General features: G+C 33.0%; 2 protein-coding genes and 1 non-coding gene across 3 annotated transcripts; 2 read left to right on the forward strand and 1 right to left on the reverse strand.

Annotated features, from left to right (window-relative positions):
• Positions 1–2,824: 2,824 nt before the first annotated feature.
• Positions 2,825–2,931, reverse strand: LOC131172335 (small nucleolar RNA R71). The gene has a single exon (XR_009142817.1). It is a non-coding gene; the product is annotated as a small nucleolar RNA R71 (small nucleolar RNA).
• Positions 2,932–22,329: 19,398 nt separating this feature from the next.
• On the forward strand, positions 22,330–24,523 carry LOC110635658 (tetrahydroberberine oxidase-like). The gene has a single exon (XM_058132186.1). The coding sequence runs from the start codon at positions 22,745–22,747 to the stop codon at positions 24,329–24,331; it is 1,587 nt and encodes a 528-aa protein (XP_057988169.1). The 5' UTR covers positions 22,330–22,744; the 3' UTR covers positions 24,332–24,523.
• A 37,903-nt stretch (positions 24,524–62,426) lies between these two features.
• Positions 62,427–64,481, forward strand: LOC110646559 (berberine bridge enzyme-like 13). The gene has a single exon (XM_021800035.2). The coding sequence runs from the start codon at positions 62,560–62,562 to the stop codon at positions 64,201–64,203; it is 1,644 nt and encodes a 547-aa protein (XP_021655727.2). The 5' UTR covers positions 62,427–62,559; the 3' UTR covers positions 64,204–64,481.
• Positions 64,482–72,089: the final 7,608 nt, after the last annotated feature.

The raw sequence follows: 72,089 nt of genomic DNA on the forward strand, positions 1-72,089 counted from the left end.
AGTGCCAAAAACTTGATGTGTCCCAACCGCAAGTGCACGGGTCGTTCAAGTAGTATAGAAAAGATATCGTTCCCACGAGGAGTTGTGTTAATGATTGAATTTTTGATGTAAAATAAAGTATGTTAAAATTGTATTTTAATCAGATTTTATAAAAGAAATTTAGGAATTTAAAGCATAAGGTATGAAAATGTAAAACTAAATTCAAACAATGACTAATTTAATAATTCGCAAAATAAAGAAATTGATAATATTAATAATGAAAATTAATAAAATGAGGTTAAACTAAACACTCAAAAGTAAAATTCCAAGCAATAATTGATAAAAGACGATTCTGGAGTTAAGAGTTCATATTTAAGTCATTTTTGGATTTTCCCTAGCTAGCTCAATCCATGAAATTTATGGGTTTAAAGGAAATTAATTCTAAAATCCTTTGAAAACTCTTTCGAGTGAGACAAAGAGTGCCTTAATTAACTTAATCCTACTTTCGTGGAGTTAAAATTAACCAAGACCCATTAGGTTCTTTAATCAATCTATTAAAACCCTCTTAACCCTTAGTCTATTTCTAGATCTAAGTTAATTAAGTCCAATTTCTTGATTAACTATCACTTGGTCTTTGATGCATGCATTTTATATCATCATTTAGATGTAATTTTTTGCACATAATTTACCCTTGTTCATAGCCATTATTATAGATATTAGTATATATTTAGTCAATTTTGCAATTTTCACTTTTCTTAGTTTAATTTTTGGAATTTATTTGTTTTGTAGGTTAAATTTGGAGAAATTTGATGTATTTTGATCAGAGTAGCCATTTGGAGGAGATTAAAGTCGAATTGCAAAAATTTTGAAGATGAGTAAAAAATGGTCGAGAGTGACACAACCTGCAGCACAACCGAATTAGCTTATGTTGCAGGTTGTGTCGATCGTCAGATATTCAGGCCGAGAGCTACACAACCCACGACACAACTGACTCGGCTTATGTCATTTTTACTGGAAATGGTTGACGTGGCATTTCCGTTACTCTAGCTTTTTACCTCACTTTCTCTGGAACCTTCCCCCTTTTTACCCATTCTAGGGCAGGCCCCTCACCTATATAAAGTCTCATTTATCATTTTCTTTCGATAGAGAGCAAGGAAGGCACTTTTGGCAAGAATAGAAAGAGAGAAAGAGAGGAGCTCGTTCTGCATTTTTCCAGCAGCAGCAAGGAGCACTTTTCTGCAGCAGATTCTTCTGCATTTTTCTGGGTTTTTCTATTCCTTAGCTTACATTTCCATTATTTCTCCATTTATACATTTGGGTTTGTCTTGAAACTATGAATAGTGAGTAGTTATTTGAGATTCTAGAGATGGGTTTGTAAATATTATTTTGTATTGTGGTTTTGAACTGATTTAGCCATTTAAATGAGGTTTGTTACATTTTGATTTATTGCTTGTGTGCTTGTTGCCTTGCTTGATGAATGGGCCCTCATTAAGTTAAGCTTTAATCCTTAATAGATGGACTGAAAAGTGAATATTAGGGATAGATAATCTTGCAATAAACTTTATTTTCTTGGTGTTAGAGATAAGCTAAGAGAATTAAGGGGACTTTCCAAAATCAATTAGAGCATTAATTGGGTTTTTGTTAGGTTTGAAATACCGTGAAAACAGGGTTTGATTTAATGAAAACCAACTTTGAAATGCTTGAAAAAGGTTTCAAAAATTTAAGAATTGATTTCCCTCAAAATTGCAATTCTCATGTGTTTGGCTAAATTAGGGATAAACCACATGCAAACAATATTGAACACCCAATCTCTAGAATCACTTTAATTTTTATTGAATTTAGATTTAATTCCTCCAAATTTCATAAATAGCAAATTTCAATTTAAATCTTGGTAATCTAGTTTAATTAATTTAGTTAATTGTTTGATTTAGTTTAAATTCCTCAAATACAAATTTTAATTTCAAATTTTATTTTTAATATCTTTAAATTTTGTCATTCTAATTAGCTTATATTTTTATTTCCAATTTAAGCACAATTCCCTGTGGAACCGATATCATTTTTTTTAAAAACTATACTATTGTGACCCGTGCACTTGCGAACACACTGTATCAAGTTTTTGGCGCCGTTGCCGGGGAATTGTTTGTTTTTAAGTTGGATTTTAATTGTTTTAAGCTAATTAGAATTTTTATTTTCTTTTATTTTCACTATTGTTCCTTGTGTTTTTCAGGTACTTTTCTTGTTTATGAGACGATCGAAAAGCACAAGTGACACTGAATTGTTGTTCAATCCTGAAATTGAAAAATTCTGTCGAGCCAACAAAAAGGAATACAAGAGAAGAAAGGAAGCAGAAAAAGAAGAACAACAAAGATTTGAGCAAGAGGAGACAATTGAAAATATGGAGAATCAAAATAGAGCTATTGGTGGAAACAATGGAGGAAATGAGCAAAACGGGCAAAATGAAGTGGTTAATCAAAATGATCCTCAAAGAAGATCCATGTTGGATTATGCTTTTCCTAGATGTGCAGATGTGAGAGATAACAGACCTATTATTGGAGCTAATCAATTTGAGTTAAAGACTGGTCTCATTCAAATGGTTCAGAATTCACAATTTGGAGGTAGTCCACTTGAAAATCCTCATTCTCATTTGAAGAAATTTTTGATGATATGTGGTACACAAAGGCAGCCTGGAGTTTCAGATGAAGTGATTCGGCTCACCTTATTTCCATTCTCTCTTCGGGATTCAGCATTGGAGTGGTATGACTCACTTCCACAAGCTATTATAGCTACTTGGGAGCAGTTATCTCAAGCTTTTCTGTCTCAATTTTTCCCACCTGGGAAGACCACTCATTTGAGGAATTTGATGGTAGCTTTTAAACCAAGGGATGATGAAACTTTGTATGAATCTTGGATGAGATTTAAGGAGCTTGAAAGGCAATGTCCTCATCATGAAATACCCAAATGGATGATTGTTCAGAATTTCTACACCAGAGTTACTCCAGCCATAAGAAACACAATTGATTCACAAGCAGGAGGAGATTTCATGAGAATGACAAGTGAAGAATGCTATGATCTATTAGAGAAGATTGCTCATAATACCCATTTGTGGGGAAATCCTAGAGCACTTGAGCCAAAGAAGGCTGGGATTTATGAACTTGACTCAGTTAGCTACATGAATGCAAGATTTGATCAGTTGACTCAGCTTCTTAGTGATTTCTGCACAAAGGCAACAACCTCAACTCCTACAACTATGCAACAAGTTGCCTTCACAGATGGAACTCAAAGTTGTGGAGTTGATTACTCTTCTTATGGTGATGATTATTTGCAAGAACAAGCTGCTTATGCAGGAGGTTATCAACAGAAACCTATGGGAAATGCTTATTCTAATGTGAACAACTCAACATGGAGACCACAAGCAACTTTTGCTCAACAAGGCCAAAGCTCAAATTATGCTCATAACCAGCAGTATGTGCAGCAGAATAGGCCTCAATTTCAGCCTCAATTTCAGCCCACAAGGCAGCCACAACCTGGATATCAAGCAAGAGCACAACAATCCCTTCCACCTCATGAACCGAAGCCAACCTTGGAAAGCATGATGGAGAAATTTTTTGCTAAACAAAGTAAGATGAATAGCAAATTGGAGGAAGAAATGCAACACATGAGACAAACTATGGATCAATTACAAGTCCACAACCGCATGTTGGAGACTCAATTGGCTCAACAAGCAAACTCATCGGGAAGCAAATCCTATGGGAAATTACCTAGCCAACCACAAAACCCTCATGAACAATGTAAGGTTGTAACCTTGAGAAGTGGTAAGAAAGTTGGTCAAGAGAGTGAAAACAAGAGAGAAGAAAAAGAGAGCACAAAAGAAGAAAATTCAGTTGAGAGCAAGAAAAATGAAAAAGAAGAAGAAAGCAAAAGTGAGCAAGATGAGGGAGAGAAACCATACATCCCACCTGAACCTTACAAGCCCACCCTTCCCTACCCTCAAAGATTCATCAAGCACAAGCTAGACAAACAATTTGGCAAATTCCTTGAAGTGCTAAAGAAGTTGTATATCAATGTGCCATTCACTGAGGCACTATCCCAAATGCCAAGTTATGCCAAGTTTTTGAAGGAGATTCTTTCCAACAAGAGAAGCCTAGAAGATTATGACACAATCAACTTGGGAGAGCAATGTAGTGCTATAATTCAGAAGAAGTTACCTCCCAAACTCAAAGATCCGGGTGTGTTTTCCATTCCTTGTCATATTGGTGATAATTGTGTGGCAAATGCCTTATGTGACCTTGGAGCTAGTGTCAGCCTAATGCCACTTTCAATATATGAGAAGTTGAATATGGGAGATTTGAAGCCCACAAACATGTATCTTTCATTGGCTGACCGTTCAATTAAGTATCCAGAAGGCATTCTAGAAAATGTGCCTATCAAGGTTGGGAAATTCTACATTCCGATGGACTTTGTCATTTTAGATATGGAAGAAGACACAAAAGTTCCTATCTTATTGGGAAGACCCTTTTTGGCAACAGCTGGTGCATTAATTGATGTAAAAGGTGAGAAATTGACACTTAGAGTAGGAGATGATCAAATGATATTCAACATCAATCCTGCCATGAAAAGGAAACATGAAGAAGTTGAGTCTTGTTTGCGGGTAGACATTATTGATGAGATTGTTCAAGAGCATTTCAGAAAAAGCTATCCACAAGACTCACTTGAAAATTGCTTAGTCCATGGTGGGAGCATTGATGATGATAATCACAACATAGCTGCTTTTGCACAACACTTGGAGAGCTCTCCACCACATCCTGAAGCCACAATTTTTCAACTTGAAGAAGTGCAAACTTTGGAGATCAAACCACCATCATTAAAGGTAGAGGATGCCCCAAAGGTAGATCTTAAACCTCTTCCTTCCAACCTCAAGTATGCTTTTCTTGGACCCAATGGAACATATCCTGTTATAATTAATGCATCTTTGACTGATATTGAAAATGAAAAATTGTTGAGAGTTTTGAGAGAATATAGAAGAGTTTTGGGGTATGCAATTGATGATATAAAGGGAATTAGCCCAACAGTTTGTATGCATAGGATTTTCCTGGAGCCAAATAGTAAACCTTCCATTGAACACCAAAGAAGATTGAATCCTACAATGAAGGATGTTGTGAAAAAGGAAATCCTAAAATTACTAACTGCTGGAATTATTTACCCCATTTCTGACAGTGAGTGGGTTAGTCCTGTGCATGTTGTACCAAAAAAAGGTGGGGTGACAGTTGTTAAAAATGAGAATAATGAATTGATACCCACTAGAACTGTTACAGGTTGGAGAATGTGCATAGACTATAGGAAGTTGAACAATGCTACAAGAAAAGACCATTTTCCCCTTCTTTTTATGGATCAAATGTTAGAAAGATTAGCCAAGCATTCATTCTTTTGTTACTTAGATGGATATTCTGGTTTCTTTCAAATTCCAATACATCCTGATGACCAAGAAAAAACTACCTTTACCTGTCCCTATGGCACCTTTGCATATCGAAGGATGCCATTCGGATTGTGTAATGCACCTGGCACATTTCAAAGGTGCATGATGGCCATTTTTTCTGATTTTATTGAAGAAATTATGGAGGTCTTCATGGATGACTTTTCAGTATACGGCACTAATTTTGATTCATGCTTGACTAATTTGTCTAAAATTTTGCAGAGATGTGCTGATAATGATCTAGTGTTGAATTGGGAGAAATGCCACTTTATGGTCCAAGAGGGGATCGTTTTAGGGCATTTGATCTCAAATAGGGGAATTGAAGTGGATAGAGCTAAAATAGAAATTATTGAAAAAATGCCCCCTCCAACCACTGTCAAAGGAGTGCGGAGTTTTCTTGGACATGCCGGGTTTTACCGGCGATTTATTCAGGATTTTTCTAAACTTGCTAAACCCTTAACAAATCTTTTGAATCATGATGTTAAATTTGATTTTAATCAAGATTGTATGGTTGCTTTTTGCAGGTTAAAGACGGCATTAACAACAGCTCCTATCATGCAACCCCCGGATTGGACTTTGCCATTCGAAATCATGTGTGATGCAAGCGAGTTTGCTGTTGGAGCTGTCCTTGGCCAGCGAAAAGATAGAAAACCTTATGCCATTTACTATGCAAGCCGAACCCTTGATGAAGCTCAAGTTAATTATGCTACAACTGAAAAGGAGTTCCTTGCGGTAGTATTTGCACTCAATAAATTCCGTTCTTATTTGGTCAACTCAAAGGTAATAGTTTTCACTGATCATGCAGCAATAAGGTATTTAATGAGCAAGAAAGAAGCTAAATCTAGGTTGATTAGATGGATTTTGTTACTTCAAGAATTTGATTTGGAAATAAGAGATAAAAAAGGTGTTGAGAATGTGGTGGCTGATCACCTTTCTAGGATAAAAACTGAAAATAAAGATGATGAAATTGTGCCAATTGATGAGTTTTTCATGAATGAGCAGTTGTATGTGTTGAATTCTACACTTCCATGGTTTGCTGATATTGTGAACTTCTTGTCTTGTGGTGTCTTGCCACCTGATTTATCTTGGCATGCAAAAGAAAAGAATTTTGCATGATGTTAAATTTTATTCTTGGGAAGAACCTCTTTTGTTTAGGAGATGCAATGATGGAATAATTAGAAGATGTATACCAGAGGAAGAAATACATGATGTTATTTACCATTGTCATTCCTCTGAATATGGTGGTCATTTTAGTGTCTCCAAAACTGTTGAAAATGTCTTGACATCAGGTTTCTATTGGCCTAAAATGTTTAAACATGTGAGAGATTTTGTAAGCAAGTGTGATAGGTGCCAAAGGGTAAGCAACATTTCCAAAAGAGATGAGATGCCCCAACAGTCCATATTAGAAGTTGAATTATTTGATGTGTGGGGAATTGATTTCATGGGGCCATTTCCATCTTCTTATGGAAATAAATATATCTTGGTAGGGGTGGACTATGTATCTAAATGGGTAGAAGCTATTGCTACACCTACCAATGATGCAAAAGTTGTGGTGAAATTTCTGAAAAAATTTGTTTTGACCAGATTTGGTGCCCCACGTGCCATAATCAGTGATGGTGGTAGCCATTTTTGCAACCACCAATTTGAAAAATTAATGAGAAAGTATGGGGTAAAGCATAGGATTGCCACACCATATCATCCTCAAACAAATGGCCAAGTAGAAATCACAAATAGAGAAATCAAGCAAATCTTGGAGAAAACTATCAATAAGTCCAGAAAAAATTGGTCCCTTAAATTAGATGACACTCTTTGGGCATATAGAACAGCATTTAAAACCCCCATAGGAACTTCACCTTATAAGTTAGTTTTTGGGAAATCATGCCATTTGCCCGTAGAGTTAGAACACAAAGCTTATTGGGCCATTAGAGCAATCAATTTTGATTTACAAGCTGCTGGACACAAAAGACTTTTGCAACTTGATGAATTAGAAGAATTGAGACTTGATGCTTATGAAAATGCTAGGATCTATAAAGAAAGAACTAAAAAATGGCATGATAAGCATATCAAGAAAAAGGACTTTAAAGAAGGAGATTTGGTTCTCTTATTCAATTCAAGGTTAAAATTTTTTCCAGGAAAATTAAAATCAAGGTGGTCCGGTTCATTTAAAATTGTGAAAGTTTTCCCTCATGGTGCTGTGGAAATTTTTGGTGAAAAATCAGGTAATTTCAAGGTAAATGGGCAATGATTGAGGCACTATTTAGTTGGTGAGCCAATTGAGAAGATAGCAACTTGCTATCTCTCTCATTCTCCATAACATTTTGAGTGAATATGGTCAAGCTAAAGACCTAAACTTAGCATTTTTGTGCATAACTCCCAATTTTTCATTGATTCTTTATTTCTTTCATATATATATTTGTTTTAAGTTTTTCTATACTCCTTATTCAGAGTTTAACATTGTTCTACTTTCCTTGTGCAGATGGGATACAATGCATTGCAAGCAAATGAGCATAAAAAAATTTTTAGTTTTAGCTTTAAATTTTAGCTTTAAATTTTAGATTTAAATGTGTTCACTTACCATTTTCATCTTTCTCTTGTTGAGTATTTGCTGGTACATATTGATGGATTCATTGCCCTTTTTGTTAATTTTAAGAGAAAATTTTTCCAAACCTTGTCATCTTGGTTTAACAAGAAAATTATTTGAATATGGGTGTGTGAATTGGTGCTTTGAAAAATTATTTTGTGTGAGTATTTGATGAACATAACAAGTTGAACAATTAAAATTCATGTTATGAAGGTTTAATCATTTAAAATCTAATTTGTTTCAATTTTTTAGGTGCTATGAAATTCGGTCATTTTTGGGCAGTAGACTGCACAACCTACGACATAACCGAGTTTGCTTGTGTCACCGCTTATGTCCGCTGGGCACACTTTTGGGCAGATTGTTGCACAACTTCCGACACAACCCCCCCTATCCTTATGTTCTAACTTGTGTCACCTGTTTGTTTTGCAGGATAAAAACTTCCTTCACCAGAATGGGCCAGCAGCAAACCCAAAGCCCTTAAAACCGTACCCCATAAGCCCAAGCCCGAAATTAAACCTAAAACCCAAAGCCTACACCCAAGCCCACAACCCAAACCTAAAGCCCCTAACCCGATAACCCATTAACTTCTTCTTCCTCTCGACATCACCCCCGACACAACCCTCCCCTCCCGCCGTAACCTTCATCTTCACCATCGCCTCCACCACCCACCATTCTTCCCATATTTCTCCTTTTCCGATCACGTCCCTCCATTCCGCCATGTCCGACTCCCCATTATCCTTCGAAAACTCACCTCCCCACTCCTCACAGCCGCCACAGCCCCAAGGCACCTCGCCCATGAACGCCGACCCATCGCCGGCCCATTCTGGTGACGCCACGGTCGCCACATTCAAAAAGAAAAAGGCGAAAAACATTAAGCCACACAAATCAACGGGCGGCGTCAAGAGGAAGCGACACACTGGGTATTACCTACTGCCGACATGAAGAAAAATAAGGCAAGAGTTGTAGCTTGACAAATGGTTCAAACTCGGTATTTGGATGTGTCTACACTTAAATCCTTGAAGATATATGATGAAATGCAGACTCTGTTAGATGCTTTAGGTTGGGTGCGATTTGCACATAAACAGGAACTGGTCTACCCCATTTTAGTCCAGGAATTTATGGCCTCCCTGTCCACTAATGAGCATAAAATTGCCTTGGATAATGACTTGACAATCCATTTTAGATGCCTTGGTCAAGATAGGGTACTGTCTATGGATAATTTTCACCATATATTTGGCTTTCCACCTGATGGTCTGTTCAAAATACCTGCTAGCCAAAGGGACTATAATGCGTATGAATTTTGGCAGCGAATTGCACCTTCAGCAGGTACCTTCAAACCAGGACACAGTAAAGCCTCCAAGATTGAGAATCATGCCTTGAGATTGCTTCAGCGACTAATTGCAAATACAATTTTAGGCAGAGGATCTAGTGTTGGCACAATGTCACAGTATGATCTATTCTTTTTGTGGTGTGCAAAAACTGGCAAAAAAGCTTCCCCTGGTTATTATTTCTGCCGCCATGTGATCCGCCAGACCACTAGGGGTACTGGTAACATTGTCTTTGGAGGTTTGGTCACACCCATTGCACATTATTTTGGCTTTAATCCTCAAATGCACAAGTGTCCTGCTCTTCCAACTGGTTTGTTATTTTTGGATGGACCTCATTTGGCCAACCAAAAATTTTGTATAAAAAATGAGGCTACCAAGCTGTATGAGATTCCTGCACTAACAGAACCACCACCTGGTTCTCCCACTGCAATTAGCTCCTCCTCAGCATCTGAGCGACCATTTGAGCAGCCTTTTACACAACCTTCAAGCCGAGCTCCACCAGCTGCTCAACCTGCTTCATCAACAGCTTCTGGACCATCCATAGCAACTCTTTTGACATTCATGGAGAATCTCAGTGATGAGATCTATTCTTTTCGGCAAATGACGGATGTCTCTTTTCAGACACTACGAGATTTAGCTGACATATATTTGGATCGAAGTGCTGAAATGCAAGACGAGTTGAAAGTCATGCGAGCTAAGCTGGAGAAGATCGAAACAAACCAGGCACTGATTTTGAGCATCATCTCTCCACAGCAGCCACCAAAAGCACCACCACCTCCACAAGATGGCAAGGGCAAAGGAGTTCTCATACCTGACTGACCAGCTTTTATTCTCCATTTACATTTCATGTCTTTAATTTCGTTGCTTAATTAATTAGTATTTTGAACTTGTTTAGTTAATATTTTGCTTGTGTTGTTTTTCTTTTACTTGAACCATTTACTGATTCAGTTTTTTTTTTTAGTTCCTCATAAAATACATTTTTCTTTTATGTCTTTAGTACATTGCTCACTTGCTTTGATTTGCTACTTTGGATTTACACTTGATGGTTATATTTTTGAGCTTAACTTCCCTATTTCAACTTTTTGAGTTTAATTGATTTAATGGATTCCATTGCACTGTTTCTTTTGCAATGAGTGCAGCAGCTGTCCAAATTTTAATTAAATTGGCTGCACTTCAATGAGGTAACAATTCTCATCTCAGCTTGTGTCACTTTCAACACAAGTTGTGCTATCGCTTATGCAACAGGGTAATAATTCTTTATGCACATATAGCCAAATTATCCCATTCCTTGCATTCTTTTAACATTGAGGACAATGTTCATTCTGAGTATGGGGGAGAGGGTAAATTTTTTGCAAAAATTATTTTTTCCTTTTTCATTTGCATATAGTGACATACTCATTCATTACTTCATACTTGTACATATTCACATACATACACTTGCATATAGCTTCATATACTTAGTTATGCATATTTAGTTACATATAGGTTGACTATACATTTACACTCATGCATTTCATTTATTCATTTAAAATTTTTGAATTTTTTAAACCAGTCTTTGAATTCCATAAGTTGCTTATTCAAGCAATCCAACTTGCCTTTAGATGGTTAGTGGAATGAAAGTTCCAACTGGGTACAAAGTCTTAAGCATTATTCTTTCTCTTACTTAATAGCTGAAAATTAATACATTTATCTAGGTATGCAGATTCTGATTAGTTATTTTGAGTTTTGAGTGTCTAGATAAGCCTTTAAGGAAGAAAATGGTCATTGTCGTCTCACCATTCCTAGAACAAGCATCTTAGATCTTTCAAAGAGCAATTAAGTGCATAAAAAAAAAAACTTGGAGGATTGAAACATCTTGAATAGTGCTAGAGTAATTGTGAAAAGTTGATAAAAAAAAATGGTCACCAAAATATCCCAAAGGTAATTTTGGGTGTGACATGAAATAGGGACAAGTACACAATAAAATATAAAAATAAAATAAAATAAAATAAAAATATTATAAAAGTAGTCCCTTTATTGTGATAGCACTTGAGATTCATTGTGAATTTCTTTCCTCTTTATAAAAAAAAAAAAAAGGATGCACTTTGAGTTTCATGATTAATATTATTCTCATATTTTGTTTACCTTATTCCCTTTCTTTGTTAACCACAATTTTACCCTATTTGACCCCATTACAACCCTTAAAAAGACCTAATGATTCTTTGAAAAATGCTTGTTACATTAGTAGAGTTAGATCTTTTATGCTTGCATATGGGTTTGGCAATATAATCTTCCATACATTACTCACCATCTATTTGAGACACACTGGCTATCTATTTTATTTAGGTTTGTTTTGGCACAATTGACTCTTGTAGCTGGTTGGTGTTTGTTGCTTGGGTTGATTGGTTAATTCTTAGCTATTTTGTAATTGTTGAGAGTGATTGCTTCATTCTTTGTGCTTCGCTGGTGGGAATTTGGAATGTTGGTGGCTAGGGGTAAGTTGGTGGTTTGGATTTGTGATTTTTGTGTTTTCAAAGACTGATTCTATTCCCTTCCAAATGAGTTTTAATGAAATTTTGCTTGAGAACAAGCAAGAGTTTGAGTATAGGGGAATTTGATGCATGCATTTTATATCATCATTTAGATGTAATTTTTTGCACATAATTTACCCTTATTCATAGCCATTATTATAGATATTAGTATATATTTAGTCAATTTTGCAATTTTCACTTTTCTTAGTTTAATTTTTGGAATTTATTTGTTTTGTAGGTTAAATTTGGAGAAATTTGATGTATTTTGATCAGAGTAGCCATTTGGAGGAGATTAAAGTCGAATTGCAAAAATTTTGAAGATGAGTATAAAATGGCCGAGAGCGACACAACCTGCAGCACAACCAAATTAGCTTATGTCGCAGGTTGTGTCGATCGTCAGATATTCAGGCCGAGAGCTACACAACCCACGATACAACTGACTCGGCTTATGTCATTTTTACTGGAAATGGTTGACGTGGCATTTCCGTTACTCTAGCTTTTTACCTCACTTTCTCTGGAACCTTCCCCCTTTTTACCCATTCTAGGGCAGGCCCCTTGTCGACACCATATTTTGGCCGATCCCCAAAATCAATAAAACTTTGAAACTGACCTCAGTACTAAGTGTCCTTTTGACAGCTAATCACATTTCCGATCTCTCTTTGATAGACAGTCACATTTCCGATCTCTCTTTGATAGACAGTCACATTTCCGATCTCTCCTCACAAAGGATTAAATCAATGCTAAGTCCTCACATCAGTCAAAGCCTTACCAGTCTATTAAATCGCTCACCGATCTCTCGAACCCATTGTCGAATCTCCGGACCAGACAAGTATATTCCTGATCTCTATTGACAAACGAAATGAACTGACGCTAGATCTTTTCTTACCAGTTTTATTGCCGATCTCCCTTTCAAAAGTTTAAGAGCTAAGGTTTTGGTCCGGTTTAATGAGGATTCCGATCTTAAGTGTTCAAGTCAAATTTCCAATTTTAATCAAGTCCCGTTCAGCATTTCTTCCCTCTCGATCTCATGCTCATTGTGTTTTCCGATCTCTCACACTTAGGATAATAATCATCTTCAGTTATTTCAACATACTCAGACAATCAAGTTTTTAATAATTTAGAAATTTTCCGATCATAATCATTCATCGAACAAAAAGGGCATTCCACTTCATTTCATTTCAAAAATTTGTACAAGTCATTCGGCTGGGGGATCACCCCCAGCCCGATCTACATTTTGCTCATTTTCTCTCTCACCCTCGGCCTCCTCTTTGCTTTCCTCCTCGCCTTCGGGAGCCAGGTCGGCCATCCAAGAGAAGTCCTCATCTGGGTAACGCTTCTGGAGCTCGGCCAATAGATCCTTGTGAGCGTTCACATAGGCACCGGCTATTCCTGTCACCATCTCTTCATCTTTTGCCTTAAGCTCCTCAGCAAGATGAGCAACCTGAGCAGCTTCGTTGGCCCGGAGTGCCTGGACTTCTCTAAGAGCATGATCCCTTTCAGCCAGAACATGAGTCTGTTCGGCCAACTTATCCTCATAGTACTTCATCCGCCCCTCAATTTGAGATATGTAATCCTGAGCGGATGAGAGTTGGGATCGGAGGGATGCCACCTCTTGACTCTTCTTCTCGACTTCCTAACCCAGGCGGTGCGCCTTTTACCGGACTATGTGCTGGTTCACCAAGCACTCTACGTTCAGACTCATGGATCGGGTTAGGATGTCGTCAAGGTTGTCCGGAGACAGTCTATCCCGATCCTCTCAAAGGCAGATGGAAGACCCTAAAACTTTGGCAAAATTGGGGTTCTCTCGAACAGTTCGGTTGTTCTCCAGGGAGGCAATCAGCACTTGAGCGCCACGAGAAGGGGGCCTCGTAGGAGGTCGAGAATGACCCCCTTCTGTGCTTGGAGCAACTGGAGGAGGTGGAGGCGGCTCTTCCCGTTGAGGAGGAGATCGGACAGCTTCTGTGATCGGCGGCTCCGAAGGTCTGGGCGGGTCCCCTTGTATCTCCCCAGGTTCATGGCCGGGTGTTTGAAGTAGTGCCGAACGCTTCATCTCCTTTATTTTCCGGCAAAATCTCTCTTTCTTTCTTCCGCTTCCTGGAACCTTCACCACCCGCCATACCTGCACAAAAAAGAGGTCAGTGAGATCGCTAAGGTCCAAAGATCTGAGAAATAGAAAAATACCGATGCCAAGATCAGAGAGCAGAAGCTCGCGACTTTCGCCCTTGATCAACTCCATCGTCCAATGATGCACCGTGATCTAAACAGAGTACTTTTGAGTGGCGCTTGATTCTTCATTCTATCACTATTAGGCTTTCCTCCTTGTTCAGGTAATGCGCCGGAATCAAGGGCCTCGTGCCACCAACACGGGGAAGTCCTCTCGATTTTTGCTCCTCGAATGAAGAAGCGGTTCTTCCAATTTAAGGGAGGAGGGCAGACGGTGAAGAGCCCACAATGAGGCTTCGCTGAAAGAACCAATGCTCGCCATCTTTCTACGAGTTAGCCTATGCGAACACCTTAGCCGTAGGTCCGATTCCCTTAGCTCGACAGCCCTAAGGCTACCAAGATCCGCCACGAGTTAGGGTGAATTTGGGCGATGCACACTGGTGAAATTTTAGGACCTCCTTGAAGAAGTCATCCGAGGGAACCAAGACCGCCTTTAATCGTTCCTCGTATACCATCACCATGTCATTCTCTTCAAAGGAGTGATCGGCTCGGTGATCGCCGTGACACGGATAAGTTCATATGAATCGGGCTCAATGTTGTACTCGCTAAACGATTGCAGATCGGATTCTTGCAAGATCGACGGCTGCCTATAGGAAGATTCTCCCTCCCGAAGGAGGTGCATGCCTTGATGGTGCGATCCACCCCGAGCCGAACGAGACCCTAAGAGGTTCTGTTGTGCGCCGGCCGACCACCTCTTCTTCATCAGACGACCATGAAACATGGACGGAAGGTGGGCTTGCCGCTCTCTGACCTTCGGCGTCGCTCATTTTTAAGGAAAACAAAGAACTTAAAGCTAAAAGAATGATTAAAACCCTTACCGGAGCTTGAACGGAGTCGGAAGAGCTTGAAAATCAGGAGAGTTTTGGGATTGCTTGCGAGAGACAGAAAATGGCATAAAGTAAGAAACTGGCTAACCCCTACCCCTATTTATACTCGTTCGAGCATTTAATGCTCATGATGTCCCAGGCAATGCATCGGTTAACGGGATTCGCCAGCTGTTCTGACACGTCTCTCAAATTCCATAAAGAGAACGGCTAATTAGAGATCGGCATATTAAGATAAATGTTTCGAATTGCGGATCAGTTAAGGGTTGTTCAGTTGGGAACCAGATCGGATAAACACATCAGAGATCGGAAAATAATCAATGCAATAATAATAAGATGATAATTGACTTTTATTTCCAAGAGATCGGATTACATCATTTGGGTGATCTCTAGGGATCGGAATAATAGAGATCGGAAGATAGGAGATCAGCATGAAAGATCGGAATAGGAGCGTGGGAGGGATCGGAAGGCAAAAAGAATAAGACAAATCCCAAATAACCGTCGTCAGAATCAGAGCCGAGGTAGTTAAAGCGTGGCAGACGAGATCTCCACCGCACGCCTAAGAATCGCCCGCAATGTGCGTGGTATGTCATGACAGTCCTGTACATCCCAATCTCCACCGTTGATTTCACTTGTAAGGACGAACCCGGAGCCCTTGGATCAAGAGAGGAGACGACAAGACCAGCGACTTTCGCTCTTAGCCCTCAGATCGCTCCGGACAAGAGGATTTGAGACCGTCAGATTGAAAGAAGAAAAGGACGAATATTCTGAAGAATAATTTCAGCCATTCATTTTGGTTCTCTTTAATTCTCAAGCATCCGATCATGTCCTTCAAAATCCAGACCCTCCATCTCCCTCAAAATAAATCCTGACCCTTCATGGAGAGCACCCGATTCCTATAAATACCTGCCTGAAAACTGTTCAAAGGGACGGGAAAAATATAGACAAGAGGCAGTGGCTATAGTGGAATAACTCTGAAACTTAATTCAGTTTGTTACTCTGCTATTTTTTTTGGAGTTTTCGTAGAAAAAACTTTTGAAACTAGTTTTCTGAAGTGTTTTCTTGCAAAAGGGATTCTTGAATACTGAAATTTTTCATTTTCAGTTCGTTCATTATCCTGTGGCACTCCCACTTTCTGTCTTTGTTATCCTCTATTTCCATTGTCTAAGCTCAACTCCACTCAAGCTTGGTCATTTTGACCTGTTTACATTTTAACAAAGAATACTTCATTACGAGGCAAATCATAGTCCTCCGGCTGCCTACCTGCAATCTTGCTACTTTTTGCGATTCTGTAGTTAGTTCAATAGACTCGACTCCCTACAGGTCAGTGTTAATATCGCCATTTTATTAAGTCTAGTTCTCGTTTCACGTATTTCCTTTGTTCTTTTTCTTATGCCTGTTGTTTTCTTTAAGTTCATGTCACGCTAAAAAAATACAAAGAAAAGATATGCTCTAGTATACCCCCGTGCTGGCTAACCCACACTTTTGTTAATCGTTATTATTTCTGAACGCAAGTCATCTAGCCCCGAGTTACGTAGAAGCAGCTAGACAAAATGTAGGTAACTATGTTTAAAGTGTCTCTTTGAAAAAAGAGGGTCTAAATAACACGTCAGGGAAATAGCAAAACTGAATCACTAGGCTGACATGGGAGGCGATCCAGCATAATGCCATAAGGCGGAATAAAAAATCAAAACTCAGATAAGTAAAAGGGTACAGATAGGATACTGGTAAAGTGACCTTAGGGGAGGTCAGCAAAATTCGGTCCGGCGTCCCTTATTTAGTCTCAAAGTACCAATGAGTTAAAAGAAGTCTTATTTCGACCTTTGGCACCTTTAAATACTAGAACTCTTAAACTTAGACTCTTATGATATATGGCTGTGTCCAAATTTCGAAGAGGTCGGAAGGGAGTCTTTATCCGTTCCTCAAACAAAATTTTTAACAAATAGTTTAAAAGAGATCGGAGGAGAGTTCTTATCCGGTTCTCAATCTAAAATTTAAAATAAATATTAAATAGAGATCGGAGGAGAGTTCTTATCCGGTCTCAACTCAAAATTTTAATAAATATTAAACAGAGATCGGAAGAGAGTTCTTATCCGGTCTCAACTCAAAATTTTAATAAATATTAAACTGAGATCGGAGGAGAGTTCTTATCCGGTCTCAACTCAAAATTTTAATAAATATTAAACCGAGATCGGAGGAGAGTTCTTATCCGGTCTCAACTCAAAATTTTAGTAAATATTAAATAGAGATCGGAGGAGAGTTCTTATCCGGTCTCAACTCAAAATTTTAATAAATATTAAAGAGTTCGGAGAAGAGTTCTTATCCAATTCTTAAATTAAATTTTGATAAAATATTCCTTTCAAATAAAATTAACATACAACAGTAACTCACTAAGGTTGTCTCATTTACTTATGTATCTGGGTGATCCAAATTTAGTGAAAAATCAAATGTTCCTTTAGTCAAAAGGATTAACATGTCCATTCAAGCCCTCCTAACTAATGCAAAATTAAATCTACTTACCCTTATTAAGGGACGAGGTGGGGTGCCTAACACCTTCCCCACCCGTTTACGGACCCCGAACCTAGAATCTCTGCCTAGAAGTGGTTTCATCTCAATTTACCTTCATAAACGGTTTTCTTTAATTTCCCTCAAAATTAAAGTGGCGACTCCTCACTCTTTCCCACTTCGGTGAGGGTTCGTTCAGGCGACCGCAAAACCCCTTGCGACACCCCTCACCTATATAAAGTCTCATTTATCATTTTCTTTTGATAGAGAGCAAGGAAGGCACTTTTGGCAAGAATAGAAAGAGAGAAAGAGAGGAGCTCGTTCTGCATTTTTCCAGCAGCAGCAAGGAGCACGTTTCTGCACTTTTCTGCAGCAGATTCTTCTGCATTTTTCTGGGTTTTTCTATTCCTTAGCTTACATTTCCATTATTTCTCCATTTATACATTTGGGTTTGTCTTGAAACTATGAATAGTGAGTAGTTATTTGAGATTCTAGAGATGGGTTTGTAAATATTATTTTGTATTGTGGTTTTGAACTGATTTAGCCATTTAAATGAGGTTTGTTACATTTTGATTTATTGCTTGTGTGCTTGTTGCCTTGCTTGATGAATGGGCCCTCATTAAGTTAAGCTTTAATCCTTAATAGATGGACTGAAAAGTGAATATTAGGGATAGATAATCTTGCAATAAACTTTATTTTCTTGGTGTTAGAGATAAGCTAAGAGAAATAAGGAGACTTTCCAAAATCAATTAGAGCATTAATTGGGTTTTTGTTAGGTTTGAAATACCGTGAAAACAGGGTTTGATTTAATGAAAACCAACTTTGAAATGCTTGAAAAAGGTTTCAAAAATTTAAGAATTGATTTCCCTCAAAATTGCAATTCTCATGTGTTTGGCTAAATTAGGGATAAACCACATGCAAACAATATTGAACACCCAATCTCTAGAATCACTTTAATTTTTATTGAATTTAGATTTAATTCCTCCAAATTTCATAAATAGCAAATTTCAATTTAAATCTTGGTAATCTAGTTTAATTAATTTAGTTAATTGTTTGATTTAGTTTAAATTCCTCAAATACAAATTTTAATTTCAAATTTTATTTTTAATATCTTTAAATTTTGTCATTCTAATTAGCTTATACTTTTATTTCCAATTTAAGCACAATTCCCTGTGGGATCGATATCATTTTTTTTTAAAACTATACTACTGTGACCCGTGCACTTGCGGACACACCGTATCAAGTTTTTGGGATATATAATCTCAAAGGAGATTAATTCTAAAATCCTTTGAAAACTCTTTCGAGTGAGACAAAGAGTGCCTTAATTAACTTAATCCTACTTTCGTGGAGTTAAAATTAACCAAGACCCATTAGGTTCTTTAATCAATCTATTAAAACCCTCTTAACCCTTAGTCTATTTCTAGATCTAAGTTAATTAAGTCCAATTTCTTGATTAACTTTCACTTGGTCTTCTCCTTTCGGTGCTTCAACCAAGGATTAAGAACATAACTTAATGGGGCCCTTCATTAAGCATGTGAATAAGCACACAAGAAATGGATTAAACCTCATAAATTTCATTAAATTGGGACTAACCCAGTTCAAATCCACAAAAATAACTAAAATATTACATCCCTTACTCCAGAATCAAAGAAAACTACCCACAATCCATGTTTAACACAAGAAATTCTAAGTAAAAGAGGAAATAGATCATGAAAATAAACTAAAACTAAAGAAACCCAATACAAGAAATGTAAGAAATATGCAAGAAAGGAAAGAAAACTCCAAATCTGGTTGGAAATGGTGTGGGTGACGTTTTTTACTTTTCAGCTGCTGCCCTTTTTCTTTCCCTTTTCTCCTCTCCCTTTCTAAAATGGGATAAGGGTCTATTTATAATTTTTTCTGACAAGGAGCCCTAAAATGGTGTGTTTGAGGTGTGATTTTCTGAGGGAATCTTCTGCCAGCTCATTATGAAGTCTTTGTGGGACTGCATAAGTGGACTGCATAAGTTATGCAGTCCCTTATGCAGTTTTGGCTGGTTTCTGGCTCTCTGTGCGAAACTGCATGAGCGTGGTGCAAGACTGTATAAGTTATGCAGGATTCCGTGAGGTTGCATAAGGGAGGCACGAATCTGCATAAGTTATGCGACAACTTATGCAGATTTCGGTAGGTGTTTGGGACATTGTTTCTTCTCCTTATGCAGAACTGCACAACTTATGCGGTAAGTTATGCGCAATTTGGCCAATGCATACTTCAACTTTGAAACTTGTTTTTGACATCTTTGGTTGTGAAAATCACTCCTGAAAAGTAAAATTTCTTTTTAGTCCCTAAAAAACACCATTTTACCTACAAAACAAAGTAAAATTACAAATTAATCCAAAAATTGACAATAATGAAAAACTATCTAAATAACTAATGAAATTAGCTAAAAGTGACTAATAATCAAATAAAATGGCTATGAAATTAAACCTAAATGATTATGCAAAATGTATGTATCACTTGCAAAGTATTATTAATGCCTTTCTTATATCTATGTTCCTTTTTTAATAATTATTTTCATACATTTACTTGGTGTTTAACCATTTATTTTAAGTAATACTTTTTTCTATAATATTAGATGAAATCTTCATTAAAAAAAATTGTGAGCTAAAAAGTTTTGTTAAAATAAAAATTAATAAAATAAAATATGTAGTAATTAATAATAAATTTAAATATTATTTTATTTTTATATATAAAAAATAAATCTTATTTATATATTAAAATCATTTCAATTAATAGAAAATTTTTGACATTTTTAAAATACTAACAAAACTTAATCTCTTTTGGTAAAATTTTGATTAATGCTGCCATTTATCATTAATGCTGCCATATGACACTTATCATATAAATAATAATTTATTTTTAAGTAACAGTTATTCTCATTTATATTAAGTATTTATTTTTTTTCTATTTTTTCTTTTGTCTATTTTTATTAATGTTATTATTATCTTAATTTCCATAATTAAAATGATAATTTTCATTGGAGTGCCACGTAACACTTATTTTTAATTCTATCACATATTGCACTTTTTATATAAAGATTGATTTCCTTATTATTAGTAAATATTAACATTCATATTAGGTAGTTCTTTTTATTATCTTTATTACTAACATAGTACCATTATTACCTCAATTTTCATATTTAAATAATTATTTTATTTATTAATTGATTACCTAAATGATCTCAATAATTAATTAAATTTATTATATTTTTTTAGTTTATCAAATATATAATTAATATTTTTTTTCCTTTAATACTCATGCATATATCTCATAGTATTCATATATTTTTATCATGTATCATGTTTGTCATTTTCATAATTTCATAATATGCTTCATTGAATGTTATACGTTATTTTATAAGATTGATGAATAAATTTTTACTAATGTCTCTTGAATTATATTTTATATAACTAATTTAGGAGGGATTGATAAATTAATTTAAATTGAAATAATTAAATAAAATTGAAATATCAATTTTATGATTTTTAATTATTATAATCGGTAAAAAAATTTCATTTAAAATGTGCTTATTTTTATATATTAAAATTATTATTAGTCACATATAAAAATATGAGTAATTCTCTAGTTATTTTATAAATTCATCATCATTTTAGATTTTATCTTCTTTACACGCTATTTCAGGAGAGGTAAAGTAAAGTAAGGTTTTATAAAATTTTTCAAAATAAGGTTTTTCATGATTTTTAAATTTTCATAATTTTTTAATGTTTAGAAGGAAGGAAAGGTTTTTTTCTAAAGTATTCGGAGATTTTAAAGAGAAGACCTTGTTAAAATTTTACATATAAATTTTAATATTTGTTTTTTTAAAAAAAATATTTTTTGCCTCTCCAAATATTTTTATCTTTGTGTAAATTTTATTCATATTTTTATATTATTCAATTTTAACCTCTTAATATTTTATCTGTTATACTTTATTTTGGTCTCTATATTTTTAACAAACTTCATTTAATTTTTTTAATATTTTTTTATTCCAAAGGTAAATTTCTAGGTCCGCTGGAGCCTTGAGTTGGGCAGGGTGAAGACTGGATGACTATGATTGGTAGATGGATATGGATTGGCAGTCGCCTCTCGATCCTCTTTGAGAATTACTCATCAACTTCTCTTCTTCTTCTTTTTCTTCGTTGTTTTTGTTCACCAAGGAAACTTATCATTCAACGTCTAAGATATTGTCAAAGAATCATCTAACTTCTCTCGGTTATATACATATATATACAAAGCTGGCACGTAACTCTTACCCTGTATGTATATATATATATATATATATATATACATACAGGGTAAGAGTTACGTGCCAGCTTTGTTACCAACCTAACATACAAATTTTTTTCTTTAAAAAAAATTTGTCCTTATTTTTACCCTTGCATAGTCTTTTCCAACTCACCTAATTGCTAATTTCCATTTTCATTCATCAACTTATTTAATATATGATAAATGACATAATAGGACTTGCTTACCTTAAGTTTAATCTTTTTATGTATATGTATATATTGGACCGAAAACCTGATACACCCTCACTCATATCGTCTTATTTTATTAAGAACAAACTTTTATCTTGTATTCTAAAATTTCTCCCTACTACTACTATGCTTATTTGACTACTAGCCAATGAGGTTGGCTGTTGTTTGTCATGTGATTTTGTCGAACGGCAAATATATGTGTACGCATCTGCATCAGAACAATCCGACGTATATTGGAGCTTTTTACGAAGAAGGGATTGAATATCTCTATAATTTTTATAACGTGAATTGGATATAATATTCCACATGCTTAATTTTTAATTTTCAAGTCACTTTCAAAAATCATCGAGCTAGGCCTTTTCAATGTCACAAAACATCATCAAATAGCCTCAGAAATATTCCTCTCCTCACTCATGAAATACTAAATTTGCTCTCCATTAACGCTACATTACTAACAAAGAAACATATGCGTTGCTTTGCAATCAAATCAAACCTGAAGCTGCTGGTTGATTCTTGAATGGCACAAGGACCACCGCCTAAAGACATTTATCCTTATACCGACGATTACCTGAAGCAAATTGTCAATGATTCCTGTTCCAACCATGGAGGAATTGAAATATTTGCTGATGATCTCAACAAGAAAATGTGTATATGCCAGTGGTTATCTAACAATCTTTTCTAGATTTTCAACTTTGAATTTTCCATTCTTTCAATGTATAGAGATCATTCTTCAAACGGAAACTGGGTGTCTAATCGCTATAAAATATCAAACGTCTCTCATTGATCTCCCAGAAAGGAGACAGAGCAAAAATGGCAATGTCAATCTCTGTTATTCTTTCGTTACTTCTTACCCTTTTAGTCTCCTTTTCATCTGTGACTTCAGATTCAGTTGATGATAGCTTTTTGCAGTGCATTTCTTCTCATTCACAGAATCATTCCAAGCCAATTTCAGAATTTGTCCTCGCCAAAAATACCTCTGCTTACTCATCTGTCTTTCAATCCTCTGTTCGAAACCTCAGATTCTTGAACACTTCAACTACGAAACCTGAATTTATTATCACCCCATTTAATGAATCTCATATCCAGGCTGCCATTGTTTGTGCCAAGGCATATGATATGCAGATAAGGATACGAAGTGGAGGTCATGATTATGAGGGCCTGTCTTATGTTTCTGAAGAAAAATTTGTGCTGATTGATCTTGTCAATCTGAGATCCATCAGTATTGACATAGAAAAGGAGAGTGCATGGGTTGAATCTGGTGCAACTCTAGGAGAGTTCTATTATAAAATTGCAGAGAAAAGCAATGTCTATGGCTTCCCAGCTGGTAGCTGTCCGACTGTAGGTGTTGGGGGACACATTAGTGGAGGAGGATTCGGGACCATATTCCGAAAGTACGGATTAGCAGCTGATACTGTTATTGATGCGAAGATAGTTGATGTTAATGGAAGAATTCTGGACAGAAAATCCATGGGAGAAGATCTTTTCTGGGCCATTAGAGGAGGAGGAGGAGCGAGCTTTGGAGTCATTTTTTCATGGAAAGTGAGGTTGGTTCAAATTCCTCCATCCGTAACAGTTTTTAAAGTTGCAAAAACCTTGGAACAAGGTGCAAGCAAGCTTCTTCAGAAGTGGCAAAGAATAGGAGATAAGCTTCCTGAAGACCTTTTCCTCCATGCAGCTACAGAAGTTGTGAATGCTAGCTCCAACAACAATAAAACTATTCGAGTCTCATTCGATTCATTGTATCTTGGAGAGGCAGGAAAACTTGTTCCCGTGATGCAAGATAATTTCCCAGAACTGGGTTTAAAGCTCGAAAACTGCACTGAAATGAGTTGGATTCAATCTGTCCTCTACTTTGCAGGTTTCTCAACAAGCGAATCCTCAGAACTTCTGCTTAACAGGACAGCTCAATTCAAGGGCTTCTTCAAAGCAAAATCAGATTATGTTAAGGAACCCATTTCAGAAACCGGATTTGAAGGGCTATACAAAAAGCTTCTTGAAGCAGAGACGTCAGGACTGATCTTGACACCTTATGGAGGAAAGATGAGCCAGATTCAGGACTCAGAAACACCATTCCCTCACAGAAGAGGAAATATATACAAAATCCAATACATGGTAACTTGGGATAAGGAAGAGGAAACGGAGCAGCACCTGCGGTGGATGAGAAGTCTGTATTCGTACATGGCACCATATGTGTCGAAGTCACCCAGAGCAGCCTACTTAAACTATAGGGATCTTGATCTTGGAAGGAACAAAAATGGCAACACCAGCTTTGCACAAGCCAGTGTTTGGGGTTTGAAGTATTTCAAGAACAACTTTAAGAGATTAGTAAAAGTAAAGACTGAAACAGATCCTTCCAATTTCTTCAGGAATGAACAAAGCATTCCTGTGTTTTCATAAAAGGAACTAATTTCACATCAGTGACTACTTCTAGTTGTGTATGACATATACATCCCCTCCCCAAACTGCAAGTTCTATCTTCCATGTGTTAGTATATGTGCATTGTAGTTAATGTGTTAGTTAAAAGTATGATCACTTAATATGGGTATATATTTTGTTATTAATAAAGGCAGCTTTATCTTTAATGTTCAATTTAATTTTAATGAATATTAATTAATAAAGATAAAGTCTATGGGACCTATATGCATAGTAGTGAAAATTGTAATATTGTTATAATTATAAGATTTTGACTGTATTATAGCATTGTTCAAAAAATATTCCTGGTCAATGTTATATCGAGACTGAATATTGATATAACTGTTGAAATCAGTACACGTTGCATTCTTTTTTTTTTATGAAAGGAAGCAGTAATCCTTATTAAGCTGAGGTATATGAGATACCTAGAACCAACGTGTAGGTGTTTATGATGATAAGTTTACTGAACTGACCCGCATGAGGATTCCATATATGAAAGTTTACCTGTGTCTATAGAAAGACTCACATGATAGTCGTGTAAGTGATCTTTAGACTTGAGATATTAAGTTTCTTTACACTTGAGATATTAAGTTATCTTATATAGGAATTATTGTATTTTGATACTGCTTATATGTCATTCTATATAACGATAACAAATGTGGTAACTGTTGGATACAGTATGAACTATATGGAGATATTTAATTGTCAAAATAAAATTCATCACCTTAGGTAATTAAGGAAAATATTTCAATTATCCTTAGCCAGTATGGATTGTTAACTCCTTGTGCAAGGTAAAATAAGATTGAGATCTTATTTAATTAATCATTCACACTGGGAGGACATAAATGATTCATACATAACAGACATATTCCAAGCATCAATGTATAAATCGGAATATTATGATGAAGGGATATTATTACATTGACAAACTGATCACGGAAAAGTTAATCAAAACACTTTGACAAGTTCTAATATTTGGGTGGTTATTACACATTGCTAGATATTAATAATGATCTACAAATATAATTAATCAATTATGAATTGATGATAAAATTAAAGTGTTAATTTTATCTAATTATGTTTGTTGCCAACATATTAGGAACCTAATGGGTCATACATATAAAGATTGTAAGTGAGGAATTAAATTAGGTTATGAAGTTGGACTTGATAAAAATAAAATAAAATAATTCTAGAGACTTATGGATTAAAGTATAAATTTTATTTTGACTACTTAATGTCCTAATAATTAAGTATGGACTTAATTTAACGTTTCAAGAATTGTAAAAATTAATTATATAAATTTTAATTTTTATAGGGGTCAATTTATAATTAATAAATTTAAAAGGTTAAATTTATAATTATGAAAAGTTACTACCTATAAAACGAAGCTTGTCTTCTATTCTCATTTAAGAGAGCTTCCTTTTAGCTAGCACTCATAATTTCAAATTGTCTAAAAAGAGTTTTGGAGAATTTTTTCGCAACCGGTCTATGTGAACGCCATCATAGACCGGATATCTAGACGACTGATGGTTTGCTGTAACCCGATTCGGTGGTTAGCAAATTTCCAAATTAATTAGAGTTAATTTGTTAAGCAATAAAAAAAAAATTCCACCATTCCATAATTTAATTAAAGTTGATTTTGAGTTTAATTTTTTGCTCAAATAATTTGAGAATTAATGCTTCCTAACAGTATGCATGCACAATTAATTGCAAATGATAATAAAATTTATGTTAAAATCAGTCATTTTCTAACCATGCCATATATTTGTTAAATTAATTAATCAACCAATTATATTGTTTACACTGACTCTTAATAATACGTCTTTTTTTTAAGCCTTCCAATTATTTGTTTTTGGCCTTTTAAATTTTATTTAACGAGAACTCCAGCTAGGCTTAAGTATTGAGAAAAAGTTTTAAAATACAATTATTGTATATAAAATTATTTTATTATAATTATTGATTATTGATTATGTTACATCTAAGTCCCATCATAATTAACAATTAAATTTTATTTATTTTATATGCAATAATTATATAAAATAATTCCTCTGGACTGATATTTATCACCAATATCTAAATCTTTTCCTCTAATGAAAGGGGAAAATTTTAAAAAAATAATTAGGATTTTTTTTTTAAATTTCTGTCCAGTATTTTATTAAGGAAAGGAAAAAAAATTTATCTAGGTGAAATTTTATTTTATTTTATTTTCTTAAAAAGTATTTTATGTTAAACGTTATGGATTCTATTTTTATCAATGGTAGTTTCTTAACTATATACGTTTAGCTATGTTTGGTATGACGTAATCAGCAATCATAATTATATAGTATACTTAATTATATTATTAGGTAATACAAAAAGATTTTAATGCAATGAAATGAAAATTACATAATGTAACCAATTATTTTTAAAATAACGTAATGATAATTATATACAAAAATGAATATTATTACAAAATGAATAACGTGGAAATTGTGACTTATTTACTGAATCAGGTAAGCTGATTTTTATATACATTAGAGTAGCTAGGCGGGAAAGAAAAGAAAAATTAGTTACAACAGTCAAAGTCAACAAAAGTTTGCTAACTGAATAAATAAACTAATTTCTTAATTCTCTGGTAAGACCCCCCAACAAGCTGGAGAATGTATATCTAACATTCCCAGCTTGAGCACCAATGTTTGAAAGGGTGAGACTGCAAGAGCCTTGGTGAAGGTGTCAGCCAATTGAGCAAAAGAGGCCACAGGAAGCAAGTGAATCAATCCGGAAAGAACCTTCTCTATAACAATATGACAGTCAAGTTCTATGTGTTTAGTTCTTTCATGAAAGGTGGGGTTAGCTACAATATGAAGAGCTGATTGGTTGTCACAGTAAATGCTAGCAGGCATAGGATGAGAGATATGAAGATCTTTCAATAAGTAAACAATCCACTGAATTTCACAAGTAGTAGCTATAAGAGCTTTATACTCTGCTTCTGAAGATGATTTAGAGACAGTGGTTTGCTTTTTAGATTTCCAACTGATGAGAGAATCACCAAGGTAAATCAACTCAGAATGCACCTCCTCGTATCCATGCAACCTGCCTAATCTGAGTCACTAAAGGCTTTGAGATGGATAGTTGAAGCAGAAGGAAAGAACAAGCCTTTACCAGGAGAACTTTTAATCTACCTTAAGACCCTGTGTAGAGGTTGAAGGTGTATCTCAGTTGGTTTAGAAAGAAATTGACTGAGTTGCTGAATCGCAAAAGTGATATCAGGTCTGGTTGTAGTGAGATAAAGCAACTTGCCTACCAATCTCCTATAAGAGGAAGAGTCAGGTAATGGATCTCCCGAATTGTTGCTAAGTTTAATATGAGAATCCATTGGTTTTGTAGCAGGTTTGGCAGCCAAGTACCCTGTATCAGAGAGAATTTCCAATGCATATTTTCTTTGAAAGATGGAAATTCTTGCTTTAGATCTTGCAATCTCTAATCCCAAGAAAAATTTTAAGTCACCTAAGTCCTTGATTTTGAAAGAATCATCAAGAAACTGCTTGATTCTATTAATTTCATCAATATCATTGCCTATGAAGATAACATCATCAACATAAACTAAAATGGTAGTAAAAGAGCTATCATGTTTATTAACAAAGAGAGAATAGTCTGATTTGGATTGACTATAACCACAGTTGATCAGCTTTTGAGATAACTTCGAATACCATTGTCTACTAGCCTGTTTAAGACCATATAAAGACTTTCGGAGCTCGCAGACTTGATTTGACTTTGAAGAATTGAGACCAGGAGGGAGAACCATATAAACCCCCTCATCAAGCTCCCCATGTAGAAATGCATTATTGACATCTAGCTGTTGAAGATGCCAATGGTTAATAGAAGCTAAAGCAAGCAACAATCTGATAGTAGCGAGTTTAGCAACTGGGGAGAAAGTGTTAAAATAATCCAGCCCTTCTGTTTGAGTATATCCTTTAGCCACAAGTCTGGCTTTATACCTCTCAATAGAGCCATCTAACTTGTATTTTATCCTATAAACCCATTTGCATCCAATTGGATTTTTCCTAGCAGGTAGATCAACAAGAGACCATGCATTATTCTGCTCAAAGGCAGCAATTTCATTAGCCATTGCCTCTCTCCAGTATTCACTCTTAACAGCTTGGTTATAGGTCTTAGGTTCAATGTGAGAAGTTATATTAAGAGTAAAATGAGAATGAGAAGGAGATAAGTGTTCATATGAAAGAACAGAGGATAAAGGATACTTGATACCTGTAGATGAATGAGTTGATGTAGCTAATTGGGAAAGATTGCAATGGTAATCTTGAAGATAAGTAGGTTTTCTTCTCCATCTAGTGGATTGTTTAGTGGAAACAGGAATTGAAGAGGATGAAGAGGAAAAAGTATTTTCATGAAAAGAAGGAAAAGAAGGAAAGGAATAATCTGTAAATGATGTATCATTAACCTGAGAAAATGGTTGAACAGACTGAGGTTGAGAAAATGGAAAAACATATTCATGAAATTGAACATGTCTAGATATAAAAATTTCCCTAGAATTAATATCCACCAAAACATAGCCCTTAGTACCAGATTTGTAGCCCAAAAACATAGACTTTCGAGCCCTTGGATCCAATTTGGACTTGTGAGCAGAGATAGTAGAAGCAAAACAAAGAGAGCCAAAAACTTTAAAATTGGTATAATCAGGGATTTCATTATAAAGAATTTGAAAGGGGGATTTTTCTTGAAGAAGTGGGTTGGGAAGTCTGTTTATCAAGAATACTGAATGAAGAACAGCATAATTCCAATAAGTTTTAGGTAACTTGGATTGAAAAATTAAAGCTCTAGCTATGTTAAGGATATGTTGATGTTTTCTTTCAACAATTCCATTCTGTTGGGGTGTTTCTACACAGCTAGTTTGATGAAGAATACCTTTGGAAGCATAAAAATCATTCATAAGAAATTCAGGACCATTATCACTTCTTATGGTCTTGACTTTAACATTGAATTGTGTTTCAATCATTTGAACAAAGGATTGTAGAAGAGACCTAACTTCAAATTTGGCTTTCATCAAGAAAATCCATGTATGTCTAGAAAAGTCATCAACAACAGTTAGAAAGAATTTGTGTCCATTTATTGAAGATATGGAGCAAGAACCCCAAATGTCTACATGAGTGAGTTGAAACAAAGCAGTACTAAGTGTCTCACTACGTGGAAAGGACAATTTTCTTTGTTTAGAAAAATGACAAATGTCACAAATTGTAACACCCTTCTGCCGTTTACAGTGTAGCCGAGTAAGGCGTACTATATTCTGTGCCAGAGTACCCTATCTTGTCTTATCATTTACAATATTAATTTAATGTCCATTTAATTTTATTATCTCACTTGTAGAAAATTATTTTTTTTTATCCCATTTCATTTTTATGGAGATCCAGACAGAGTCTCCTCTGTTCTATTAGTACATGGTGGGTTTCATGTTACCTGTTATCATCAGTTCTATTAGTACATGGTGGGTTTCATGTTACTTGTTAAAACAATTCATATCCTTTACATCTATTCATTCATCATATTATTCCTCATGCTCATATCAATTTTCAAGAAAATAAAATACTACATTTCATTCATATAGAGTCAAGTACAATATTTACAATTTATATACAATCCAAAATTATTTACATCATTTAATTACATACAATACCAAAATACAAAATCTAATATGTACATGAGCCCTACCAAAAATAACTGATGAGGTGACAACCCACACTGTAGCAGATCTGGTCTAAGTCCGGTCTAGGCCATACTGCTGCTGCTGCTCTCCAGTACCTACGCGTGGTAAGAACCAACGTGCTAAGCATATTGCTTAGTAGTGCATAAATTGAAATAAAAATATCGAAATAATTGAAATAATTATCCTGCATATAACATTATAAAGAAATATACAATTATATGAATTTACAGTCTTTTACATGTTTATAAAACTTTGGAAGCAATTAAGTTAATCGGGATCTTTTTATTCATGTATATTATATTCGGTCTTATATAATTTATATTAATGGTTCTCTCATGTACTTGTTTAAATTTAAAATTTTATTTCTCATAACTGTGCCCAAGTAACCTATGACAGACTATAAAGACTGAATACTCAAGAGTATACTAGTTAGACATTCGTATGTCTACCCAGTATACAACGGTCATATCAGGCACAAGGCCAGTGGGCAGGCATAAGCCAGTAATAATGAAAATTGGCACTATGGCCATCGGGCAAGCATAAAGCCAGTAGAACAATCATCTTAGACATATATTGTCTGTCAATGATTATCCCTGTGGGCAGTACTGCAATATGTAGTCCCTAAATAATATACCAATTGATCCAAGCTATATAATTGAGTCTAGGTGTACTCTAGGCAAAATAATATTATTAAGTATTTATAATTTCATTAATTCATTTTATTTTTATATTTAACAATTTATTCTAATTCATTTCATCTCATATACTCAGTTATTTTATGGACATTTCTCAAGGTCCAAATTTAGTGTCTTCAATTCATCTAACCAATTGGCCAAGATGTGGCTACAGTTTGACTATACTTCCTTTATGGAAGTTGTCCCTCTATGTCTTGTCTTTGTTTTCCTTTTTGAATCATGTCATTTGAAGTTTTAGAACTCAAGTTATGGTCAAATAACCATAACTGGTTCACTTTCTCTTTCTAGGTCCAGAATTAGGCAGATTCTGGAGTCTGTATTGGTCTAATTAATTGGACATGTTACAATCATTTTTAGGCCTAATGTTCTTCATAAAAGTTATTACTCTATGTCTTATGGTCACTCAGAAATTTTAATTTCAAATTTTCAAATTTTTTAGAATTAGTTATGGCCAAATCACTGGCCTGGACTCAGGTACCCTGTGTCTTCAGGGTCCAGATTCAGGTCAGTAACTTTGACCTCCATTTTAGGATTCTTATGTTCATAGTTTGAAGACCATGTCTAAAACAAAGTTGGATCCCTGTTTCTTAGGGTTCCAGAGCAGTATGACTCATCCTAATTGGAGTTTTCTAGTGGTAGATATGACTAAATGAATGTTCTGGGGTCAAATAGTCACTTAGGTAATTTCCAGAATTCATATACTGACTTAACCTAGTAAATTGACCTAGCTTCCTTGGTTTCTAGGTTTTGGTCAAATCACCAATGTTTTAGATCTATGTTTTGTGGAAATTTTGCCACTGGTTTCATTGGATTTGGGTTTTTATAGACCAAGTTATGATTATTTTTCCAAAACTAGTCGGGTAGTCTATGTCCAGGAAATTCTAGGCAGAATTGATTCTGGTCAGTTTAGTGACCTAACTTTGGTCAGTAATTTCATTTGGTTAGAGGCATTTCTGGGCTTGGTGTTCCCAATGAAAATTGTATTCTTATGTCTAAGCTTTCCAATAGTATAAAATTCAGGTCATTTGGACCTGTCTAGAGGGAGTTATGGCTACTGTTCATTTAGTCATTTTTCTGGGTTTAGTGTATGGATATCCGGATTGGGACAGTAAATTGGTCAAGATTTGGACAGAATTTGGGCATGATTTCTTCATGAAAAATGGGCTATTTTGAGTCTAGTTTCACCTCTAATTGTCTCATACCAATTGGAGTCACACAACTTCAGTTATAACTCAAAAAGTATACTGGACTCATAGGTCCAAATTTCTTGCAAAGAACATGCACTCCCTATATTCATTCGTCCTTACTCCCAAACTACAATTTGTCATTCATAGCACTTCAAATGATCAACAAACAGTCTCAACAAGATTAATCTCAAGCCATAACACCAAAGTACCAAAATGAATTCAAAACCCTAACTCAAAATTTTACAACTCATGGAATCTCTATCTAATTTGATGTCTATCATAAACAACCACCTCAATAACACTAACAAACCAATTTAATTCATCAAAAATCATCAAAACCATACTTAATTTAGGCCTGCTGAAAATTAGGGTTCTCACTTGTTAATGTTCTTCTTTTATTTTCATGCAATTTCAACTTGACTTAGCATATTTATCATACTTTAAAGAAAGAGGGAAGCATAATAGTGCACTAACCTCTTTGATCTCTTTCTTGGCTTGAATAAACCTTGGAATTTCTTCACTTTTTGCTAGCCAAAATCTTCCTCTTGGTATGGGGATTAATTTTGGTGAAGCTGATTTAGGGTTTTGGGGTGAAAAAGGGTGGGAAATTCAAGCTTAAAAGCTTGAAAATTTTTGGAGGAGAGCTTCCATGGTGGATCGGCTATAAGGAGGAAGAAGAAGAAAGTGAATTGTTTTTAATGAAATTTTGTCTTCTTTTAAGTCTTCTTATCCCTTAATAAAACTTGTAAATTTCCCATAGGTAGTTAAATTTTTAAATGATGTTATTATGACATCATATATGCTTGTCATAAATTAATTTTCTTTTCTTTCATTTCTTTTCTTTTTCTGCTCATTTTTAATTTAAGTTTCCTCAATATTAATTCATATTTTAAGCCATATAATTTATTTACTTAAATGGACAAGTTGGTTAAAAATCGTATCTGAAGGCGAAATGACCAAAATGCCCTCCATTAGGCTCACCGAGTTATTTTTTGTATGTACCGATAAATAAATTTTCTTGAATTTTCTTTAGCATTTCTAATATCATTTAGACCTCAATAACTATTCATTGGAGTCCCAAAAATTATTTTCCTAGGATTCCTCGTGGGGCTGGGGTCAGCAACTGTCTTCACAGTCGCTTCCCCGTACGGTCACCCATCGCTGTGACCCCGACTTATTTAACTATTTTGCAATTCATTTCTTTTATTTTTTCTTAATTTTTCTTGGTTTTTATTCAGTTAATTTATGCCTCCTCATTCTAGTTGAAGTGTAGTTCCAGACATTCTGGCTATCCGGACAGACATTAGCCATCGAAATAGTAGAATATTCGGACTACCTAAAGTGAGGGCGTTACACAAATATGGTCAACAGTACAAGTAATAGAAGGACAAATCTTATTTATAGCTAACATCCTTGAATTGGATGGATGACCAAGCCTATAGTGCCATAAACTGGTTGGAGGGAAAGATGGTACTATTGTAGTAGTGACAGAAGCAACTGAGATTGTGGAACTTGGTGAAGGACTAACTAGAACATACAATCCTTCCTTCATTTCAGCTAAACCAATCATCTTCTAGGTATTCAACTCCTGAATGAAACAATGAGCATGTTGAAACAATAAGCTACAATGTAGTGATGATGTAAGTTTGGTAACTAATATCAAATTGAAAGTAAAAGTAGGAATGTAGAGGACATCTAACAAGAAAAAATTTTCAGTAAATTGAATAGTACCAGATATGGTAGCAGAAACAAAATGACCATTTGGTAGTTTAACTGAAATAGGTTTGATATGTTTATATGTTGTAATGGATGATAGAGTGAAACAAATGTGATCAGTGGCTCCTGTGTCTAAAATCCACATCTCAGATATGGACTTATTGATTGAAGTAAAACGGTTACCTGTAGTAGGATTAGGAGTATTCAAGTCTGGATTGGAAGTGTTACCAGTGTGATGGATGGTAAGTTGGTTGGCTAGGTGAGGTGGAGTGGCTGTCAAAGATTGATCCTGAATTAAGAACAACAACTTCTGATACTACTCAAGAGTAAAACTCATATTGGAACTCATATTATGGTCTGATTGTACTGGTTCGGAAACAGGAATTTGCTCAACATGATCAGCAGAAATTGCATTAGCAATAGGACCATAATTCTTGAATTTAAATATAGGAGGAAAACCATGTTTTCTGTAACAAGTATCAATAGTGTGCCTTTGCTTGCCACAGTATGTACAAATCTTAATTGGTCCATTAGTTTGACTTTTACCAGCATGTGACATATTGGAGCTAAATTGATCTCTGCCATAACTCCCAGCAATACCATTCTCATTCTTAACAACTTTGTTCAAAAACACCTTAGAATCCATACCAACACCAGCCATTTGTCTTTCTTGTTGAAGAACTAATGAAAATACTTTGCTCATTAAGGGTAAGGGCTCCATCATCATAATTTGAGACTTAACATGTGCAAACTGCTCATTTAAACCCTTGAGAAATCTTATCACCTGATCATTTCTCATATATGTTTGAATCTTTGTAATTGCTTCACAAGTACACAAAATTTGACATGTACAAGATGGAATTGGGCGAAAATTAACTAACACATCCCATAGTATTTTTAGCTGAGTAAAATACTCTGTAACTGAAAGCTCACCTTGTTTGAAACTGAAAATCTCTTCTTGCAGATCAGATATTCGAATAATGTCCCCTTGGGAGAATCTCTCCTTCAAATCATTCCAAACATCAACAGCCCTATCAAGCCAAAGAACGCTTTGTGCAATAGAAGAAGAAAGAGATCTGGTGATCCAAGAAACCACCATAGTGTTGCACCTTTCCCAAGTTGAATACATTGGATCTTTCTTTGTTGGTGTAGCAAGTGAACCATCAACAAACTACAGTTTATTCTTTGATGCTAAAGCCATCTTCATAGCCCTTGCCCAAGAGTGGTAATTAGATCCAGTAAGAACGGGAGAAACCAAAACTAATGCCGGATTTTCATTGGGATGCAAAAAATAGGGATTAGAAGGATTTTGTAAATGATCACTCATAGCCATGAAGATTGAAGAATACTGTAGATTGTGAAGAACAAATCACAAAAGAAACCAAAAATTCAAGAAAGCTTCAAGAAAACAGGAAAAAATTAGTAACTGTCTTAGAGAAAATGCTCTGATACCATATTACAAAATGAATAACATGGAAATTGTGACTTATTTAATGAATCAAGTAAGCTGGTTTTTATATACATCAGAGTAGGTAGGCGAGAAGGAAAAGAAGAATTAGTTACAACAGTCAAAGTCAACAAAAGTTTGCTAACTGAATAAATAAAACTAATTTCTTAATTCTTTGGTAAGAAATATAATCATGATTACTTCTTTTATTTTTTTTTATTTATTGTTAACACTATCATCATCACTGCTATCAGGCTATCGCTGTTACTACCACAACTATTATCACTACTTAATTACCGATATCACCACATTGTCATTATCACTTTTATCACCACTTGACCAATACCACTTCCATTACCTCACATTGCTACCGTCACCACCACCACCACCATTTAGCCACTACTATCACTCGACTATTAATCATTATAACTACTATTACTTATTATTAACATTATAAATAAATTAAATATTAAAATTAAAATTATCATTATATTATACTACTTATATTTTTATTTTACAACTAAACATAAAAATATAATAACAATTACATTATATTACAATCTTAATTACATTATATAAATGACTATATTGTATTACATTATACCCCACGAAATGTAACCTCAGTTAATATATGATTGAAAGAATTATTTCTTAATTAAGTGCAAATATTTAAGGATTTTTGTTTTTTTCTGGAAGCATTATTTGGTGTTTGATTGGTTTGTATATCAATGCATGTGTTGCATTCTTAAAAGACCACATTTTAAAAAGCTCACATCCCATGAGAGTAAGGAAAAAAAAAATTCTTTATTATAGTAGTAATATTTCAATTACATTTTGTTGGTACAAGTTCAGAATCCATTTCTAATAATCCTCGTCACTATTTTTTTTTTAAATGGAAAGTGAATTCGTCGCTAATTTAACGATGGAAATATCCATTACTAAGGCTTTTTTTTATTTTTTTTTTTTAAGAATATGAGTTGATTTTATTAGAATTAAAGCACCCGAAGGCAAATCATTAGCTACAAGAGAAAGGACATTCGCTCGGAGGAACCTTCTCAATCCATATAAGTTCTTAAGCATCAAAACTGAAAAAAACTAAGTTGTTAATTTTCTAGATTATATAAATTTTCATCAGTAATTCCATCACTAATCTAATATGTCGTCAATTTTCGTTACTTTCTTAAATTTCATTGCTAATTTTGATTTTTTTAAGATTTAAAAGCTAATTTTGATTTTTTTTTCTTAGATTTGTCATTAATCTGTTATTAATTATATTATCCATAAACTGATTTGTTGTTTATAAATTTAAATTTATCACAACAATTTATAATTAAAGAGTATTATTCTACATTATTAAAATTTATATATCATTTAAATTAAATACTTCATATGAAATACATGATGTTTATAGAAACTAATAATTAAATCCACATTAAAACCTAAAAGAATCATAATTGATATGGAATTCGCAAATATACGGGCTGAATTAAGTAGTAAAGTCAAGATTTGTATTTGAATACTAAACTATGAATGAGGAGATTATTTGTGTTAATTATAATGTAAATAAAGTTTAAATGTAAATATACTCAACAAATTAACATATCAAAGCAAAATAGACAACTAATAGAGCAAATATTCTCTTAAACTAGGTAAAATTAAACTGAAATAACATTGGGTAATTAAAATCAAAGATTAATTAACGGTGAAAGATGATTTCAGAGTTGATGTTTATACTTAAATTAATTGGGATTTATCTTAGTTCATCTAATTTTAAAAGAAAATAGAGTTTGAAGGTTATATTATGAAATCTTTTAATTTCTTTCTCAAGCAAATCAAAGTGTATTTTAATAAAATCAAAACTCACTCTCGTGCAATATTTAATTCACTCAAAATCATTAACTTTTTTAATCAATCAATATATCCTCTTAAATCCCTAATTTATCTCCAATACTATGTATTTTAAGTTCAAATTCTTGATTATTTGTTAATAATTTTCACTTCTCGATCTTTCAATCAAAAAATAAAATCTAGATCCAACATTAAGTAAGTAAAATAAGTATATAAGGAAAAGAATAAAACTCATATTTATATAAAATCTTAAATAAACCAGCCTAAATCCTTAAATGAATTCAAAACATATTACCCACTTCCTTAAGACGTTGGAAGCCAAAATTTGCTTCAACTTTTTTTTTATTTTTTCAAGCTTCCAAACCACCTCAAATCATCTCCTATTGTATTTTTGACCTTCAAATCACTTTAAAACCTATCAAAAAATCAAGTTCTAAGAATCAAATATAAAGTAAACAAAATTAACAATTTAATTAAAATAAAGATTAAAAATAAAAAAAATATTAAATGGATACAAAACTATCTTAAAATGTCTATATGAAATGAGTGTATCAATAATCATAAATGCAAATATTAAAAATTCGTCGTTAATAACATTTCAATCACACATTCATTTGGTTAATAACATTAAAAAAAGAAAAAAAAAAACACAAATCTCCTAATATGAAATATAAGACATTATTAAACATAAGAAACATGCAGTTGAATCAAAATACGAGATAACAATTTGTTAAATGTGAAAACATACTAAACTTCATATTTCGAATTTCTGATCTTGGAAGAAAGGAATCTGCATCAAATTCTTCTCCAATTTATGATTTTCAACACTTTGAACTTCAATGTATGGATGAAAAACTTGATCATTTTTTATAAGTATTTATTTGATTGAGCGATTGGAAATCACTTTCAATTTTTAGATTTATGAACACAACTCTCATATCAGTTTTTCAAAAATTAATAGTTAATGGTTCAAATATAATTGTACGTTTGAACATCTCAAGTATGGTTTAATCGTTAACTCCTTATTGTCAATATTTGACTCGCAGGCTGCAAAATAAAACTCGCCCCAAATCTCTTTTCAAAAAGTCTAATCCAAAACCAGTAAACAAACTCGGTCATCGTTGGCTATCATTTATAGGAAGACATTGCCGAGCTTGACTCGACTAAATTGTCAAGTTGCTTTGTTAAATCGAGCTGACTTTGGACCAGGTCCAATCAGACCTAACCTCTTAAGCCTCCACTTAAACCCAATGTAGCTCAGAAGCTTGAGCCCAATTTTTTTTTTATTTTCTTTTAAATTTTTACAAAAAGCCCTAAGCCTAAGCCTTCCAGAAGAAAAAAAAAAAATATATATATATATATATATATATATATATATATATATATATATATATATATATTAAGAATAAATTATAAATTAATCTCCTAGGTATATTAAAAGAATGGGTCAATTCCTATATTTTTATAAAAAATAATTTAATCTCTAAAATTTAATTCTTTAGCAGATTATTTACTTTTTTATTTGTATTTTCAAGAATTATTTTTTTACTATTAATTTAAAGAATTGAGCAGGTAAGAAATAAATAATATAAAGAATTTCTTTGTTCAAACAAAAGGGAATTGGGTTGCCTGATCTAATTGACAATCCAGTCCTAATCATATGCAAAACAAATAAAAGTCTCTCTGCAAGCACACTGTGTCCCATTTTCAAACATTGGCACAAACCTAATAACTATTATACATATATGTACACAAAAAAGGCAGGGCAGTTATGCATAAGGTCAACTAAAAATCTTGTCAAAAATGTGCACTGTCTGAACTTTGGGCCTCATATTTCTGAAAATGTTGCCCAACGCGAACTTTGATATTTTGGCATGAACTTGTTGGTGAGGAGTTGATGATCATGACAATTTATTTTTTATATTATTTTGACTCAACAACCTTTTTGTGCCCATTATTGTCTAGATACTACGTTTTTTAATTATTCATGATTCCACTCCGTCGGTTGCTAAGATTATAATAATCATGTATACATTAATCGCCCACTAAACACTCTTATGCTACTCTTCCCATCAAAATGGTGGTGAGTTAGTGTTCTTGATGATTAAATCATTTCTGAAGGAGTTTACTCAAAACTAACATAGATTCATTTGATTAAGGTTTGATTTTGTTATTTATGTTGTTTGAATTTTGAATATATCTATATAAATTTGAATTGTGATTCGATTTAAAAAGTTTCATATTACAATTTAAATTAAATATTTTGTGAGGTACATGGTGAAAGTAAAACACACGGATCTATATGGATCAATATAAATTATGAGAAACTTAAGAAATACACTGAAGTTAAGTTTGAAAGTTTTGTCTAATTATATATCTTTTTTTTTTATCATATTGTAAAACTTTTTTTCTCATATTTTATCTATAGACATATTTTATAGTTGAATCACCTAAATTTTGTCTTACATTTATGTGTTTATTATTATTAATTTGAAAATTTCATACTATTAAAAATAATTTTACTAACATTGAGATAAAATTTATTATTAATTTATGTAGAAAAATTTAGAACCTAGAAGTCCATTTCTCCAATGCGATATGGGTAAAGGTTAAAATAATGGTTTATGTCATCCATCCACTTGCTTTATGCATTAAAAACCTATTCTTATGATTGTCACGATCCAATTTCTGAACAGGACCAGCACTAGAACTTGGGTTAGTATAAGGTCTTCAAAATCCGTAATAAGCCTAACTATCTCTAATCCATTGATAAAGCTCAATTTCAAGAAAACAAACAGACAGAGTCTGGCTATAAGTTGGAGTATTCAATGGGAAGCATTAACTCATCCGATCTGTAAACAAATAATATCAATAATATGAGGAGCTCAGCTCACCTTCACAATTCTCAAATCACATATATCAACACTTGGGAGCTCAACTTCCTATATCATCAATAATAAACATTTCATACATTTATACAATCTCACATAATTAATTTTACAACTCTAGAATTAAGTTATTACAATCTAAATAAAAATATAACTATTGGTACATGTGAAATTCTAGATTTAAATAAAAGACAATGAGAGCAAATCAAAATATTCTCTATTTAAATCTGTTGAGAAAGAAAGTAGGTTAATCTCAAATAAAGCAATCTGTCACCTGAGAAAAAATAGTTAAACAGGGGTGAGTGTTCGACTCAGAGAGTAAGATATTGATTTTGAATATAATTTCTATAACTATCTAGATTTAATGCATTCCTATGTATGAAATACAATACGTTCACATAGTTCAAATAATTCAACCAATATTTGTATGAAACCTAATTTAGAGTATGCACACACCCATGTGTCACATCAGTATATATATATAGGAGTTGATTCTGCATACAGCTCTCTTAATTTAATACCTGCCAGCGAGGTCAACTCAAGTCAGACTTTCGCTTAATAATCCAAATACGGGAGCTAACAAGATCAACTCAAAACCGTGCTCACCCCAACTTATCCATATATAAGGATCGGGTCCCAGTGAGTCAAGCTCCAGTCATGACTACCCATCCTACTCATATCTATATCCACACCATACTCACTTCAACACACACATAGAGCTCCAAGTTATCTTAAGGTGACATCCACAAATAAATTTAATAACATATATAGCAAAGGAACATACCTAGCATTTAACTAATTATGTATATAGAGGTAAGTGAATGCATGAGCATACCTTGAATATAATTTAATAATATTGAAATTACAAATAAAATTAATATCAACTCATAGATTATCCAAGTTTCTACTGGGGCGGCTGAGAAGAAGAGGAAAGTTGACTCGGATTACATAAACAGTTATATTTAAGAAATTTATCAATAATAAATCAAAATAAAGAACTATAGAGTTAAAGACACCGAAAATTTATGTCGAAAATTTGGCAGAGTTTTTCCCATACCTAAGACCTGCCAAATCTGCAAAACAACTCAACTAACACTTCTCAATCCAAAAAGCCATAGGCCCACAACGCAACAATAACACAATTCCCCTCTTGGGCCTACCAAACCAGTCAATTCTCATATAACTACACAATTTAGCTATTTAGCTTAAAACTAACGTTTTGCAGAAACTATCCAAATCAACCCCAAAAATTCTATAATTATTCCCTACAGTCCTTAACAATGTCATTCTACTAATGCAATTAGAATTATAATTTTTTAATTACCCACAAATATTTTATGAATTTTATTCTAAACTCAATATTATGTAAAAAGGAGAATTTAGATTTCGGGTTTACCTACACTAATTCTAACAACTGGAACACGTCCGGGGCGTTTGAAAATGATGAAAAATACTGTAATATTGACCTACTTTCTAGGTGGGTCCGGCAGCCCGCGTGTCCAGCCTGAAATTGCAGTCTCGATCTCTAGTAGAATTTCTTCAAAATGAAAATACCTACATGAAGCCCACCACATCAGGAGTTAGAATATAATTTTTATTTAACTAAAAAGGCTCATTAAAGGCCTGAAAAATCACTAGCAAGCTTGTGAGACCCATCAAATTTTTGGTGTCAGAAAAATTCCAAATTTCCGTCATTGCAAAGCTCTCGATGTGTAGGACGTGTTGGTGGCCTCGATGTAACACCCCTACTTGTATAGCATGGTATATTTCATTGTTCCGGTGATCGGTGTCGGTCCGAACAATTAAGGGGATTAGAACCATACTTAAGACAACTAGAGAAGCTATAAATACAAATAATTAGTAATGTCTAATTAGTTAAGTATAAATAAGAAAAATAGAATATAAGAAGTTAAACGAGCCGAGAGTCACAGCGATGGGTGACCTTCTCGGGAATGACTGCGAAGTCGATTTAAACTCAAATTTCGAACCGTAAAATATGACGCCACGGTCCTTAGGACCATTATAAACACAGTGAAAAAGAGAAAATCACGAAAAAGAATTGTTAAGTCAGTCAAATAATTAGGTCAGGGAGCCGAAAGAAATATTAAGTTATTTGCAAACCGGGTTGAATAAGCGAGGGGCAATTTAGTCAATTGACCCCGAGAGCTGACTCCTGACCTAACTGTCAAATAAAATCGGAGAAAAGAAAATTTCAGAGTCGAGAATTAAATTAAAGAACTAATAGAAAAAAATAAATAAAAAAAAAAAGAAAATGAAAAAGTGAAGGAAGATGACATCATGCATGACATCATGCATGATGCCATAAGTCCTATAATTAATAAATTAACTAAATTGATTTTTTTTGGTCTTTCATAAGACAAAAGAAAAAAGACATAAATAAATAAAAAAAAGAAACAAAGTCATCTTCCTCGTATCCTTGCCACCCCATCTCTCTCTCCATTGTTACTCACCTTGTTCCACCATTGTAAGAGAAAGAAAGCTTGAATTTTCCTACTTTCTTCCATAAATTCACAAAGTTCCAACACAAAAAAATTCTCTTTACATAATGAGGAAGTATTAGAAAGCAAAAAGAAGAAGAAAGACTTGAAGAAAAGAAAGCTTAGAAACCCGACAAGCAAGGTTAGTGATTTAAGTTGCAAAATTAGTTTATTAGTTGTGTTTATAGCCTAATTAACTTAGAAATAAACTTAAAATGAAATGAAATAAATTGTTGAAGGACAAACTGAAATTACGGCCAGCATGATGGGGAGTGTGATTTGCATGGTTTGATGGATTTGAATGAGTATATGAACCTCAATTAGTTGAGTGATTATAGTTAAAAAGCATTGAATTGGTTAAATGCAACAATTAGTGTGAATTAGGGTTTTGGACACTTAGGGTTTAGAGACAAAAATGTGAAAAATTGGTAAATGATGTCTTTGACCTAGTTTAAGGAGAGAAATGGTCAATTGTGACCTAATGAGGTGTGTTAGGAGTGTTTGAATTAAAAGCAAATTCGGATTGAGTGTGGTCATGCTGCTGGCAGCATGACCAAGTTACCTTTGAAGGACCAAAAATAAAAATTTACAAGTCCAATTGGTATGAGACCAATTGGGAATGAAAGTAGACACTAAATGACACAATTTTCATATAGGAAGCATGCCCAAAAAGTGACCAAAACCTAGTGAACAAATTGACCAAACTTGAAAAATCTCAGTCTGTCCTGTACAAAATGACCAAATGAACAGTGTTTATTCATTTGGCCATAACTTGAGCTAGGCAGGTCTAAATGATCTGAAATTTGACCAGTGGACAGTTGAGTTATATACCTAAAACTTTCATGAAGAATACCAACCTAAATTATGCCATTAACCAAGTCATTTGGCCACCCGAGTTGGTGACCTAAAACTGCCAGAACCAAAATTACCCAGAAAATCTGGGTTCAGTCCAATCCGGCAGCCATGGTTCAAATGGCTATAACTTGAGCTAAAAAACTCCAATTGGAGTGATTCAAAAAGGAGAATAAACTTAAGACAATAGGGAACATTTTCTATGAAGAAAGTTTTGCCAAATTTCAACAGTAAAGTGACCAATGGAACAGTGCAACCTTAGATACCAAAACTGAAAATTTATCAAATTTGCCTAAAAGACTTAGAATTTGAGTAAACAACCAAAACCAACAAATTTAGTAACCAAAATATGGTATGTTGGTGAAGTTGGAATTCCCATGCCTATTAAGCTTTAAAAAGTCAACAATTTGACTTAAATAGTGTAATGAATAATAACCCCGAAATAGAAAATTTAAAGAACGCCAAGTTTAACACATTAGAGCTAGGTAAAAGTGAAGTTAAATTTATTTTTGGATTTATGCTAAGTTATGGTACTGAAACACTGTAAAATTGTGTGTTTCAGTTGAAAAGAACACCGGGAAAGAACCCGAAGAATCGAGTCAAGGCCAAGAGGCGACTAGCTTGAGGTTTGTGCTCAACGTATAATTTCTGTAAATTATTTGCTGCATATTGTTTTGAATGATTTGAAAAAGTGAATTGTGACATTATTTATGATGCTTTGATCTAAATTGTTGAAAGTTATTGTGTATGTTTGAAATGGCAATGTTTAGCAAATTACTAAGATAAGTTTTGAAATCAGAGAGAGCTGAGAAATTAGAAAAAGATAAGGGGGAAAAATCAATTGAACAAAGTTCTGGTGGTACTTCTGGGAAAAAAAAGAAATTTAGTGGACCCAGCAGGGGTCGAGGTGGAAGATTTGGTAGGGGCAGATTTTTTGGACAGAGACCCCCTAGGTCTGGTCAGCAGTCGAGCAAGGGTTCATATTCTGTCCGCCCCTGTGAGACTTGTGGCAAGATTCATATGGGGGAATGCTATTGGGCCACTGGAGCCTGTTTTAACTGTGGAGGCAAGGGCCATTTAGCAAAAAACTGTACTAGTGCTCCTAAATATGGTCCAACTCCTACTACTGCCGAAGGATCTATTCAGAGTCCTGCTCCCAGAGGTTCACAGTCTGTTGGCAGAGGAAGAGGCAGAGGTAGAGGCATTGCTTCTGGTAGTCAGGGCACTGTTGGTCAGTCGGCACAAGGGAGTGCTTCAGCTAGAGTCTACACAATGAGACAGCAAGAAGAGGCTGAGACTTCTGATGTGGTAGCCGGTACATTCTCTATCTCTGATCAAGATGTACTTGTGTTGTTTGATTCGAGTTCAACCCATTCATATGTTAGTGCTAGCATAGTTAGTTCACTTGTTATTCCATGTGTGCAAATGGGTTTTGAAGTGCTAGTAACTAGTCCGTTAGGACAAAAGGTCCGGGTCAATAGAATTTATAGAGACTGCCCTTTGGTGATCCAAGGACATGTTTTCCTGTCATATTTGATTGAAATGCCCTTCAGAGAGTATGATATTATCTTGGGCATAGATTGGTTAGCCAGGCATCACGCCATGATTGACTGTAGACTGAAGACAGTCACTTTTGGTTTCCCTTTGTACGGTGAAGTGGTAATACATGGGGAGAGGCATTTACTGCTATCAAACATCATTTCGGCTACACTAGCCAAAAGGATGATCAGAAAGGGGTGTAAAGCATACTTGGCACATGTGATAGACATCCAAGTGGGGAGTCTAGCACTAAGGGACATCCCTACGGTATGTGACTTTCTGGATGTGTTTCTTGATGAATTGCCAGGATTACCTCCAGAAAGAGAGGTACAGTTTGAGATTGATGTTATGCCTGGTGTGGACCCAATCTCCATAACGCCATATAGAATGGCACCTGCAGAATTCAAAGAATTGAAAGTGCAATTGCAAGAATTGCTTGACAAGGGCTTTATCCTCCCTAGTGTGTCACCTTGGGGAGCGCCAGTGTTGTTGTTTGTTAAAAAGAAGGATGGCACTCTCCGCTTATGTATTGACTATCGGCAGTTGAATAAGGTGAAAATAAAGAATAAATATCCTTTGCCCCGCATTGATGACTTGTTTGATCAGTTGAGGGGTGCAGCTATGTTCTCCAAAATTAACCTAAGATCAGGTTATTATCAGCTGAAAGTACAAGAGCAGAGTATTGCTAAAATTGCCTTTAGAACCCGCTATGGCCATTATGAGTTCTTGGTCATGCCATTCGGGTTAACTAATGCTCCGACTGCTTTTATGGATCTAATGAATACTATCTTCAGACCATACCTCGACCAGTTTGTTGTGGTATTCATAGATGATATATTGGTCTATTCGAGAAGTGCAGAAGAGCATGATAGACATCTGCAGATTATACTGCAGACTCTAAGGGAGAAACAGTTATATGCCAAATTGTCGAAGTGTGAATTTTGGCTGAAGAAAATATCTTTCTTGGGGCATGTAGTATCAGAAGAGGGCATCAAGGTAGATCCAAGTAAGATTGAAGCCTTCCTTAATTGGAGGCCACCCAGAAATATCACAAAGATTCGCAATTTTCTGGGTTTAGCTGGATACTACCATCGGTTTGTGAAGGGATTCTCCATGTTGGCATCTCCATTGACCAAGCTGCTTCGAAAAGATGTGAAATTTCAGTGGACGGATAAATGCCAACAGAGTTTTGATGAATTGAAGAAATATTTGACTGAAGCTCCAGTCCTTACTTTACCTACTCCGGGTAAAGAATACACAGTATATAGTGATACTTCTCACAATGGGTTAGGCTGTGTATTGATGCAAGATCGAAATGTCATTGCCTATGCATCACGCCAGCTAAAACCGTATGAGAGGAATTATCCGATACATGACTTGGAGCTTGCAGCTATAGTGTTTGCTCTTAAGATCTGGAGACACTATTTGTATGGGGAGAAGTGCTACATCTACACAGATCATAAGAGTTTGAAGTATTTGGGCACCCAGAAAGAGCTGAATTTGAGACAGAGGAGATGGTTAGAGTTGATAAAAGACTATGATTGTCTGATAGACTATCAGCCAGGGAAAGCTAATGTTGTGGCTGACGCCTTAAGTCGCAAGACTATGGCAAGTCTACGGGTTACTCCTTTGTCTATGATACATGAGTTGAGATTATTACATGCCAGTTTAGAGATTAATGATGAGGGGAAGACAGTAGTTGCATGGCATGTATAGCCAGTGTTGATTGATCATATCAGAATGGCTGCTCAGAATGATGAAAGGTATCAGAAGCTGTTAGAAGAAGTCCGGCAGGGCAAGAAACCAGAATTCTCAATCAGAGATGATGGTTTATTGCTACACCAGGGTAGAATGTGTGTTCATAATGATGTTGATTTGAGGCAGATCGTTTTGAAGGAAGCACATGAGTCTCCTTTTGCCATGCACCCTGGTGGCACAAAAATGTGTAGAGGGCTAAAGGAGCATTACTGGTGGATGGGTATGAAAAGAGATGTGGCAAAGTTTGTATCCAAATGCCTAACTTGTCAGCAAGTGAAGGCAGAGCATCAAGTACCTACTGGGTTGTTACATCCACTACCAGTGCCAGAATGAAAATGGGAGAGAATAACGATGGATTTTGTGATGAGACTTCCGAGAACACAGAAGAGTCATGATGCAATATGGGTCATAGTTGACAGACTAACTAAGTCTGCTCATTTTCTGCCAGTCTGGATGGACTACATTTTAGAAAGATTGGCCAAGTTATACATTGATGAGATTGTGAGACTGCATGGAGTGCCAGTATCCATCGTATCAGACAGAGATCCTAGGTTCACTTCTAAATTCTGGGGTAGTCTTCAGAGAGCCCTAGGAACTAGATTGAACTTCAGTATGGCATTCCACCCACAAACAGATGGCCAGTCTGAGAGGATAATTCATATCTTAGAGGACATGATACGGGCTTGTGTGATTGAGTTTGAGGGCAATTGGGACACACACTTGCCTTTGATTGAGTTTACTTATAACAACAGCTACCAATCAAGCATTGGGATACCTCCATATGAAGCTTTGTATAGCAGAAAATGTAAAACCCCATTGTGTTGGGATGAAGTGGGTGAAAGAAAGATGATTGGACCCGAAATTGTTCAGCAAACTGAAGAGAAAATCAGGATAATCAGAGATCGACTTAAGACTGCATCAGACCGTCAAAAGTCCTACATTGATTTGAAAAGAAGGGATATTGAGTATGCAGTGGGTGAGAAAGTATTCCTCAAAGTTTCTCCTTGGAAGAGAATTATGAGATTCGGCAGAAAGAAGAAACTGAGTCCTCATTTCATTGGGCCATATGAGGTTCTGGAAAGAGTGGGTCCTTTGACATATTGTTTGTCACTACCTCCAGAGTTGGAGAAGATACATAATGTCTTCCATATGTCTGTGTTGAGGAGGTATCGAGCAGACCCATCTCATGTACTACCAGTGGAAGAAATTAAAGTGAATCCAGACCTCACATATGAGGAAGAACCCATAGTGATCCTGGCTTATAAGGTAAAGCAGCTACGGAACAAGCAGATACCGTTGGTAAAAGTGCTGTGGAACTATCATTCGGGCTAGGAGGCTATTTGGGAACGAGAGGAAGACATGAGGAAACAGCATCCACAGTTGTTCAGAGATTGATACCAGGTAAAATTTTGAGATGAAATTTATTTAAGGGGGGGAGAATTGTAACACCCCTACTTGTATAGCCTGGTATATTTCACTATTCCATTGACCGGTGTTGGTCCGGATAATTAAGGGGATTAGAACCATACTTAAGACAGCTAGAGAAGTCATAAACACAAATAATTAGTAATGTCCAATTAATTAAGTATAAACAAGAAAAACAGAACATAAGAAGTTAAATGAGCTGAGAGTTACAGCGATGGGTGACCTTCTCGGGAACGACTGCGAAGTCGATTTAAACTCAAATTTCGAACCGTAAAATGTGACGCCGCAGTCCTTAGGACCATTATAAACACAGTGAAAAAGAGAAAATCACGAAAAAGAATTGTTAAGTTAGTCAAATAATTAGGTCAGGGAGCCGAAAGAAATATTGAGTTATTTGCAAACCGGGTTGAACCGGTGAGGGACAATTTGGTCAATTGACCCCGAGAGCTGACTTCTGACCTAACTGTCAAATAAAATCAGAGAAAAGAAAATTTCGGAATCAAGAATTAAATTAAAGAACTAATAGAAAAAAATAAATGAAAAAAAAAGAAAATAAAAAAGTGAAGGAAGATGACATCATGCATGACAGCATGCATGATGCCATAAGTCCTATAATTAATAAATTAACTAAATTGAGTTTTTTTTGTCTTCCATAAGACAAAAGACAAAAGACATAAATAAAAAAGAAAAAAGAAATAAAGTCATCTTCCTCATATCCTTGCCGCCCCATCTCTCTCTCCATTGTTACTCACCTTGTTCCACCATTGTAAGAGAAAGAAAGCTTGAATTTCCCTACTTTCTTCCATAAATTCACAAAGTCCCAATACAAAAAAATTCTCTTTACATGATGAGGAAGTATTAGAAAGTAAAAAGAAGAAGAAAGACTTGAAGAAAAGAAAGCTTAGAAACCCTCCAAGCAAGATTAGTGATTTAAGTTGCAAAATTAGTTTATTAGTTGTGTTTATAGCCTAATTAACTTAGAAATAAAGTTAAAATGAAATAAAATAAATTGTTGAAGGACAAATTGAAATTTTGGCCAGCATGATGGGGAGTGTGATTTGCATGGTTTGATGGATTTGAATGAGTATATGAACCTCAATTAGTTGAGTGATTACAGTTAAAAGCATTGAATTGGTTAAATGCAACAATTAGTGTGAATTAGGGTTTTGGACACTTAGGGTTTAGAAACAAAAATGTGAAAAATTGATAAATGATGTCTTTGACCTAGTTTAAGGAGAGAAATGGTCAATTGTGACCTAATGAGGTGTGTTAGGAGTGTTTGAATCAAAAGTAAATTCAGATTGAGTGTGGTCATGCTGCTGGCAGCATGACCAAGTTACCTTTGAAGGCCCAAAAATAAAAATTTACAAGTCCAATTGGTATGAGACTAATTGGAAATGAAAATAGACACTAAATGACACAATTTTTATTTAGGAAGCATGCCCAAAAAGTGACCAAAACCTAGTGAACAAATTGACCAAACTTGAAAAATCTCAGTCTGCCCTGTACAAAATGACCAAATGAACATTGTTTGTTCATTTGGCCATAACTTGAGCTAGGCAGGTCTAAATGACCTGACATTTGACCAGTGGACATTTGAGGTATATACCTAAAACTTTCATGAAGAATACCAACCCAAATTATGCCATTAACCAAGTCATTTGGCCATCCCAAATTGGTGACCTAAAACTGCCAGAACCAAAATTGCCCAGAAAATCTAGGTTCAGTCTAATCTGGCAACCATGGTTCAAATGGCTATAACTTGAGCTACAAAACTCCAATTGAAGTGATTTAAAAGGAGAATAAACTTAAGACAATAGGGAACATTTTCTATGAAGAAAGTTTTGTCAAATTTCAACAGTAAAGTGACCAATGGAACAGTGCAACTTTAGACACCAAAACTGAAAATTTATCAAATTTGCCTAAAAGACTTAAAATTTGAGTAAACAACCAAAACCAACAAATTTAGTGACCAAAATGTGGTATGTGGGTGAAGTTAGAATTCCCATACCTATTAAGCTTTAAAAAGTCAACAATTTGACTTGAATAGTGTAGTGAATAGTAACCCTGAAATACAAAATTTAAAGAACGCCAAGTTTAGCACATTAGAGCTAAGTAAAAGTTAAGTTAAATTTATTTTTGGATTTATGCTAAGTTATGGTACTGAAACACTGTGAAATTGTGTGTTTCAGTTGAAAAGAACACCGGGAAAGAACCCGAAGAATCGAGTCAAGGCCAAGAGGTGACTCTGTAACACCCTAGGCAAATCCCACATCGACAAAACACGGGAGAGATGCTGGGTTCATAAGATGGAGGTTCCTAACCCCTATTGACGCGTTTTAAAACCGTGAGGGCTTCAGCCCAGAGCGGACAATATCACTAGTGGGCCGGGCCGTTACATTTGTGGTATCAGAGCTGGACTCCCTCTAGTACGGTGTGTGGTGCGAGGACGCACCAGGCGGAAGCTGGTGGGCTTGTCATGACCCAGGGATGGGGTTGGGACGTGCTTGTTCAACCAGCTACGCACTGGGGTGGAAACTTCGTGTCCCACATCGGAAACGGGAAGAAAAGATTTGGGACATATATGTGGGAGCCTTCCTCACCTAGTCAGCGCGCTTTTGGGAATGAAACCTCCCAAGGGACAAATCCGTGAGGCCCATGGGCCAAAGCGGACAATACTAACTGGAGAAGGATCGAGCTGTTACAGACTCGCTTGAGGTTTGTGCACAACGTATAATTTCTATAAATTATTTGCTGCATATTATTTTGAATGATTTGAAAAAGTGAATTGTGACATTATTTATGATGCTTTGATCTAAATTGTTGAAAGTTATTGTGTATGTTTGAAATGGCAATGTTTAGCAAATTACTAAGATAAGTTTTGAAACCACAGTGTCATGACCATATATTTGAATACCTCACTAGCATGACTAGTGGGGGTAATCAGTTTCAAATTTTGATTCCTTCTCTGGATGAAGTGTTGAGTTGTGCCAGTAGAAGAAGATTTGAATGGATATCCATATATTTGAGCTAGCTAGCCTTGTGATGTGACTTCTCCTTAGCCTCTGGCTATTGAGATTATATTTGTTTCGAATGGCATGATTTAACTGTGGGTTTTATGAAATATGTTTTGATACTGCGAAATGAACTTGTTAATTGAAAATCTCATTATTCATGTTTTGTATTTAATTCTGCATAAAGATTATTTTAGTATGTTGTGCACTACTGAGTCCTAGTACTCAGCGATGGCTGTTATTGCTGTCGTAGATTTAGAGACTAGAGGAGTAGCAGACTGAGCTGCTGAGGATTGAGGATCTATCAGCTTGAAGTTATCGGGTATAATTTATACCCTGACTGTAGATATTTCTTTTGATATATGTAATGCACATAAATGTATGGACATGTAAAAATGGGTCTTGAGCAGCTTGTACAAAGTTTGTATAAAATTTGTAATAAATTTTAGTTTGGATTTTCTAAATGTAAATTTTAGTATGATGTATATATATAAATTATTTATCTTTAAGGAAATATGAATGAATGATATTGATTGACAGTATTTTAAGAATTATTGAATTTTGAAATTGAGAAAATGATTGAGATTGATTGTGAAATTGAAGAAGTGATTGAAAAATTATTGAAAGTGCCCTTTTTTCAGGTATTTGAAGAATTGTTTTCTCAAAATACAGACGGAACTCTGTCAAAATTTTTATAAAATTTGCGAAAAAATAAAATGGGCAAAAAATTTCAACTAGTTTCCAACTTAAATTAAATGTTTGAAACCAACTAACAAATGCTCACTACTTAACAAAAATAAGAAAATTATTTTAAAATCCCTTGTAGGGTACTTAATGAGTTATCGGTAGGTGAAGTTCGGTAGTTCATTAGGTATTCTACGGGATCATGTTATACCTTACAGAGGGGTAAGGTGTGACACTCGAAGTTTTGGTAGGATTTTATGGTTTGGGAGAAATCTAACCCAAAGTCAAAACGGGTTTAAACTTTCCGGACTCGATTTGCATAAATTGTTTGATGAAAATTTATGAAATTGGTGTCTATAAAAAGCTTGTGCGATGTAAAACAAAAGGGAACAAGACACAATCCAATTGATGGTCGAAATTGCCGGAAACGACGAAGGAAGGTGAAGAGTTGCATGCGCAAGTGAGGGGAGTTTGGAGCTCGTTTCTGGCTAGAAATGGGACTGCCGGCGGTGGGGGAAGGGCGCCGGGGGTGTGCCGGCAAGTGAGGAATGTAGGGGAGGTGGTGGCCGGCGGTGGTCGAGATGGAGGAGAGAGAAAAGAATGAGAGCAGGGAGGGAGGTCAGGACACACAGGAGGAGAAGGGAAGGAAAAAAAAAAAAGGATCAGTCTGATCCGGAGTAGTTTGATTCAGCCAGCTCGATTCAGAACACTAAAAATTTGATTTTTGCTTTACCCTGAAACCCAAAACGAGGTCTAAATATTTTTAAAAAATTACAAAAAACTTAAAAAAAATTTATGAAGTTCAAAAATATTTTCAAACACACCACGTGGTTTTTAAATTAATTTTTAATAATCATTGAAATTAATTACCTTTAAAAAATAAAAACCTAATTTTTAAAAATATAAAAAAATCAAATTAAAATACTATAATATTTAATATATTAAATATCAAAATTTATGTAAAAATAATTATTTAAAAATTTAGTTCGTTATAATGATTAAATGACTCTATAAGATTCCAGATATCCCTATTTCATATTAATAAAATTCTGATCAGCACATGCGATGAACAAAACAATTAGTGAAGTAATCCGTACCTGCTACTTGCCAATGTTAACGTAAGCTATCAATATATTCAATGTCTGAGCTCAATTTTAAATTCAACATAACCTTTAAATTCCATAAACAAATGATAGAGAGTGTGATCTTACTTGGCAAATCTCGATGTGTACAGGCATTGGGAAAGGAATCTATGACTAAGAAATATAAACATACGTAGAGGCACAAATAACCAATCCCACTTCTGGTTATCCAAAAACTAGTGGACATAATTTAAAGAAGGGTATAAAAATCTGGCTCGAACCCTTAAAACCCATAATTGAAATGGTTGAATTTACTGCATACAGAAATGCTAGACTTGTAAATTGTAAGATGGTCCACTAAATGGCATGGAAAGTGGTGCACACACACACACAACCCCAGAAAGGTGCACATGCACATTGTGGAAGATGGAGAAATTGGGCCATTACACCAATTCAATTAAGAAAATGCGGTGGGGTAGGTGATTTTTCAGTTGAATTATTTCACATCTAAGCCAAAAGTTGGTGTACTCCAAAATGTTGGATAGAGAACATGTTTTAGAAGCTGATTCCAATCATAAATTTGATTGGATATTGACACGACCCGCCTCAAAATTTGATCTGAAATTGATAGGATTTATCTAAAAATCGACCCAAGCTTGATGAACTGGTCTCAAACAGCTGACTTTAGCTGAGCTAAACATAATGATGTTAACTCAGTCAGGTTAGATCTCAGTAAGATATTAGCTCAATAAATTCAAGCTCGGTATAACATGGTTTGAAGACAAATTCAGTTAAGTGCAGTAAGCGTGATTTTCAGCATAATACAATTCGATTAGCACAGAATAGCATGATTCTCAGATACATACATATAAGAAAGCGAGCTACTCGAAATTTATTATCAGAATCTTAGAATAATGCCAACAATCTTTACAATATTATAAATAGACTAAATAGCCAATCAAAGTACGTTTTCTCACTCTCACTATCCACTGTTTCAATGCTAAGAAAAACACCTCAAAACACTCTCTAACTTAAGTTTCAGAGTGGTTGCTGTTAGATTATCGAACACTTTATTTCTTTGATTTTAAGTGATCAAAGATCTATCCAATAATTAGAGAATTCACAATAGCATCATATATCTATATAATTTTTTTTATTATTATTTAGTTGAGTTGAGAATCATATTTAAACTCATGGTTTCACATTTATGAAAACAAGTCATCATATCATTGAACATTCTTTAAAAGAAAATGTCAAATTTATAATTACATGTCTATATTCTTTGCGATAAATTTACGGTACTTTTATTAGAATCAATTATACTGCTTAATCATTATTTTTATAATAATTAAACTCAAAATTACTATATCAAGTGCAAACATGCATAACGTGTAAAAAAATTGATGAGTGAGCACTTTACGCTACACATAAAAAGAAAGAGAAACGTTCGAACAGAGCAATTTTTTTTATATATATTTGGATATATGCATTCAATCAATCAATAAATATTATACCATTTAAAATTATATTAAGTTTTATAGATAAATGTATGTTCATGATTTTCAATTGATTAAATGTAAAATACTTTGAGGTAAGTAAGAATTTTTCAATTTGAATATCTCTCTTACGAGAGCATGATGTCCAATTTTTTTTAATTAATCTTAATTAATTTATGTTAATTTTTAAAAATCAAGGAAGAAGAATTCAACAGCAAAATCTCCAAATGAAATTAAATATGAACACGAAATCCATCTCAAGGGAAATGACATAGAATTGAGACGTTAAAGATTGCGAAGGCAAATTAAAGAGGGTTGAATTCATGGCGGATTAAGCGGCAACAATTTTTATGCGATCCTCTAGACCTTTAGTGACACTGACAATGATGGCGGGCAAGCTGTTCCCTTGAATGTGGAAAAAAGGCAGCTTTTCTAGTCAATGGGTGGACTGCATATTAATTACCCATGTTTTGCCTCGGGCTAATATAGGTTTAATTTAATAATCTTTTATTAATTTATGTATAAAAAAAATTAATAAGGTATTTTTTATTAATTAATTAAGAGACAAATTAATTAGCAAGATTATGCTTAAATTGAGTTAGAGAAAATCCTATTAAAATATAGCTCAAGATTATTCAAATTAAATTAATTAATAGAGATTTTTTAAAAAAATAATTAATTGAGAAACCCAGATAGTAATTAATTTTTTAATAATAATTTTTTATTATTTAGATTTAGAAAATAAAATTAATTAATGTATGAAATTTAGATTGCAATTAAAAATTAAATAATAATTATATATTAAAACAATTTAGGAAAGACATGAATAATTTATCATTATTAAGATTTGGAAGGTCAAATTAACTAACACTACAAGAATTTACCAAAATATAAACGGATGCATTCTGTTTGTAATTACAAATGGATTTTCAACAGATATCACAATAAAAATAGAAATTGTTCAATTTACAAACAGTTGAAAATCCATTTGAAAATTGCTTTATTTAAAAAAATTGTGAGATTTATAAACAGATTGTAAATTTATTTAAAATTCATTTGTAATTTACAAATATATACACTTTTATTTATAAATTATCAAGTTTTAAAAAATCGAATGGACTCCATTGATCGGACTAATTAAATAAAAAATAAAATCAATAATATTAATAATGTTGACGCAATTTTGGCAAGTCGGCACCATGCAAATTACGGCTTTATAATGCATTTTTCTCTCAAATTACTTCCTGCCGACGTTTTGTGTATTACTTTTTAATGAATTTTAAATTTTTAACCAGGATTTATCTATTTTAGTAGTTTCTCTTTATATTTCATTGGAAATAAATCATTTATAATAAAAAATTTTAATTAGATATTTATATAATTATATATTTAATTTTTTTTAAATCAAATATTTTTAGATTAAAAAAATTAAATTATTTCATTTTAAATGGCGACTCCATCACTCCGCGAACTTTTCATGAATAGTACACTTTATCGATAAATTTTTAAAAGTAAAAATTTCAATCATTTTATATATTATGAGAGTGAATACCATTTCTATCTTAAAAAAAAAAAAGAACATGTGTTTTAAATAATGATGAACCTAGAAATTATTTTAGAACTATATAAAAATAAATAATAAAATATTATTAAAAATAAAAAAATATAATAAATAATTAGACTCAACGAAATTTAACACTTGAAAATTATAAAAAAAATGATATTATTATTAATACTATCAAAATATATATCTTTATATAAGTAATTCAAAATCATTTATCAATTTATTACACCTAAAATTATATCATTTTATCTTGATAAAATTTATTATTAAAAATTAGAGTAAAATTTAATAAATAAATAAATTTTAAATACATAATATGATTTTTTTTTCCTCAATTAATTATAATTTTTATATAAAAAAATGTATTTATTTATATATAGAAGGGGTCAATTAGGTTTGGAAAGATTACCAAATGAACTTCTCCTATAAACTTGTAGGTGTATTGTCGATATAGACTTTTGTTACATAAAAAACTTATAGTCAACAAAGCAAACATGACTGGTAGTAATGTCAGCATGAAGTATGAATGATTGGCAACATAACTACAGATATTTACTTAATCTTAAAAAAAAAAAAAAAAGTAGCCTAAAGCCAAGAACTAGGTTTTTTCTAGGATGGGTTCCATCGATTTTGACTCACGGCACCACTCTTGGATTGCTTACTATCACATAGTCCCTTAATGATATGATAAAAAAAGAAGAAAGAGAGAGAGAGAGAGAGAGAGAGAGTAATACATAAGGTTTACGTGTTGCCTAGCCTGGCCATCTCAATCTTTTTGGTGGGTATGGCTAAGGCAGCTTTGATAACAATCATTCATCGGCTTAATAGTTGATGATAAGGTGAATTTGAGAGAGATTTTAAATTTAAGTTTATAAATTATAAGTATAATATTTAACTTGAAATCTTATAATTTATTATTTAAGTTTCATGATTTTTAGGTTATTATAAAAATTCAAGAGGTAATTAATCTAATTAACTAATAATTAAAATACACCTTCTCTTGATGACAAAAAAAAAACAAAAAAACTTTGATAAAATAATACTATTCAAATCTCTTCTTTAAACCAATCATGCCCAGATTTCAAGATGTACACCCATTATGTAACAAAAGTAATATTCTATTTCATGAACCCTTAATAAAGTTAATCTTCAGTTATCTCCAAAGTTAATTAAATTAATAATTAAGTATGTTTATTTTTATTAGCTTACTTTTAAATGAGATATATGTTTCTTTTTATTAACTTACTTTTAAATGAGATATATTTAAATTTAATTTTTTTATAAATTTAGTCTTCTTAAAATTTTAAAAATATTCTTTTGAGAAATGTTCTTCTTTTTTTTTATCATAAATGAAACATATGTTAGATCACTTGAATTCAAATTTTTGAAGCAAAGTAGCTCCTTTTTCTAAATTCCCTCCCTCATCTATCTCCTTTTTCCTTTTTGAGCTTTTTCAGTGGTCACTAGTGTGTATTTTCACCATGATTATTTCTCTCTTTTTTGTTTTTTTTTTATATTTTTTAAATAATATCTATATTTAAATTATTTTAGAAAAATTTTATGTTTATTCTTAGTATATTTTTATTGATAGATTTGAGTTATGTCGCCTCTTTTAGGATAATTTACTATCTCTTCTTCTGTGAGAATTCAATATTTTCTTATTCGTAAAATTTATTATTTTCTTCGTTGTGATGATTTATTTTTTCTTTTTTCTCATGAAGTTAAGGTGTTTTAGTGTATTATTTGAGTAGGAGTATAAAAATAGCTAATACAGATTTTATCTCAACGATGATATCAAAATATGATGCTTTTTAAATTGGGCTCATAAAAAAAATTATTGAATCAAATAGTGATAAATTATTATTGAGTGGAGTATACTTTATATTGAATAATCAAATCAAATGTTTTGTCAAATAATATTTTATATTTTATATAACCAAGTCCTTCAAATAAAAAAAAAATTTGCTATTATATTTTATATAAGTAAATTATAATTTACTTTTTTTTTCACAAAATTAGTATAAAATTTTGTGATTCAATTATATTCTGTCTCTATTTAATAAAAGTTTTATTTTTTATTTTTTTAATAAAAAACTTAAATTCAAGATCTCCAATCTTGAATGACTGTAATACCACTATAAATTAAAACTTTATTATCTTAATAATAATCAAATATTATCTTAAAAATCTTATCATTGAGGCTTTCAATATATATATATATATATATATATATATATATATATATATATATATATATATATATAATTTAAATTTAACTTTTTAGATATAATTTTAATACCAATAAAATAAAATTAATCAGAAAAACTTATCTGTAACATTTTTTTACTACAATAAAGAAAAATTATATTAAAAAAAATTGCAAAGCAGGGCCAAATTTTAATTGATTGAATGAGAAAAATATGCAATAATAGAGTCATGCTTTCCGATCAAAAAAATTGACACGTATTGTCTATAAACAATGGAAGGCATGATGGTGCCTCAATAGTCATTTTCAATTTCAAACAAACGCCTGCTTGTCACCTTCTGCTCTTTTAACAAAGCCAAGTTAATTAATTAGCCTGCTTTTTTCTTCTTTTTAGTCTTTATATTAAAATTGCATCCATCCTGAATCTACGGCCTATTCAAGAACATAAATTATTATATATATTCCTATAAGATACAAATTAACAATGATGAAGGGCAGACCCCTGAAAGATCTACTTCTATATAAAATTAATATTCATATTATATAATAAAAGGGTTAATTTAGAAAAAGAAAATCTTTTAATTACATATTATTAAATTATTGAATTAGTTTTAGACTTCACTTATTTTAAAAATATATTTTTTATAAAAATATTTTTTATTATTTAGATGTAATATTAAATAAATTATATATATTTATATTATATATATATAAATATTTTTTATATTTTAATAAAACTATTAAAATTTAAAAAATAAAAAATAACTTTCTCTTTACTTAAAGTAAGTAATTTTTCTTAAAAATAACTTAATTTTTTTTCTTTGATTAAGAAAATATTTTTTGTTTATTGGTGCCCAAAAGTTAGAAAATGCAAAAAATATTTTCAAGAAAATATGTTTTATAAAACAAATGGAGTCTTAATTAAATCATTAATTTTATAAGTTATTTCAAATTTTATGTAAATTAAAATGAATTGCAAATATTTTAGGCAAGAATAATTTAAGTTAAATGCAAAATTTATCTAATCTAAATCCCAATTTAATTATTTGTTAAATTTAGTGTAATTATTGAGTTATTTATTTGGTTAAATTTAAATGAAATTTTAATTTGAGATGTAATAATTTTTAAAATTAATTTAATTTTATTGATATTAAATGAAATCACTTAATTTCTATAAGGTCTAACAATAGTGACTTCATTAGAATAAAAATTAAAATTAAATATTTCGTTGACTATTTAATATTAATATTGACCATGGTGAATTAAGCCAATCAAAATTGCTAAACTTTCAAATTTTTTACCCATTATCATTCATTCATTCACATAAGATACAAATATAGAATGATGAAAACTAGACCCTTGAAATATTCATTTCTTGAACACGTTGATGTTATAACAAGGATTGTTTGTATTTTCTCAAGAACATGGAGATTTAATTATTTATTATATTTTGTTTTAGTGATTGACGTGCTTCTTTTAGGTGATATTTCTATTCTGTCTTGTCAATTATTTTTCTTTCAAATCTTTTACTTAAATTATCAGTAGGGTCTCCATAATAATTCCTTTACATTAAAAAAAAGAATATAAAAGCGAAAATAATAAAAAGCTTGGAGTTTCTTGCTTGGCTGCTTCAAAGAAAATATGAAAAATAAATAATCAACGCTAAAATGATCAACAGTTTGGAGACAAAAGGGCAGTTGGCTTCTTCATAGACCGAATATCTTGATTTTCTGCTTTTTTTTTTCCTCCTTGTGGAGTGAGTAGATGTTAATTAAGTCGATTTCAATAGTTCATCAACCATACATTATTTATATCAATCCTATCTATTTAATAATTTGATTTAGGAAAATTATAATTATTTTTAAATTAAATTGTTAGTTTAAAAGTTTAATTATTTTTTTATTGAATTTTAAGTTTGTAATCTTTTAACTTTAAAAAATAAATTATTCAACTAAAATTCATTGATACTAAATTATTAATTTTAAGACCAATTTAACTAATAAGTCAGTTTATTTTTTTGCTTTATTAATTAATATTTAATTCTTAAAATTTTAGTTTAACTGAAAAATTTGGGAATCAAATCTAATTGCAAATCAATTTATCCTTAGAAATAAAAAAAATATCAAACCTGATCGATTCGGTTAATTTAGCTGCATGCCCTATGTTTTTTTTTTTTGTCATTTTTTTGATAAAATGGTGTCATTTTTAGGGGAGAGCAGTTTTCAGTTTAAACCGAAAAATTGAATCGAACCGATTCAATTCGATTCAATCGGTTTGATTTTAAAATTGAATCGATTTGGTTTGGTTTATAATTTTGATAATTTCGATTAATCAGTTCGCTTCGGTTATTTTCATAAAAAATTAAAAAAATCGAACCGAACCGAAATTATTAATATATATAGGAAATCAAAGAAAATCCAATCAAATCGAATTGAATCGAACCGAACCGAAATCAAAGAAAACCGAACCGAACCTTAAGATTTTTGAGTTTTGATTTCTATTTTTTTTTGTTTTTATGTTTTATTATTTAGATTTAATGTTAAAAATATAAAATTTTATAAATTTCGATTTGATCGGTTTAAAACTGAACTGAACCGATATTTATCAATTCGATTTTCTCTTATTAATTGGTTAGTTCAGTTTTCAATATCTTTTATTTTCGGTTTTCAGTTTATCGGTTTAGTTCGATTTGAAATCAAACCGACCGTTTACACACTCTAATCATTTTGTATAAATGGCAGACAATAATTAGTAATACGTGACAATATTTTGTATAACAAAAATTACAAAATGATCTTTTTTTTTGTCGGCGTTCTGAATATAACCGTTTCTCTAAAAGGTAAATACAAACTACTTTAATGTATATTTATTATTAGTGATTTTGAATAATTAATTTTGAAAAATGAAAGTCCACTAAAAATTACGTAATGTTAATGAAAATTCATGAGTAAATTAGACAAGTTAATTAAAAATTAAAATTATATATATATATTTTTCATTTATGAGTTAATATATTAAAATTAATTTATAAAAATTATAGTTATATATTAAGATAATATTAATTTAACATATTAATATTAATTTAATATTAATATATCAATACTAATTTATAAAAAGTCATTATTTACATAAATTTAATATTAATAAACCCATTTGAAATTAAAATCTTTAACAATTTATTTTCTCCGTTCTTAAATAAAATCGAGTTTAAAAATCATATTCAAAACTGACATTTAATTAAGAATAATTCATAATCAATAAATTTTAATTTAATGGCATTATAAATATAATTCATAAATGCATTGTCAAGAGGTAGGACGACCTCAACAAATGCCCTTAAAAAAACTCATTTAGTGGCATGAAAATCGACACTAGTCAAAGGCATTTTTTTTTTAATTTTAAAGCAAATAGTGGTAGTTTCTAGGAATGACCTTTCTTGACAAGGACGAAGTCCACAATTTACGCAGGATTGGCCTCCATATTTTACTTAGATATGAATTTGAAGTCATGGGAGAGGATGCCAAGCTTGAATTAATGCACAGAAATGGGTATGAGTATGAATTTTAATGACCCAAACTTGGTGCAAACAACTTGCTTGCTGTGTGGTCTTGGTTGATTTAATGCGTGGAAGCAAAGAAGGAAAGCATGGTCTGATCAATTTTTATTATATTATATGATCTCATCTTTGAAATTCATGTTTACCTTAGTTTAGTTGACTTGCAAGTGTAGACCACGTTATACTTTTTTTATAAATCATTCACCCTTCTCAATCTTTATTACTTCTTAAATATGTTCTTGTTAATGATATTTTAAGCCAATTAATGTGTATTCTTCCAAGTTTACTATTTTAAGGTAATTTTCCAAGATGATATGTGTATATAATTATCTCCTCCTGCTTTAATATAATATTTAATTTTTTTATTTATTTATGTACGTTCAAAATTTGTGACTGTTCTTCCCAACAATAACTTCTCTAAAGATTTAATCTGAATTCTTATCTTAAAAGCATAATGAGTCTTATCACTGTACCTAATACTTGTTAGTTAATATTTAATTTTTTTTAATATAATTGGTTTCGAATAATATTCGAATTTGTGACCTTATAGATATAAAAACTTGTAATTTTTTTAAAAAATAAATTAATATTCAGTTATTGATGTATATGTGTTTTTTTAATAAAAAAAAAAATTAGTTGGGATTGAGCTATAAGATGTCTAGTTAGATAAAAATTTTCTTGGCAAGACTTTGGAAATAGAGAATTTTGAATTTGACATTACCAAATTACCTAAAAAAAATAGCTAGATTATAGTGATTATTGGAGTATACTCTCGTTCATATAGCTTGAAGCAAAATTTTAGGTAGGATTACATGTCGGTTGTGGACATTCACATTATCTCAAAATCAACTGTAGGATTAAATGTTAAATTTTTCCAGAACCAGAACCAGAACGTACGTTGTAAATAAGACACATTTGTCCCGAAATGAACTTCGCAGCTGCCTTAACGTGTGACGTTAGGATTAGCTCAATTACAGGGTCATCAATTGATCTTAACCCCTCTATAAAATAACTCTGTAACTCCACTTCAAGACCACAAGGAGCCTGCAAACTCAAAATGGAGGTTGTTCCAATTTCTTCCGTTCTTTCATTACTCCTCATCCTTGTTCTCTTGCCTTCCTCTATACTTTCATTTCCAATTCGTGATAATTTTCTCCAATGTCTCACTGCCAATTCTAAAACTGTCATTCCTTTCCCCACTTGCTTTTACAGTCCAGACAATTCTTCTTTCTCTTCCATTTTACAGTCTTCCGCTCAAAATCTCAGGTACTTGTTGCCTTCCGTACCAAAGCCTGAATTTATCTTCACACCCTTTCATGAAACCCACATCCAAGCTGCTGTTATCTGCTCAAAAAAGCTGGGAATTAATCTCAGAGTCCGAAGTGGAGGCCATGACTATGAGGGTCTCTCTTACGCTTCTGAAATTGAAACACCTTTTATCGTTGTAGACCTTTCAAAGCTTCGTTCTATTAATGTTGATATTGAAGATAACAGCGCATGGGTTCAGGCTGGTGCCACAATTGGTGAAGCTTACTATAGAATTGCTGAAAAAAGCAATATTCATGGCTTCCCGGCTGGTCTTTGCTCCAGTTTAGGGATTGGTGGGCACATTACAGGGGGTGCTTATGGTTCCATGATGAGAAAGTACGGCCTTGGTGCTGATAATGTCATCGATGCTTGTATAGTCGATGCCAATGGCAACGTTCTTGATCGACAAGCCATGGGAGAAGATCTTTTTTGGGCTATTAGAGGAGGTGGAGGAGCTAGTTTTGGAATCATTGTTTCTTGGAAACTAAAATTGGTTCCGGTGCCAGCAACTGTGACAGTTTTTACAGTTACTAAAACCTTGGAAGAAGGTGCCACTAAAATCCTTTACCGGTGGCAGCAAGTGGCAGATAAACTCGATGAGGATCTCTTCATCAGAGTCATCATACAACCGGATACAATCGGTAACACTACTGCGAGAACTGTAAAAACTTCCTACAATGCCCTGTTTCTTGGAGATGCAAACAGACTCCTCCAAGTAATGCAAAACAGCTTCCCCGAATTGGGTTTGACAAGAAATGATTGCACAGAAACAAGCTGGATCAAATCAGTGCTATACATCGCTGGCTACCCAAGCAATACACCTCCAGAAGTTTTACTTCAGGGGAAGTCTCTATTCAAGAACTACTTCAAGGCCAAATCAGATTTTGTCAAAGAACCCATTCCTGAAACAGGACTGGAGGGACTCTGGAAAAGGTTATTAGAAGAGGAAAGTCCATTGATGATATGGAATCCTTATGGTGGAATGATGAGCAAAATTTCAGAATCTGAAATTCCTTTCCCTCACAGAAAGGGCAACTTATTCAAGATCCAGTACTTGTCTAACTGGCAAGATGGAGAAAAGAGTGCTGCGAAGCATATGGATTGGATTAGGAAGCTTTACAACTACATGACACCATATGTTTCCATGTTTCCAAGAACTGCATATGTGAATTACAGGGACCTTGATTTGGGGATGAACAAGAAGACAAACACTAGCTTTATAGAAGCCACTGCATGGGGCAACAAGTACTTCAAGGACAATTTCAACAGATTGGTAAAAGTGAAGACCAAAGTTGATCCTGATAACTTTTTCAGGCATGAACAGAGCATCCCACCTCTTCCAGTTTCCGTTGGAAGAAAAAGAAGAGGAAGAAGAGGAGGAATACCGAATTAGAGATCTAAAATTAGCTTGTTTGGAGCGCCATGTGTCCCCAAATTTGTTTGGCTAAGTAAAGAGGAATAATAATTTTTACAGAAGATATTATTATATTATGGTTTAGAGTGTCGTTGACAAGTTTCTGTAAGGATTTTGTTGAACAAAATACTTGTTTTCTCTTGCTTTATTTTGTTTAAAAAATGCTAATGTAATAATTTTCTCTTTTAGATTGGTGATCTCGAGCGAGGTGTTTTTTCCCCTTCTAACGAATAAAGACTCATAAGGCTTCTGTAAAATGTCCCGTTTCAAGGGTTATTGTAGAAACTTTATTTCTTAGAAAATTAAGAAAATATTAATTAATTTTTTAATAAATTTTTCTTAACTAAATCTATTTAATATGAACCTAATATATCTTGAAATTCATATATTAAATATATAAGTTCAAAATATTTATATTTTAAATTTATAATAAATTAAATTTAAATAAAAATTTTTCTTATTTTATTTTTAATGCATTTATCCTTTTCTTATCAACTTCCTGCATTCTGAGAATACTATATAGATATTTTAATCAATTACAAGATTTTTTTTTCTTAAAATTAGATTATTTAATTATTTTTTTAATTTTATAAAAGAAAATAAAAAAACGTTTAAAATGTGACGGAAGGAGAATTATTTTAATATTTATTAGAAAAATTAATTTTATTTAATTAATTTCTTTATTAAATTTAATAGTATTCCGTGTGTGGAATTTCTTATTTTATGTTGGAAATTTAGAATAAGTAGATCCCACTTTACCAAAAGTCATCAAATTATGGTATTGCGAATTATGAAGGAGCTTAAAATAATTTTGCACCACTTTTCAATGAGATGACTTCTAGAGGAAAATTAGCAAATGCCATAGCAACGCGACAAGGAATTAAAACCAAGGGAGAGGGAAAGCCTTTGTTTTCGGCTCTGGGCAGTTCGACGGTGCTGTAAGGGTATTTCATGGCTGGTTTTGTCTAGAGTGGTTTCTGGTTTGAGGTATCTGCATAGGTATAAGTTACAGGCCTTTATCTTCTTTGCATCAAAGTTAAGTGTAATTTTGCCAATTGGGTCTTGCAATGCATTGGCAGGCAGTTTAAAAAGACTTTATATTAAAATTATGATTCTATGTAAGATATTTTATATAAAATATAAATAAATCTCATAGAATTAAAACTCTTTTAATGAATCCCAAAAAATATGTAATTTTTTTAAAATAATTTAAAAAATTATAATTATACACTAATCTTTTTTTATTAACTTATCATTTCATATAGATTATTACATAAAATTCCAATTTTAATATATAAAGTCTATAACTTAAGGACAAATACTAGGCGGCTTTAGAATTACTCTCCAAGTTCCAAAAGTCATTTTGAGGATTCTTGAATTTTGCATCAAACTTATTTAAAATATCAAAAATACCTTTTTCTTTCCAGCAGTCCTAACCCACCATGCCAATCACGTGAATCCAATCCTCCTTTACCTAAAAATGACAATGGCGATGGTGTTTAAGAAAATCATCTTATTTAAATCTAAATCTAATTGATATTCTCAAAATTTAAATTCATTTAATTTTATATATTTTAATTATAAATTTATATATAAAATTATCTTTTTAATAATTTATATTTTAAAATTTTAATAATTTTATAAATATTTTATTTTAATTTAATTTTATATAAAATAAAATATATAAAAATTTATAAATATTATTATAAAAAAAATAAATTTTATATTTAATTAAATATTTATATAAATGGATTCGAATAATGGATACCTAGCATATAAAATTTAAATCTAACTCAAACTCATCAGAGATATTAAATTTCAAACCCGAACATGTTTCAAATCTGATTATATACCACTCAAATCCATTTTATTAGGATTCAGTCGGATCAAATACCAGTAAAAACCCGACCTGTTGTCATCTCTACCCCTACCTATAAATGGCAATACCCACAAAAATTACCCATTTGAATTTGATTAATAATCACACTACCTAAACCCATTACAAACTCATTTAAAATTTATTTTCAATTATCTAAGTATATCCCTAAACCGATTATTATTATTCAAATAATACCTGAATATTTTTAATTTTATATTTTTTAATCAATAATCTACATAAAAAATATTTTTAATTAATAATTTATATTTTAAAATTTTAATAATTCTATAACATAAAAAATAATTATATAATATATATTTAATTAATTATTTATATAAATAAGTTTGCGTAACAGGCATCGAATATGTTAAACCTGAACTCATCCCAAACTTGCCACGAGTATTATTATTCAAACACGAACCCATCTCAAATCTGATTACATCTAAATTCATCATATTAGGATTTGATCAGGTAGATACCCTCAAATACTCGACCTATTGGTATTCATACCCCATCGCTAAATATGACAACGGATAAGGTACCCACAAAAATCACCCTACCCGAATCCGATTAATATTTTCAAAACCTGAACTCGTCATAAACCCAAATATTATTACTTGAAAAATACCTAAACTCGTTTAATTTTATATATTTTAATTAAAAATTTACATAAAAAATTATTTTTTATTAATAATTTATATTTTAAAAATTTAATAATTCCATAAAATACTTAAATTCTATTTTATTTAAAATAAAAAATAGAAAAATTTATAAAAATTATTATAAAAAAACATATATTTATATTTAATTAAGTGTATATCTAAATGGGTTTGGATAATGGATACTTAACATATAAAATCCGAACCAATCATGAATATTATTTTCAAATCCAAACTCATCTCAAATCCGTCTTATTATGTTCAATTAGATTGAGAACCCATAAAAATCTGATATGTTACCATCCCTACCCATCACATACTAGCAACCCTCCCTATCCTTATGTCTTGCAAATCCAATAGTTGATTATGGTGAAACCTACTGATTGCGATCCTAACACCTCGCCTCCTCCTGATCGCCTGCTTATTTGGCTTATTCATGCATATATCGATCCCTTCTTCTTATTCAACTAACCGATGGGCCTTTGTGCAAAGAGCAACAACCTTGGCTTGCTTCTCAAATTTCTCCTCATGCTCCTTGCCAACGCAATAACACAAAAGATTTGGATCTGTTGATTCCCATTTCTTTTGCATCTTTGATTGAAGAATTATGCTTGTTCTTTTTAACTGAAGAATTTGGTTTTGATTGAAATTGTGAAAATATATTGAGAAATTGAAATTTTTACCTGTTGTTGTTTGGATCCTTAATGTACAGGAGAAATGATAAGAAATTAAACAATGGAAATGAAGAGGAGAAAAATACAATTAACTATTATATCCTCCAGTCTAATATATCGTAAAATGACATTTAAGTATTTTAATATAAACAATATACATTTCTCTTTATTTTTCTCTATTTTCCACTAATTGAAGAAAAATGTTTTAGCTTAGTTACAAAAATTAGAGAAATAGAATTTTCTCCTCTCTCCTCCACTCTTCTCATTTCTCTCTTCAATTTGTTGTCCAAATAAAGAGAATTTGAAAAAAATGAAGTTTCTTTTCTCTTCTCTTCTCTCCATTTCTGCCGATCCAAACAATGGGTTAGGAATTCAATGGAGGAGTTTTATTCATCTCGACATTGAAAAGTTGGGTTTTTATGGAGTGAATTAGAAAATTTGGGATTCGATTAAACTATTGCTTCCCTTGGTTTTTAATTATGTTGGTAATGGGTTACAAAACAGTCATTTAAAAATTCCCCTTTTTGTCTTGATTTATGGATTTTTTTTGTTAAGACACAAGATATATGGTAGAATCTACCTATTAAATGCATGAGTCTCAAGTATTTTTATTTTATATCCATAATAAATCGAGTTTAAATAAAATTTTTCCTTAATTTATAATATGTGAATTTGGTTTATGATCTATGTTTCATGATTTATTATTTATTGATTTAATTTGATTCTTCTCTCTCTCTCTCTTAGATACAGGGAATTATTATACTTTTGTTGAAGTTGTCATGACCCGATCCCATGGGCTAGACTGGCACTAGAACTTGGATCCTAAAGCCCGTAGTAAGTTTAACTATTTCTACCCCAACCATAAAACCCATAAATATAGTCCAATTTCAAGAAATCAAACAGATATAGTTTGACCATAAATTAGACTATCCAATAGGAAGCCTTAACTCACCTGACCTGTAAACTAATAAAACAACGATATGGGGAGCTCAGCTCACCCTCACAATCCTCAAAGCAGATAAATAATCAAATGGGAGTTCAGCTCCCTCATCCAAAGGAATGAATATCTAATGCATCCAAATATTTCTACATAAATAAGGTTACAACTCCAAAAGTTTAGTTAATACAACCCCAGATAAGGATAATACACTACTGGTACATGTGGAGTTCTAGAATTTAACAAAAGATAACAAAGTAAACTGAACTTTTCTGGTTTAACCTGCGAGAAAAGAAAGCAGGTTATTTTTAATGAGTTCACCTGTCACCTAAGAAAAAATAGTTGAACAGGGGTGAGCATTCTACTCATAGAGTAAGATATTGATTTTAAATACAATTTCTATAACTATCTAAACCTAATGCATTCCTATATATAAAATGCAACATATACACATAATTTCAAACAATTCAAATAATATTTGCACAAAAGATAATTTGAAACACTCACACACCTATGTTTCACATCAACATATATATACATATGAGAGCTAATCCTCTATACAGCTGTCTTAATTTCAATACCTGCCAATGAAGTCAACTCAAGCTGAACTTTCTTTTAATAATCCAAGTGCGGGATTCAGAAAAATCAATTCAAAGCCGTACTTACCCTGACTTTTCCACATAAAAGGATTCGATCCCAGCGAGTCAAGCTCTAGCTGTGACTACCCATCCTACCCATATCCATATCCACACCATACATATGCCAACATACACACACAACTCCAAATTACCTTAAGGTGACATCCATAACAATTTCACCAATAAAATATGCAACATAAGGGTGTGCCTAGCATTTAACTATATATAACTATATATATATATATATATATATATATATATATATATATATAAGTGAATGTATGAGCATGCCTTGAATATATAATAATACTATTGAAATTATAAATAAAATTAATATCTACTCACAGATCCAAATATCTCTGAGGCGACTGAGAAGATGAGGAATGTTGATTCGGATGACCTAAACAATCATATTTAAGAAATTTATCAATATTATCTCAAAACAAAGAACTAAAAAGCCTAAGAAACCCTAGGTTTATGCTGAAAATCCAGCAGAGTTTTTTCTGCACCTAGGACCTACGCAACTTGCAAAATAACTCAACTAACACTTCTCAATCCAAAAGGCCGCAGGCCTATAACACAATAACTACATAATACCTCTCCTAGGCTTGTCAAACCAATCAGTTCCTACATAAAATAATTATTTAAAAATTCAGGACGTGACATTCTTTTCTTTTTACAGAAATTTCATCCTTGAATTTTTATATAAGGCAAAATAAATACACTGAGTTACATACTAAACAAGTATAAGTACTTATTACGCATATCCCACTCTGACTCCTAGGTAAATTCCTCTATAAATTAACTTATCCATAGAACTTTAACCATAGAGATCTATTTTGACCAAAGCTACTTCATCTGATAATCCACTATGGCTACTAGTTGTTCCATAGAGATCTATTCTCATTTAACTACACTATGTCTGGTTGCAGCACATGAGAAGGGTCGGAAACATATTTCCTAAGCATGAAAATATGAAACACTAGGTGGACATGAGAAAGGTTTAGTGGCAACTCCAACCGATAAGCAACTACTCCCACTCTATCAGTGATCTCAAAAGATCTTATGTAACGGGGTGCTAGCACCTTCCTTTCCAAATTTCATAGCTCTTTTCATAGGAGAGACCTTTAAGAACATATAATCACCCACTGCAAATTCTACATCTTTCCTTCTTGGATCTGTATATCTCTTATGCCTGCTGAAAGTTGTTTTTAAATATTCCTTGATCAAAGGAACCATCTCTAAAGTGTACTGCATCAGATTTAAATTATGTACTCTTGCCTCTCCAACTTCTGTCTAATATAGAGGGGACCTACACTTCCTGCTATATAATGTCTCATAGCGTGTCATTCCAATACTACAATGATAGCTGTTATTATAAGCAAACTCCATTAATGGTAGTTGATCATCCTATTGATCTCCAAAATCCATGACACACATGCGAAGCATATCCTCTAATGTTTAAATTATCCTTCCAGATTGTCTATCTATCTGTGGGTGGAAAGCCATACTAAAATCAATTGTGTGCCAAGTGTTTCTTAAAGTTTCCTCCAGAACCAAGAAGTGAACTGAGGCCCTCTGTTAGATATTATGAAAGCAAGAATCCCATGCAATCTGACTATCTCATAAATGTACAACCTTGAATACTGAGCAATAGAATAGGTGGTCTGTACAGACAAAAAGTGAGTTGACTTGGTCAGACGGTCCACAATCACCTATATAGAATCATACCCTCAGGTAGTATGAGGCAACCCAATCACGAAGCCCATGGTGATCATTTCCCTCTTTCACTCTGGGATGGGAATCTCCTGTAACTTTCCTAATGGCCTCTAATGCTCAAACTTTACTTTCTGATAAGCTAGGCACTTAAACACAAAGTCTGCTATGTCTCCCTTCATTCCATTCCACCAGTACCTATCCTTCACATTATGGTACATCTTTGTACATCCTGGGTGAACACTATAAGGTGTATAGTGTGCCTTCTGCATAATTTTATTTCTTAAGTTGTTCACATCTAGCACACATACCTTGAAGCCTTGAATAAGGTTATCATTTCCATCAAATCCAAATTCACAATATTTTCCCTACTGTACCCTTTCCACAATCTGCATTAATTATGGATCCCTGTGCTGAAAAACTCCAATTTTGCCCCGCAGATCTAGCCATACTCTGAAATGTGCCAAAAGTGCATCCAAAGTAGTTATATCTAACATTAACCCTAATCCATCAGTTCATGCAACTCCTGTATCAACAGTCTTCTCTCTAATATTATATGTTTCAAGCTATCAAAAAACTTCCTGCTCAATGCATTTGCCACCACATTTGCTTTACCTAGGTCATACTGGATAGTGCAATCATAGTCCTTCAGAAGCTCTATCCATCTTCTCTATCTCAAATTTAAATCACTCTGCTGGAAGATGTACTTCAAGCTTTTATGGTTGGCATATATCTCAAACATTTTGCTATACAAGTAGTGCCCCCAAATTTTCAATGCAAAGACAACAACTCCATTTCTAGATCATGAGCAGGATAATTCTACTCGTGCTTCTTTAACTGTCTAAATGCATAAGCCACCACTTTATCATGTTGCATCAAAACACATCCTAATTCAACTTTAGAAGTATCATAGTATACCATATACCCTTCTCCACTCACAGGCAAAGTTAACACAGGAGATGAAATTAAACAATCCTTAAGCTTTTGGAAGCTTTCCTCACAATCATCTGACCAGAAAAATAGGACATTCTTTCGAGTCAACCGTGCTAGAGGAGCTACTATCCTGGAGAAGATCTGCACAAAGTGCCTGTAATAACCTACTAGGCCTAGAAAACTTTGCACCTCAGTGACTATAGTAGGCCTAAGCCAATTAGTTACTGCTTCAATTTTCTTGGGATCCACTTGAATGCCTTCATTAGAGACCACATGTCACAAGAATAAAATATTTTCTAGCCAGAACTCACAATTCAAAAACTTAGCATACAGCTAATGCTTCCTCAAGGTTTGCAATACCATCCTTAAATGCCAAGCATATTATTCCTTGGTCTGAGAATATACTAAAATGTTATCTATGAAAACAAT

Source organism: Hevea brasiliensis, chromosome 13, assembly GCF_030052815.1.
Source record: "Hevea brasiliensis isolate MT/VB/25A 57/8 chromosome 13, ASM3005281v1, whole genome shotgun sequence".
In the NCBI taxonomy this organism is placed as follows: domain Eukaryota; kingdom Viridiplantae; phylum Streptophyta; class Magnoliopsida; order Malpighiales; family Euphorbiaceae; genus Hevea; species Hevea brasiliensis.

Bases quoted from the DNA above. Each gene is read 5' to 3' on its own strand.
- LOC110635658 (XM_058132186.1), top strand. From the start codon at position 22,745: ATGGCAATGTCAATCTCTGTTATTCTTTCGTTACTTCTTACCCTTTTA.
- LOC110646559 (XM_021800035.2), top strand. From the start codon at position 62,560: ATGGAGGTTGTTCCAATTTCTTCCGTTCTTTCATTACTCCTCATCCTT.